Raw genomic sequence first — 72,089 nt, 5'->3', positions numbered from 1 at the left:
AGCTCATAAAGTACCATTGTAAAAGTGACTTTCACTTATTTATAAAAGTGGGTCACATAAAATCTTTTTTAAAGTGAGCTAATTAGATTAAGTTTGGAAAGAGGGGGGGATTATTTTTTAAATATAACATTATCATTCACTTCCGCACATTCACACACTTCGTCGGCATCTTCAACAAATTTTCTTCAAAAGGACATAACTTCTTCATCTGGAAGCCGTTTTCAGAGCCATTTTTTTTAATCGGCCTAATTTTTAGAGATCTTTCCATTGAAATACTTAGTTTGATCATCTACAGCTTTATTTTCTGTTAAAATGGAAACTCCATGCTAAGTTATTCTTGACAGCACCAACTACTTCCAATGGTGGTCCTACATTGGATTTACTTAGAAGTAAAGGTCTTTACAGAATAGCCTCATGCCAAGAAGCTAAACCTAAAGATGAAGATAAAGTAGCCAAATTGGAAAATAGGCAAGATCAAGCACGTGGTTTGATAGGGATGTCTATTTCTCCATACCTTAGATTCCATATCGTAGAACTTGATACCCCTAATGAAGCAATGAAACAACTCACTAAAGTTTTTGGAATTAAAAATGAAATTAGAGCCCATCAACTCGAAAATGAGTTGCTTACATTGGACCCTAATAATTTTTCTTCCATTGAAGATCTTTTTTCCACGTTCAAGACCCTTAGACTTCTCTTGGAAGGTGTTAAGGTTAAGAAAGAAGATGGTAGCCTTATCTATTCCATTCTTACTAAGTTGATACCAGCCTACTCTGTGTTTGTTTCCACCTTCCATTCTACTAGAGAAACCTTCATTTCTCAAGGACGAGATTACAAGTCCCCTTCTTTTGATGCCTTTTGTGATTCTTTAATAAGAGAACAAGAAAAACCCTTACATCTTGGTCTTCTTAATCTTGGAAATGCTTCTAAGAAAGCCTTAGCCGCCCAGCAACAACCAAATTCAAAGAATCATAAGCAGTATCCTAAAAGGAATGGTCCTAAACCAAATGAAAAATCATTTCAACAAAATGATAAGAAAAATAAAAACAAAGGGAAGAATACTCATAGACATTTCCACTTTTGTAATCGAGATGGCCACTTAGAATCCACATGCTTTAAAAAAATGGAAGCCTTGGAAGCAGTAATGAAGAAGCATTACATCCATTTGGAGCACTCTTCAACTTCAACTTCATCTTCATGAATAGCCCTTTCTGCATGTGGTTGTCAAGCATCTTGGTTTGGTTATGCACTAAATGTGTCTTCTTCTTCTCATTCTCATGAGTGGCTCATTGATTCTGGAGCTTCTTATCACATGGCCAAAAACAAATCCATGCTTTCTTCTTTAAATGATTGTAACACCACAAATATATATGTTGGTGATGATAGATCTCTTAATGTTGTAGGGACTGGAACTGTTCATCTAGACAATGGTCAATTTAATGATATATTACATGTCCCAGCCTTCTTTCTTTTGTAAAGGTTCAACGAGACTTTATATTAATAGAATACAGTAAAATACATGATGCAGAGTGGGAGTCGATGGGACCTCCCTGTGTCTGCCTTTGTACAACTGAGCTGGTCTAGTCTCTGCTCTCTCTCTCTGTTTTTTTTTTTTTTTTTTGGAGTGGGTCGTTGACAGCTTGTAGAATTATCAGTAGATGCAAATATGGAAGAATCATGGGAGCCTGGCATTCGCTATGCTTGATGGTCTGCCTTGTTTATGGTGTTGCATTTCTCTCTGAGTTCCCCCTCCTCCAAGTCTTGCCAGAGGATGTGATAATCTTCAAGATTGGACTGAACGCCAGCGTTGGCTATGGCGTCGGCCAGCTTATTTGCAGTTCTTCTGACTGCTTGAAAGGTGATGCCTTGAATGTTGCTGAGATGGCCTTGCAGATCCTTCAGGATTGCCGAGAGCCTCCAACTGGGTGTAAGCTTGTCCACTTGAGTGTCGTTTTGAAGTTTTCTCATCATCTTGATGACAATCTCCGAGTCTCCTTCCACCACCAGAGGTAGAAATTTGTAGCGGTCAGCCAGGGTGATGCCTTTGATGAGCGCGATCAGCTCTGCAATGTTGTTGGTATTTGTGCCCAGATTGCCATGGTAGATAAGCTGGATATTCCCTGTGTGGTCCCTGATTGCTCCACTGTACCCGGCTTTTCCCGGGTTTTGCTTTGACGCCCCATCGAAGTTTAGTTTGAATGATGGAAATGGAGGCGTACCCCATTTGTCCTGCTTCATCGCAGCGGTGGCCTAGTTCCTGCCTGTGGGAGTGGTCCGGGCTTTGAGATTGAGGATTTGGACTATCCTTTGGTCATTCGGTGACGTATTCCCCTCTTGCGGCATTATGTCCATGGCATGGATCGTTTCTGTTATTAGCTGCCTCGTTTTTCCTATTAGCCTGTCCACTGTCATCGCTGAGTTCTTAAAGATTCGAGCATTTCGCTCTTTCCAAATAATCCATACCACGGCTCCTGGAATGAGGTTCCATGCCCTGTTGACCAGATTATTGGGGGATATGGAGGATCGCCAATTGCTCAGGGTAAGGCAGATCGAGTCTCTGTTTCTGTCGGATTGTCTGAATACAAAGGCCATATCATCCCATAGAGCGCAGGCAGTGGTGCATTTGTTGCGAATGTGGTTGAGCATTTCCTAATCATTCTCACAAAGGGCACATTGAGAGGGCCCGATGAAACCCTGTCTCTGTAAATTGTTCCAAGTAAGCACTCTGTTATGCAGGACCAGCCAAGAGAACAGGGTTATTTTGGGCCAAGTACCTCTGCTCCAGAGGGCGTGCCATTTGGGGTCCGGTTGCCAGTCAGGTGAAGCAGCGATGATTCTGTAGGCCTCTTTTAGATTGAAAGTTCCTTTAGGATTATTTCCCCATCGCAGGATGTCTTCTCTGGTTGAGGTGAGGATCCTGCGCTGGTCTAGATGTTGTAAGAGATGTTCTATATTCCCATTGTGGTCTTGAGTTAGCCATTGTTCTTTGGTTAGCCATTTTTTCCAAGTGGTGGCCAATGTTTGGGGTTGCCAATAATCTGCTACCTTTCTTAACCCTGCCTCTTGCATGTCATTTTTAAGAGTAGTCCAATCTGGGTGGTCCAGAGGAGGGAGTTGCTGCCAAGAATCTTCCCAGAAGAGGGCGGTGTTGCCTTGGTGCACTTCCCAAAAGCAGTGCTTCTGAACAATATGTCGATTCTCCCATACTTTGTTCCAGAGGGGGGAACCTTGAGTGTTGCTAGTGAGCCTGATGAGGTCTTTGTCCTGGATTTGATTTGTGTACTTTTCTTTCCACAAGGTGCCCCATAGGGAATTAGGATTCTCCACCCATCTCCACCAGATTTTCGCTGCTATAGCCTTGCTTAGGATTTCAGGATCTCTTAGGCCCAGTCCTCCTGCCAGTTTTGGTTTGCATATGTCTGTCCACTTGAGGAGGGCCCATTTGCGCTTCTTAGAATCTCCATTCCAGAGGAAGGACCGCTGGATGTTCCAAATGGATTTATATACTGATTTGGGTGCCGCTAGGGCCGAGAGCATGTAGGTCGGCATTGTTTGAAGAACTGATTTGACTAGTACCAGTCTGCTGGCCATGTTTAGGGCTCGATGAGTCTAGCTACTCAATCTGGCCTTCATTTTGTTGAGGAGATCTTCCCAATTTGCAGCTTTGGGGGCGTATTCTGAAAGTGGGATGCCAAGGTATTTGGTTGGAAGGGAGTTCCTCTGAATCTTGAGAATTTTGCTGAGATTTCTCTGCATAGGAATAGAAGTATTGAAGAAAAATAATTTGGATTTTGTTAGATTAATCTCCATACCTGAGGCTTCCGTGAAAGTACTTAGCACCTTGTTGAAGGTTCGAGCTTCCTTTACTGTGGGGGTTCCCATGAGCATTGTGTCATCGACAAATTGCTGATGCGTTACTGTGGGGCCTTGATGCACAGCTTTGATGCCTTTGAGCTGATTCGTTTGGATTGCTTGGGATAGAGATCTTCTGAGGCCCTCTGCCATGATGACAAAGAGAAAAGGCGACAAGGGATCTCCTTGCTGTATACCTCTGGATGGGAGGAATGGTTGTAGGGGGCCTCCATTCAACATGATTGAGAAGAATGCTCCTGAGACCATTTCCATTATCCAGTTTATCCAAATCTGACTGAAGCCGAAAGCCTGGAGGATTCCTCTGATGTATGTCCAGCTGATTTTGTCAAAGGCCTTGGAGAGGTCAAGCTGAATGAGCATGCCAGGGATCTTTTGTGTTTTGATAGAATGCAACACTTCCTGGTTGAGAATAATGCTGTCAGTTATCTGTCTTCCTTCAACATATCCAGACTGTTCTTGAGAAATGATTGAGGGAAGGATAGGTTTGAGTCTGTTGGCCATCAATTTTGAGAGGATTTTATAGATGATGTTGCATAGGGCTATGGGTCTAAATTTGTCGGGGGAGTCAGCATGATCAGATTTGGGGATGAGGGTGAGGAAGGTAGCATTGATGGCTGGCAGCACTCGCTTGGTTCTGTGGAAGTTCTTAATCAGATTGAAAAGGTCGGCTTTGATAATGTGCCAGCAAGCTTTGAAGAATTCAATTGTAAAGCCATCTGGTCCAGGGGCTTTGTCAGTGGCCATGGTGAAGACGACTTCTTCAATCTCCTGCTCAGTGAACTCTCTTAAGAGAAGGGAGTTTTTCTCCTCTGTAACTAAGGGGGGAATAGCACTAATGACTTTGTTGATAGCTTGGGTTCTATCATGATTGGGCTCAGTGAGTAGTGACCTGAAGTATAAGTTTAGTTCAGATCCTATTTGCTCTCTGGTTAAGACCTTAGCACCATCAGCTTTTTTGAGGGATAGAATACGGTTGTTGGCTCTGTGCTGAATGGTTGATTTATGGAAGAAGCTTGTGTTACATTCCCCATGTTTTAGCCACTGCACCCTTGATTTTTGTTTCCATAGCAGCTCTTCTTGTCTTAGCCTATCTTCCCATTGCTTTTGAAGGTTTGATTCCTGAGCTAACCTTTCCTCGTTAGGCCCGTCCTTGATCATTGTTTGCTGGAGGCCCGCCATTTTTTCCTTGAGATCTTTTTTGGCTTGAAAAATGTTACCAAATGTGTTCTTGTTCCAGCATTTGAGCTTGGCCTTGATGATCTTGAGCTTTTGCTGGAAGATGTACATAATGTTATCGCTCTTTACAGTGGTTTGGGTCCACCAGCTCTGTATATTTTGCATGAAGGTTGGATGATCTATCCAGAAGCCTTCGAACCTGAAAGGCCTGTTTTGAGGCTTGTTCATATTGGTAAAGTGCATCTGCACTGGCCAGTGATCTGATCCCCCAATGGGCAGAATGTTGGCTTCCATGTCTAGATTCTGGAGCATGATGGATTCCGATATGAGGAACCTGTCAAGCCTTGATGCAACTTGCCTATTTCCCCCTTGCTTATTGTTCCAAGTGTGTAGACCATTGACTGTGGGAACATCAATGAGTTTAGATGCAGCTATGAAGGTACTGAAAGCTTCCGCATCTTTATCCAGTCTTCTTAGGCCTCCTTTCTTCTCCACTAGGTTGGTGATCATGTTGAAATCACCACCTAGGATCCAGTGGTTGGCGCCATGGTGTTGTCTGATTTCGTTCAAGTCTTCCAGCATCTTGAACTTCTCCTGAATTCACTGAGGTCCATACACATTGGTGATGCATATCATTTGTTGTGAGTCTGGCATGTTGAAGATGACTGATAGCGAATGCTTAGTGGACAGAGCATTCTGCATAAAAAGCTTGTTTTTGTTCCAAAACATTAGCAGCCCTCCTGCTTGCCCAATGGCTTCTGTGCTTGTGCATTGATAGCCTTTTGCAAAGAGTTTCTTGAGCATCTCTATGCCGTTGGAGGAGCATTTGGATTCTTGTAGTAAGACAAGGTCTGGAGATTGCGTGAAAAGACGGTTTTTGAGGATTCATCTTTTGGAGGTGCCATTTAGCCCTCTGATATTCCATGTTGTTATCTTCATTGAGAAACCTTCGGTGTGGATAGGACCAGAGCCCTAATTTTTCCTTCATTGATTAGGCACCTTCCGAGTTCTTGTATTTGTTGTTTTGTCGATTTTCTCCCCCGTTTTCTTCCTGGACCTTTCGGCCTGTATTGGTCCAGGTCCAGGTTGGCTTGGATGCCTGTTTGGCTGCTGTTTCCCCATTGCTTTTTGGCTGCATTCTGGTTGAGATATTCTAACTGCAGGTATGCCATTTCGATTTTCTCCAAGTGTTCCTGGGGAATGGCATTCACTCCCTGTTTGGACCATTGCTCGTTGACCTCATGGAGATCCAGGTCACCCAGGATTTCTTCCAGGGGATTGATAGGAGCAGTTGAGGGCAACCGATCTGGATGAGTTTCTATGCAGGGAGGGGTATGCAGAGGGTCGTGGCTTGTATCGCTGTGACTGGGGTTGGGCTGCGGGATTTGAAGCTGTGTCTCGGTTTGGGGTTGGTCAGGGTTTGGGATGGAGATGATTGAAGGGCTTGATGATTGAGACTGCCTGGGTGGATCTTGAGTCGGGGGGGCATGGGATTCTAGAGGGTTTTCGATTGGATCAAGGTTGCCCAGAACTTCAAAGCTATTCAGCTGGGTGGGGGTTGGGTTGGAGGAGTGTTTCAGAGGATTTTTTCCTTTCTGCTTTTTATTTTTCCTGGAAACAGGGATGAAATCTGGGGGTGGGTTGTCTGCTTGGGGATGAGGTGGGGGTTGATTCAGGGGGCACCCATGACTAAGATGTCCATGCTGTCTGCATTTCCTGCATCTAAAAGGGATGTTTTCATAGTCGATGGACTGCTTCCAATGAATTCCTTTGTGGATCAGATCAATATGACCTAGGAGGGGTCCTGAGACATCCATATAAATGCAAATTCTAGCATAGGCAATGTATTTACCTTGAGATGTGAGATCTGAGGTTTTGACGAAGACGCCTAGCTTGTTCCCAATGGCTTCCACGATTCGCTTATTCCAATAATCCACAGGCAAGGAGTAGAGTCTGAGCCAAACTGGAACTTTTTTGAAATCTTCCTACTCTGGGACAAAGTTGGGCTTCCAGTATGTCATGTAGAGTCCTGCCGAGTTGTAGAAGTATGGGCCTCCTTCGAAAGTGCGATCTCTGTCTTCCCTGTGGGTGAAGATGACTGTGAAAAAATTCCTTGCTCCTAACTGCAATTCATAGTTCCCTTTGGGCTTCCATTTCTGGTTTATCCACCAGCAGAGAGCTTTTTCATTGAGTCGCACTCCCATGAAACGATAGATTAGGGCATGTTTGCACATGTGATCTCTGTATTCTTCGATCCAGGGGTCTTCGATGATTAATGAGGGTGTTTCCTCCGATAACGGTTTGCAGGGGGATGAGCCTGTTGTCCCGTTTTGGCTAGGGACGCTTCTCTCAGCCGAAGATCCATTGGCTTTCGAGGTGTAGTTTGTCGCCGGAGCTTTGCCTTTGTTCCTGGATCGGGAGCTTGATGAGGTAACAGCAAGCGCAGGAGGGAGGTTGCTGAACACGAAGGGGTCGAAGGCTAGGGGGGTCGATCCCCCCCTGATGGTGTTCATGGAGCATTGCGTTTAGGGTTTAGTTGCAGGGGGTTTGAACTAATGTGGGATCAAAGCCTCGGAATATCATGCCACAAAGATTTATCAAAGGGGGCCTTGACCATTTAGAAATTAAAGATTTGGCTTGGCAAAGAGCTAAAATCCTTGGGATTGGATTTATGTGTTCCAACCTTATCCTACAACCTTCTATCTATATATCAGATAACTCATTCAGGTGAAGGTAAAACCGTTGAATTTTCACCTCACGATGTTGTAATTAAGGACCTAAGAGATCCTAAATAGATTTTAGCTACTTGCATTGCTGATGATTCTACAAGGTTGTATAAGTTTCGCAACTTTGGGTCATCAACTCTTCCCTCGGTATTTGTTACTCATAATGATGAAGTAAGCAAACTTTGGCATGAGCGATTTGGTCACTTAAACTATCATTCCCTTCAAAATCTATGTAAAGAAAATATGGTGACATGTCTTCCTATGGTATCTTGCATAGATCGTGTTTGTTCTGGATGTGTACTCAGAAACCATCATCAAGATAGTTTTGAAAAACGTGCCTCTTGGCACGCCTCAGCCCCTTTACAACTTGTGCATAGTGATTTATGTGGTCCACTTCTAGTTGTTTCATTCTCTGGCTACAAGTATTTCTTAACTTTCATTGATGATTTCTCCAGATGCACTTGGGATACTTCTTAAAATTCGAGAATGAAGTATTTAACATGTTCTTGGCCTTTAAGGTCTTTGTTGAAAAACACTCTAGACATCAAATTCTTAATCTAATATTTGATAATGGAGGAGGAGAATATGTTAACAAAAAATTCATCAACTTTTGCACTGAGCATGGAATTCAAATGCGGCATACTGTTCCATATGCTCCACAACAAAATGGTGTAGCTGAAAGGAAGAATCACACCTTAAAGGAAATGGCTAATTGTATGCTTCAATCTAAAGGACTTAGTCTTAATTTTTGGGCAGAAGCAATTAACTGTGCAAATTACATAGTAAATCACACTCATACTATGGTTTTAAAGAATATCACTCCAGAAGAAGCATGGAGATCAATTAAACTAGATGTAAGTCACTTTCGTGTTTTTGGAAGTGCAGCATGGGCCCATATTCCAGATGAGAAACATAAAGCTTTAGAACCTAAGAGTGAAAAATGTATTTTTGTTGGATATTCTAAAGATGTCAAAGGATATAGACTTATTCCACTTAAGTCCAAAAATGTTATCATTAGAAGAGATGTAAAGTTTGTTGAAAATATATCGGCCTACAAGCCTAGTTCGGCAGATGTGCCACCTCTCTTTATCCCTTCTACTTCTGAAAATATTTCTTCTTCAGATGATGATAACGAGGATGACAATCCTCCCCCACCTTCTCAAGATCCTCCTTCAGCTCCTCAGCTTCCAAAATGGGTCTGTGCTACTCGGGATGTAGTAGGTGCTCTTGCAGGTGATCCTACAGATCAACGATGTACACGTTCTCAGTTCGATAGAGCCTCTTCTTTACTGGCTTAAGCTTCAGTGAATTATGATCCTAACACCTTTGCAGAAGCTTCAGGCCATCCAGATTGGGACGCAACTATGAATGAAGAATATCGTTCATTATTGGCAAATGATACATGGGATCTTGTTCCTCTTCCAAAGGGACGAAGACTTGTTAGATGCAAATGGGTTTACAGAACCAAGTTTGGACCAGATGGAAAAGTTGATAAACATAAAGCTCGTCTTGTTGCTAAGGGTTTTTCACAAGTTGAAGGCATTGACTATACTAAAACCTTCTCCCCTGTTGCCAAAACTAACTCTATCTGCCTTGTTCTTTCCCTTGCTACCTCTTTCAAACGGGAAGTCCATCAGATGGATGTTAAATCCGCCTTCTTGCATGGGGACTTGTATGAAGAAATATATATGGAACAACCTCATAGATTTATACAAATAGACTCCAGCCTTGTATATTAGTTTAAGAAATCCCTTTATGGTCTCAAGCAAGCCCCTAGGGCATGGTATGCCAAAATGGATAGCTTTCTTTTAGATACTAGCTTTTCTAGGTGTCATTCTGACAATGCTATCTACACCAAGAAAGTGGGTAAGTCTCTTATCATTCTTGTTTTTTATGTTGATGATATTATCCTTACTGGTAGTGATCCCAACCTTATAAACCATGTGAAGTCCAACCTTAAAAAGCAGTTTGAAATGATAGACTTAGGACACTTGCATTATTTTCTTGATCTTCAAGTCTTACAATCCAAGGAAGGTATTTCCCTTTCCTAGTCCAAGTATGGTTGTGATCTTCTACGCCACTTTCTCATGGAATACTATAAGCCAACCCATTCTCCCTTTCAGTCTGGAGCCAAACTTTTAGTCACTTTTACTTCCCCTGAAGTTGATGCTACCTTATACCGTCAGCTTGTAGGAAAACTTTTGTATCTACCCCATACTCGTCCTGACCTTTCCTTTGTTGTTGGCCTTATTGCTCGGTTTATGTGAAACCCACATGAAATTCATTGGAAAGCAGCTAAAAGAATACTTCGTTATATTTGAAGTATAGTTCAGTTTGGGATTCAATACAGTGGAGAAGAATCTCCTCTATTGGTTGGTTTCACTGATTCTGATTGGGTTGGTGACCCTGATGATCAGAAGTCTACTGCAGGTTATGTATTCACTCTTGGTTCTGGACCTATTACATGGGCTTGCAAGAAACAAAGTTACATTTCTCTTTCTTCAGCAGAAGCAGAGTATCGTGGCATCGTAGAAGCTAGTAAGGAAGCCTTGTGGCTTCGTCAGATCCTATCCGAGTTTTGCTTTTAGCGGCAGCATCCGACTACACTTTGGTGTGATAATAAAAGTATCATTCAACTATGCAAAGATCCAATCCAACATCAGTGCAGAAAACACATTGAACTACACATGCACTTCATCAGAAAGCTCATTCATGACCATGTTCTTGAAGTGCAATATTGTTCAACAGATGATCAAGTTGCATACATTTTTATAAAGGCTCTCATAGAGGCGAACTTTACTAAACTTTGATTTATGGTTGGAGTTCAGGAAGTTGTCACAAAGGGGGGATAGGCTCTAATGCCTCATTCCTTCTCCTATTGTGTCATATTTGTACATCCTTCAATCCTACCCCAACTTGTTCTTAAGTGGGGATGTTAGGATATTCCGACACATAGGAAATAGTTAAGTATAACTTGGTCTAGTATAGAGTTAGGTAAAGTGTGTTTCTTCACTATGTACTTTTGTAACTTACAATCCGACGGTCATGATATGTTCTAGACATGAAGTGATCCAATGGTTCATTCTCTCCTCGTATTACCAACACTTGATCTGTGGCTTAACACCCGATTGGTCCATGATATCTATTTAAAGAGCATGGAGGGTCATTTGTAAGGTTACCGTTCATGAGAGAAGCTTATGTAAATTTTCATTTTTTTATTAATAAATTCCCTGAAGTGGCTGCATTGGCTCAGGCCGTGGTGTGTTTCCCTCTTTGAAGGTTTTAACCACGTCAAGAATACTAGTGTATTGATCTGTGATCTGTTTATGAGCAGTGTCCTCTGGCGTTCTATCTGAGGAACTTATCCTGTAAATTCCTACATGGGTTATGAGCTCACAATGCTTTTGCTGCCTTGAGGAACTTACCCTATAAATTCCTACATGGGTTATGGGCCCACTTACCCTGTAAATTCCTATATTACACATTTTTGTCTTATTAAGAACTAACTAAATTGTTTTGCCTTTAATTTTTTTTTCCTTGGGATTATTGAAATATTTTAGTAATTAAGTTAGATCAAATATGAATAAACTATCTAAGAAATAGAAAACTATTTATGGTAATTTTACAATCATAGTTTCAACCATACTAAATTTTGTAGTTTATAAAAATGTCTTTGCATTTTTTTTAAGTCATTTTGCATGCAATTTCATATATAAAAGTTTGATATAAGTTCACCAGTACATAATTTATAATAAATATTATTTCATAAAAATAAGCATCATGATGATAACCATCTAACATCAAACATAAATATCATATAATATGTAGATTTTCCCACTTGTAGATCACCTAATAATGCAATATACTAAAGCAAAATACTTGATCTACTTCTACAACCAATTTAGCGGAAGCTTAATCGAACATGAGCAACATCAATAAGAACACATATCACTGATAAGAAGGAATCAATCACACATAACACAGAAGAATTTACCCGAGGAAAGCCTCAGCCTAAAACCCCACTCTCTGTATTATCATACATAGGATTTATACAAAGGCTTAGCTCTCACGCAGCTAGCCAGCTCTCAGTACAATCCTCACAGATGAAGGTGGAAATACATCAAGATTACACAAAGCCTTATCTCTGACAGCTAGCCAGCTCTTAGTGCAATCCTCCTAGATGCTCACAGGCAATCAAGACTTCTCTTAAGTCGTCTCCTCTACCCTCCAAACCTACTATTTCCTTGCACAGTTTTTCCTGGGTGATCCTCCTGTTACCAAGTGTAACACTGATCTCTCACACTGATCTCACACCCTGTAAAACTGCACAATCCTCAAGGAACCTTAATCCTTTTGCTTGGATGATCTTCCTTTATAGGAAAAATCAATCCAACTGATAGTACATTGTCCCTCCTCTGATCTCAACTGGGTCTTTCTCTGAACTGACATGCATGAGTTATTTATGAGAGAATATTCAGTCATCTGAAGTGCAGCGGTTACATGCATGCAAGCATTAACTAACTGAACTCACATTAATTTAAACAAAATGTTTAAATCAATCTAACTGGACTTGACTCAGTTAAATGAGCCAACTAATTACTAATCAATATAGAACTCATCCTTATCTCTTTCACTGATGGATAAATTCCTCAATTAATAGATAAACTGTTGCATGTCCTCACATAGACAACATGTTTGATTTTTCACAACTAATTAATTCATGGAGAATTAATTAATTTATTTTCAAACAGTTGTTAAGTTCAAATTTGAATTTTACTTCCTATTTTAGTCCAAGGACTGACTAAAATAGGAATCCATCCTGAACTGCTAAAAATAGAATTCTATTTTTAGCACTTCCATTTTTCATTCCCTGTTGCCCAATCCAACACTGGTACTCAAACTGCTATTTTTAGTAGTGCTATTTTTAGCACTTCCATTTATAACATTTCTTATTGTCATTTTTCAACATAAGATACGCATTCAAATTCACTACCATCATCTAATTATATACACCTCTAACAAATATAAACGACATTAGCTAGCACACAAATCTAATCATCTAACAATGCATCATCATCATGATCACATCTAAAAAACACAAACATTTTAATCTAACATATTCACCACACACATCCTCAAATTAATATACATCTCATGTCAAATAATTGTTATCACATACACATCTATGTGCAAGTACATTAAATGAACATATCCAACATGAACTAACAATATACACATCAACACCAACATATAAATTAAGTACATAAACATGAACAAAAAAATTGCACCATATATATATATATAGATATATATATATCTATATATATAATTGCAATCAAATATCTGATACAACAAGCGTAGTAGTGTCAATTGTCTGGTCTGCAGTAGAAGATGATGGGAGGGGTACATCGTCATTGCCTAACAATAATATTCAACGACCTTTTCAAATTTGGAGGAAATCGTCGATGTCACAATGATCTTATTTTAGGATTCCAAGTTGAAAATGAAATTTAAATTTATTTGAATATTTAGAAATGTGTAATCAGATTTTTTAAGTTTTGATTTCTTTTAGAATATTTTTCAATCAGTATGATGAGTATTACCGAATTCTAACAATAATATATTATATACAAAAGTTCAGTAATAGTAAGTGATAAGGCTACATAATAAGGCGTTATGTGTGATATATTATTAAAATCTATCCTACCCAGAATGGTCATTAAAGATCAAAAGCCCAAGTCATATACATCATGTCATCGAAATTCATGAGCCTAGGCATATACATCATGTCATTGAAATTCACAAGCCTAATCCATATACGTAATGTCACCGATTTGAAGGACATCAATTGTATGATACGATAGTGGCATGAAAGGCATGCCTACAAGTTTTCATTGTGTTTGGTGTGTGACTAATAAGACCCATGGAACCCTAATCGAATATCATTGCTCTATACCATTTCCTTCTCATTTCACTCTTATTTTACCATTTGAACTGACAGCATTTAACAAAGTATAAAATTTTCACATTTCCATTTCTGAAATCCATGGTGCCATAGTGGTTTGTAGCAGGGGCCTCTGAGATCCATATCAGACACCTAGAGTGTGTATTGTAGCACAATAATTAGGTGTTATCCCTCTGTCTCACCTCCCATGGTTGGACCATAATGTATGGATCTGCCATTTTCTCCTGCTCTTGTTGTTGCTCCCTCTGTTGATGTCTCTACTACATCATTGACATATAAAGTACATCAACCTCATATATAAAAAATAAATTTTTTTATTAAATGAAAAATGTATTTATAAATATGGAAACATAACTTTCAATTAAAAAATATAATCGTCTATGCGCCCAAACCATGGTCATGGACCTGCTCTGGTGTCTTATCAAACACAACCACACCAACAATGATGCACACATACGTATGATGCACCATTATTGGTTCACAAATTTAAATTTTCATCACAGTGCATCACACTTATGCAATGGTGCGCACATATAACATTTTCGCAGTGTTACAAAACATTCAAGTTATCAAACACATTGATCTATAGCTGTATTTTTAAATATTATTTTTGCAGTGCGTTTGGTAAATATAAATGCACCGACGTACAATTTTTACCTTTCCCAGTGTTTTTTCATTTATGAAATGCACCACAACAATAGTGGTGTGTTACGTTCATGCACAAAACTACAGTGCACCCTATTAATTTACAGGTTGCACCGCTATTGGTGTGAGCGGATCATATCAAGCACACTGTTCAGGGAATACTTTTTTTTTTCAAAAACATATGGAAATTTTAAGCTACTTTTAAATTCTAATACGCTAAAAAATTAAATTAGAGAGAAAAATAGACATTACCTAGACATTTGGTCGTTGGGGAGGCATTGTTGACATGTAATGGAGAAAAACAAATTTTACCATGGTTTGAAAAAATTGGAAAGTCAGGCAGTGAGCACAATACAAAAGGATGGTAAGAAAGAGAAGCATCAACGTTAGGGAGCTTGCATGAGGCAAGAGTGGCACTAGTGCTTCAGATATCTCCAACACTGTAGATGGTAAAAAGAAATTTATGGCTGGGAGGGTTTTTTTATTTAATGCTCCTCTAGTGCGTTGCTATAACTGCACCAGTGCAGAAAATATCGAAGAGAACCACTTTTTTTTATTAAAAAAAATATAGCATTTCTTTTGTTAAGATGCCCCGCGGTGTTCTAATACAAATACCGCACTAGTTCTTTGTTTTAATATAGCACTGCTCTTTTTTTAAATTAAAAATAGCCTAACGGTGCTCTTTAGAAGATGCCCCAAAGTGTTTTAGTACATTTACCACACCAGTGCATCGTTGGAAAATAACACTATATTTTTTTGAAATTTAAAAACTATAGCGGTGCTCCTTCTTGGTATGCACCGGGATGTTTTACTACATGAAGGGCACTGGTGTTGCGGGTGTATATATCACCAAAAAAATTTAAAAGTAACATTTTTCTGGTGCTATCGATTGTTCAAGCACCGTGCATTATGTTATTTAGCGCATCGTGTTTTTTTTTTTTTTTATTAGAAAAATATTTTTTCCACACTGCACCATGTTCTATAAGGAACCAGTACTTGTATGGATAGCAAAGCATCAATGTGCTTGTAGATTACAGACACGCCGTTAGAAAAACATCTACTAAAATATCCGCCTGCCCACATTCGCTAGTAACCTCTGCTGGGCTTCCCCAAAAACCTCCGCTCGAAGGTTTTTTCATTGTAGTGAAATATTCATGTGTGTCTATATTCAATCATTCTTTTACCTTTCCTTTTAATTTGTCATTGGCATGGGTTTTGAAAATCCACACCATATGCCCAATTTTCCCATAGTAGTAGCATTCGAGTTCACTTTTATTTGCATTTTTCTTTCTTTTCCTCATCTTTAAAAACAATAAATTTTATATTTGAGAATTGCCTTTTGTATCCTCTGGTTTTATCCTATTTTACTCTACCAAAAGTGTTGCAATTGTCTCATCTAATGTATGTGAAGACGTTTGACTTAAGGTGAAGACAACATTGCTAAAATTTGAAGGTAAACTATTTAATAAGATGGTGTTTACATTTTCATCTTCCACCTTAGCACCAGCTTTAGTTAACTTTCTTCTAAGAGACATTAAATTATTTACATGACTAGAGATAGATGTCTTTTCACTCATTTTAAGTCTAAATAGCGCATTTTTATGGAAAGTTTTGCATTTGTAGCCTTTGCACCAAACAATTGAATCATGTGTTCCCATATTTCTTTAGATGATTTAGTTAGATAAAAATGAGGTAAATATGAATCTAAAAGAGTAAGTCTGATAATGGACTTAGCTTTTTCATCTCTGCTTTGTCATTCATTTGTTTGGCATCTATAGTTGCCACTTCTATGTCGTTCATTATGCCCCACAGTTTTCTGTTTCATTAATTGCATTTGTGCATTTACTTTCCATGAGAGGAAATTTACACCACTATTTTTTTCTAAAACCATGAATTCCATGGTCACAAGAGTGATTCAAAACGGTAAATTCTTCTCTAAAACTGAAAAATGTTGTAATTTCTTTATGCAGAAAAAGCAACTTATGAAACCAAAACTTTAATTTATGTAGGCAACAAACCACATTGCATGTTCATGCACTCAATCTGCAATGGGAAACAAACATGTTAAGTCTTAAGCTCACTACATAACAATATGGCCAGGAAATTTCATGACTTACCACACATAACACACATGTCAGCACACTTCATATGCAAGAGGGTCTCTACATATGCAGGAGAGAATTCTAACTGCAGATCCACAATAGCTTGCAACCCCCGGTGCTAAGGGATTACTCGCTTGAATATGCTTTCCTTACTTATGTGATTTCCTAGCGATACTTTCACCTTCTAATGATTCCTTAGCACATCCTTCTGTGAGTAGGTAATGTAGCAGCTGCACTTCCATGAAGTTTGAACCAACAAACCACAAGATATATGGTTGCTATAGAAGTGGCGGGAGCTCGAGGGAACAACATCCAAATCACCTTACACGTGGGAGGTCATCAAGTGTGTCTATTGTGATATTAACAACCATCAATAGTTCAAAGAAATCACCCACTTAGCGTCAACATCGAGGCCTTCACAAAAAAAATTGTGTGCTTGATCCACGTTGAGATCAAGAGTCAAGATTTTCTAACACATGTTGATGTCAAATTGTTTGATATAGAGGTGCCCAATTATAGAATGACTCCATTGCTACACTCACGATCTATTGGGCTCATTGCATCACACCAGACCGCACCACGCTTTAACTATTCAACAACTCCACTCAAAATAGACCAACGCACAGGTTTAAATTCTCCCCACTTAGGCTCTGATACCAAGAAAGAATGACTAAAAGAACACATTACATTTCACACAAAGGTATGTACGTGTTAACAAACAGACATACACACATGATTTTACATCATGTTTTACTCTATAATATGGAGTTTCTCAGATCTAACTTATTCCTAATTTAGGGGGATAGGTTGAGAAAATTTCTCAACTGTCACCAACAACTCACAAGCCAACTTCTCAAATATAGTATTTAAGCATTAACTCTAACTCAACACAATCCAGTAAATAAATTTATTTATGCATAAATTTATAGAAGAAGAGTTGCATCTAACTATATGACAGACATAAATAAACTAATCCACCCCTCCATGGACAACAAGAGAGGGATATAATGGTTGGATTAATCTTCTACTATGTGTTTCCTTCATGTTACCAAGAAGATTGTGTTCCTAGTTTAGAGAATTTGTATATAAAATGAGCTTCAAAAATGTTAGACTCCTCTGGATCCATAAAAATTTCTAATTCTTACTAAATTCTCATAATTTTTCTTTAAGTTTTTCATAAATTCTATGTGATCATAGTGAAGTTTCTCTACCTAAAGTTGCTAGAACATAAGATAAGATTTATTAATTGAAATTTTCAAAATGACTTTAATTTCTAATAAACGGCTTAGAGAAAATGGTATACCACATTTTTTTAATTTTACATGTGTTATCCAAGTTACTTGTGGCCCCATGTTTAGTTTGATGTGGTTTAGAAAGCTTTGGGATGGAGCATTACCCATTCTCATGTTTAATTAATTAGCTTAGAGTCTAAGACATCTCCACTCAACTCTAGAATATTTATGGAGCATTACCCATTCTCATGTTTTAATTAATTAGGTTAGAGTCTAAAACATCTCCACTCAACTCTAGAATGTTTATGGAGCATTACCCATTCTCATGTTTAATTCATTAGCTAAGAGCCAAAGACACCTCCTCTCAACTCTAGAGTATTGTGCCACTTTTGTAGATGGCATTATGTACACTTATGAACAAATTCATCTGAACAATTTTGTTCATCTCAGAAATAATAAAGATAAAGAGAGAACATATTTTCTATCATATATTCTCAACGTGAGAGATTTATGGAAACTTGGAATATGTATCAAAACTGAACCTAAGAAAAATAGGTAAATTTCACATAAATGGTAAACACCAATATTTGCTTCAAAGTATTCAAACAAACTATAATGGAGTGTGAAAATTATTGGTGTTAAAGAATGCTTCTAACACGTCAATCTAAGGGGAAGCAAATAGAAAAACAATAGGAAAAATGCGAAATAGTCAAATATGCGATAAGAAATATTTATTAGATTTGATCTCTCTTTACACAATAGGGTTTTATATTTATAATAATGGGGTTTTATATTTATAATAACAGGATTAGATCTCAGGGCAAGGAAAACAATAGAAATAATGTGAAATAGTCAAATATATTATAGAAATATTTATTAGATTTGGTTTTATATTTATAATAATGGGGTTTTATATTTATAATAACAAGATTGGATCTAAGGGCAAGCAAAACAATAGAAATAATGTGAAATAGTCAAATATAATATAGAAATATTTATTAGATTTGATCTCTTTATATAATAGGGTTATATATATATATATATATATATATATATATATATATATATATATATGTTAAGGGTGGTTCATGGATATTAGGTGGTTGTTACATCCACAGGAAAATCTAGGTAGATCAACCCAAAGGGATCTACCCGTCAGCAAAACAAGCAGGGCCTAGCCCCGAGCGCGTTGAGAAGATTTGACCCCATGACCTCCTAACTGACAAGATACTTAACAACGAGAACTCGATCAACTAAGCTAACCCTTGGGACTACAATAAGGTTTTATATTTATAATAAAAGGATCAATATAATAGATAACCATAATAATCAATTGCAACTAGGTGATAATGACACTTACATGTTTATAACTCACCATAATAATCAATTGCAACTAGATGATAATGACACTTACATGTTTATAACTCATATTGAAAACTTTTTCTAAAAGATTGTATTGGAACTCTAATGCATTGGAATAATACATTTCTCCTATTAACTCTAATGTTCCCCTTAATGGAGAAATGTAGTTTCTACAACACCTAAATTGTCTTCATCAAAATGTTCTTCTTTGTGACACATGATCTCATGAACATCTTAGTTAGCAAAGTATATGTCCAATCCAACCTAGAATTTATAACCAATATCAAAATATTGATGTCCATATAAAGGAACAACTATCCAATAAAATGCATAGGCCACTACAACCACTAATCTAATAATTTTTCCTTCATACACATGGTTCATTAATATAAAGGCATCTTGTCCAATTAACAAGATTTTGTAAAGAAGTTGGTTTCCCTCATTAAACCATATTTCCATTCTAAAATTGTAATAATGCTAGAACTCTTTGAAATTAGTATAAGTAGATAGGAGTTGCTAGAGTTTGCTTATAATTTGTTATTAATAGCATATAAATTGAGATAGTTCGAATAAGTTAGAGAATAAATAACATCTTCAACTTGATCGATCCGATAATTGTATTTTTACATGTATATTGTAAAGGCCTGTGGGCATTTTTAAAGAGAGGCATAGAGATGAAGTGAAGAACTGAGAGAGGGCCATACAGCTGGCCCAAATTGGGTAGATCAGACCATTTTAAAGAGAGGCATAGAGATGAAGTGAAGAACTGAGAGAGGGCCATACAGCTGGCCCAAATTGGGTAGATCAAGCCATTAATTTATTGTGATTATTTTGATTGAATGAAGATTTCTATGTGCAGCATTCCTGCAATTTAAATGTTTTTATGTATTAATGTGTAAATTCGAGGAGTTACGGTGAAATCGAATTTAATTGTGTAAAGGATGAGAGATTCTAAGTAAATGAACCTACAGAATGAGAAGCAATTTATTCTCTATATACTTGTGTGCGCAGAGAAGGAACAGGCGTTTGAGCCTGATAGAAAGATTCATTGTAGTGTAAAGGAAATTGATGAATATGATTTTGTGTTCAGGAATATAACGTCCATTTCCAAATTTCAAGTTGTTTAGCTATTGGATAATTGGAATGAGTATTCCTAGTCAAATGGTGATTGCACCAAGCATGGATCTGATGGATTTGTGATACAAATGAAATGAATGAATGTATGTATTAAAACCAAGTCTTTGATTCAGAAGAGAGGTCGTGGTTGAAATAGCTGGGAATAACCAAGACTGTGGCAATATGCCAAGATCTCCATCCCTGAGAATCATTCAATGGTAAGTAGTGTTTATTTGATTACTTTATCCAACAAAAGAAGAAATCGTGTCATTGTAGTGAATGTATTGCTGGAAATCTGCATTGGGCGAAATATTAGAATGTTGTCCATGGAAACGAATTAGCAATTTGATTGTAGTCAAGGCGTGGCCATTGGTTGAAGAGAAACATTGGTTTCAAAATTGTGATTTGATTTGTAATATAAATTGTTGCCCAAATTTCAAGTCTATATGGAGTTACAAAAGGGAAGGCATGTTGAAACGTGATGTACCCTCTAGGAGTTGCATTGGAGGTAAAGGATGGTTTATGTAAATTTAAAAGTTCTAGATATGGTAACAAAGTCCACTCCCTTATAATTTTGTTCTTTCCATCCATGAGAATGTAGGTCGAATAGGTGAATGAGTAAAAAAAGAAGGCATTTGCAGTTATACATTAACCAATAAAAGAATATAACTGACAAGAAAACTGAATGCAAACACACAAGTAATAACACAGGATTTACATGGTAAAACCCTGACAGAGTGTCAAGGAAACATCCATGGGGCAAGGGATTGGAATCTCTATTCAATCAATAAATGATTCTCCATACAATAGTTCGGGCATTCATCAATTTTATATGAGTCTCCTCAGTTACATAACCGATGTTTCGGTATAAAACTAACTTGTTACATTTTACCCAAATTTACATAATTAGTTGTCAAACTTCCAACAAACTCCACCTTGACAACAATTTTCCTAATCCCTTGCCCATGCCATTCATTATCTTTTCTGCAAGCCAAGAGAAGCTAAACACCATTGTAGCTTCTCTACTGTAACTGGCTTTGTGAATATGTCTGCACAATTCTCTCGCATATGGACCTTTTGAAGAGCTACTTTTCTGCCATCGATCACATGTCTCAGAAAATGATACCTTACATCAATGTGCTTGGTTCTGCTGTGATAAGCAGGATTTGTAGCCAAATGAATAGCACTTTGACTGTCAAAAAGTACATTCACTTTCTCCTACGTCCTTCCAATCTCATCCAGCAGGCCCTTTAACCAAATTGCTTCTTTTCTAGCATCTGAAGCAGCGATATATTCTGCTTCGGTAATGGACAATGCAACTGTTTCTTGAAGCTTTGACATCCAACTAATTTCTCCACCTGCAAAAGTAAATACATAACCTGTAGTAGATCTTCTTTTGTCCAAATCACCTGCATAATTAGCATTTACATATCCGCAGACTGATCCTTCACGACCACTAAAGATGATGCAATGGTCACTTATGCCTCTTAGATATCGAAGCACCCATTTCACTGCTTGCCAATGTTCTTCACCTAGATTTGCCATGAACTTGCTGACAACTCCAACTGCATGTGAAATGTCAAGTCTTGTAGATACCATCGCATACATTAAGTTTCCTATAGCGTTTGCATATGGTACATGAGACATATACTTCTTTTCTTCATTAGTTCTAGGGCTCAAAACCGAAGAAATCTTAAAATGGGAAGCTAATGGAACATTAACAGGTTTCACATTGTTCATACAGAACTTTTCAAGTAATTTCTCCACATACTTCTGCTGTGATAACCAAAGCTTACCATTTTTCTTGTCTCTGTGTATCTCCATGCCCAAGATATGTTTTGCTGCTCCAAGATCCTTCATATCAAATGTCGTAGAAAGTTGAGCCTTTAACCTACTGATCTCTTCCATGCTTTTGCTCAAAATAAGCATATCGTCAACATACAAAGCTAAGATAATGAATATGCCATTGAAACTTTTGAATTATACACAATGATCATACTCACTTCTAATAAAGTTCTGGCTCACCATGAAGGAATCAAACTTCTTGTACCATTGTCTGGGAGACTGCCTCAGACCATACAATGATTTCCTAAGCTTGCAAACTAATATTATGCTACGACCTTATACAAAACCTTCTGCTTGTTCCATATATATCTCTTCATTAAAATCACCATGTAGAAAAGTTGTTTTAACATCTAACTGTTCTAACTCAAGGGTAAGTAATGCAGTTAGTGCCAACACAGTACAAATAGAAACAAGTTTTACAACTGGTGAAAAGATCTCATGAAAGTCGATACCTTCAACCTGAGAATACCCTTTTGCTACCAATCTCGCCTTATACCTTTCGATACTTCCATCAACTTTCCATTTCAGTTTGAAAACCCACTTACAACACTTCTCCCTTCAAGAAGCTCTACAAGAACCCAGGTATTGTTCTTGGCTAAGGAATCCATTTCTTCTTCCATAGCCTTTTCCATTTTTCGCTATCTATATCATCTACTGCTTCCTGATAACAAGAAGGTTCCCCATCTTCAGTAATCAAAGCAAAAGATGAAGCAGAATCTTCATACCTTTTGGGAGTTTTTCTTTCCCTTGTAGACCTTCTTAGAGTGACTGGATGCTGAACTGGTTCAGAAGCTTCCTTTGTATCTTCAACACCATTTTCTCTAGAAGTCTCTTCTTCCTTTTGATGTCACCAAAAGGTCTAGCCTCCAACTGAACTTGTTGATTTGGCGATACCTATTCCTGTTCAATTCTTTCAACATTTGATTTTAAAAGAGAAGACTCATCAAATGTTACATCTCTACTAATGACTATCTTCCGTGATGTAGGATCCTACAACCTGTATCCTTTCACTGCATAGTCATACCCAACAAAGACATAACATTTCGATTTCGGATCTAATTTTGAACGTTGATTTTTAGGTATAAGAGAATAAGCATCACAGCCAAATATCCTTAAATGTGCATAATCACAAGACTGACCTGTCCAAACTTCTTCAGGAATTTTACAATTAATTGCTACTGAAGGTAATCTGTTAACTAAATAGCAAGCAGTGGATACTGCTTCTGCCCACAACTCCTTTTGCAAGTTAGCATCGCTGATCATGCTTCTGGCTCTTTCCATCAGAGTCTGACTCATACGTTCAGCAACACCATTTTGCTGAGGAGTATAAACAACAGTTTTGTGTCTAATAATTCCTTCATCCTTACAGTGTTGTTCAAATTCTATTGAAGTGAATTCATCACCATTGTCAAATTTTTAAACATTTAATTGATTTGACTGTTCTTTTCTCTACCATTGCTTTAAATTGTTTAAAGACATTGAACACATCAGCTTTCCTTTTTAGCATAAATACCCAAACTTTACGGGAGAAATCATCAATAAATGTTAAAAAAATAAAGCACCTCCATATGATACAATGGGAGATGGTCCCCACAGATCAGAATGAATATAGTCTAAAATATCTTTACTATTATGATTTCCAGTTTTAAATCTCTGTTTACACTGTTTTTCATACACACAATGTTTATAGAAATCTAACTTCAAAGATTTTAGATCGAGAAGAGATTTACGTTTCATCAATATCTGAAGACCTTTCTCGTTCATGTGACCCAATCGCTAATGCCATAGATGAGTACCTGCTTCTTCCTTTTCTGATGCAACCGCTGCTTCACTGACCTGAGTACTTCCTTTGAGTCTATAAATATTTCCAACCTTTTCTGCTTTCATAACAACTAGGGCACCTTTAAAGACTTTCAGCACGCCATTCTAACCTATAAACTTATAACCATCTGAATCCAACACTCCCAAAGAAATCAAATTTTTCTTCAAATCAGGTACATGTCTAACACTAGTTAATGTTCTAACTATGTTATCATACATCTTAATCCTGATATTTCCCATCCCAACAGTCTGACATGATACATTATTACCCATAAACACAGAACTACCATTTACATTTTCATACGAAGTAAACCAATTTTTGTGTGGACACATGTGATGAGAAGCACCAGAGTCTAACAACCAGCTTTCTAAACCCTGAGAGACATTACATATAGGTGAAGTTTCATCTATCATGCATAATTCTTCAGCAGATAAAACTTCGTCTATCATACCTAAATCGACCTGATTTGCTTCCTTCTTCGGGTTATCAGATTCTTTTCGTTTCCAACAGTCTTTCTTCAGGTGTCCAATTTTATTGCAATGCCAACATTTTGCCTTACACTTCTTTCCCTTCGATTTAGATCTGGAAGACCCCCTTGTTTTTTCTCCTCTTTCCTTTGACTGTCCTCTAGCTATCATGACTTCTGATGCAACTGTTTCAATACTAGATTTCCTTCATACTTCTTCAGACAAGAGAGCTCCCACAATTGATTTGAATTTCAAAGAATCAGTGGTGCTCAAGCTGATTGAAGTTACGAAGTGGTCCCATGATTTGGGCAGAGAACACAACAAGGTTATAGCTTTGTCTTCTTCCTGAATTTTAACTTCCATATCTATTAATTGGCATATGAGTGTATTAAAAACATTCAAATGTTCTGCAACTTTTGAACCCTCCTTCATTCAAAAACTGTATAGTTATCTTTTCAAATAAACTCTATTGGTTAACGACTTTGTCATATAGAGTTTTTCCAGTTTTTCCCATAAACCTGAAGTTGTACTCTCTTCAACAATGTTGAAGAGAACTTCATCCGCCAGGCATAACCTAATGGTACTGAGAGCTCGGGCATCCAAGTCCTCCCAGTCAGAATCAGTCATCGTTGCAGGTTTCTTAGTTGCCCCATCCAATGCCTTGTGCAACCCTTGTTGCACCAGTAGATCCCTAACTTTCAATTTCCAAAAAGAAAAATTGCTCTTGCCAGTGAATTTCTCCACCTCAAATTTTGCATTCAACATCTTGGCCATTTTTTTTTTCTCCTAGGGTTTTAGTCTTCAGTCTTTCAACTAGGGTTTATATTTTTTCTTTCTTCAAAAACTTTTTGAAAAAAGAATAATTCCCCCAAAAACAACCCTTCAATAATTTTTTATTTCAAAAAACCTTTGTTTTCTTTCCTTCAAATTTAATGGAAAAAACCCTTTGATTTTTTTTTCCCTTCAATTTAAATGAATTCTTTCCTTCCATTTAAATGAAAAAAAAAAAAAAAAAACCTTTGATTTTTTTTCTTTCCTTCAATTTAAACAAATCTACCCCTTTGTTTTTCACAAATTTCTGGAAAAAAATTTCTAGAAAAATTTCTCTCAAAATTTAACAAAAGTTACCCAGATCCATAAGCTAGGCCTCTGGTAGCACTTCTGGTAGCACGCAGTACAAGCAGGGTTTTACCAACCTAGCAATGCAGCCCCCTTTTTTCACACAACTGTGGCAGTGTGCAGTCAACGCAGCCCTTCAACGGACACGCATAGCGTTTGGCAGCGGCTCCACGGCTTCCTCCTCACGCAGAGAATACACCCAGACAAATGGCTCTGGTCTCAGGCACAGTCCTGCTCGCCACGCAGAGATTTCGGTCTTCACGCAGAGGGCAGTGGCTCTGGTCTTCACAACCTCCCCTCAGAGAATACATGCAAAGGGACTCCCTGGCAGCATGCACTTCAAGAGGCTGGATAGCACACAGCTCTTCAAGAAAAAAAACATGCTTGCAGAGTGCTTCACGCAGACTGGTAATGGAAACATAGGGCTCCTCCTCAACACTCGAGGTAAACCAACAAATGGACCGGCAGCGTAGGGCTCCTCCTCAACGCAGAGAAAAACACACCTCTGCTCCAGCACGCAGAGGTCACGCTCTAATCCAACGCAAGGCAGAGGGTTTGGCAACAGCTCCACATGCAGGCATATGGCTTTCATTCACGCAGCAATGCTCAGCCACACAGCAATGAAGCAATATGTAACATGCAGTGATGATCCACACAGGGCAGAGGATCTTCTCCACAGAACCGTCTTCCTCTACAACGGCAGGCTCACGCACACGCAGAACCGTCTTCCTCTACAGTGGCAGGCTCACGCACACGCAAAACCGTCTTTTTTTTTCGTCCACATGCATTTCACTTTTAAAAACTCAACTCAATTAGCTCTGATACCATTTGTAGGTCGAATAGGTGAATGAGTAAAGAAAGAAGGCATTTGCAGTTACCAAGAAAAGAATATAACTGACAGGAAAACTGAATGCAAACACACAAGTAATAACACAGGATTTACATGGTAAAACCTTGATAGAGTATCAAGGAAACATCCACGGGGCAAGGGATTGGAATCTCTTATTCAATCAATAAATGATTCTCCATACAATATTTCAGGCATTCATCAGTTCTATATGAGTCTCTTCAGTTACATAACCGATGTTTCGGTAAAACTAACTTGTTACATTTTACCCAAATTTACATAATTAGTTGTCAAACTTCCAATAGAGAGCACATATGCCATAGAGAATACACTTTATGCGAAACATAAGCAAACAATGGAAAGTGAGATCAAGAGTGCTTGGAGGGAGGATAAGTGCTCTTCATATTTTATTATAATTTGGAGCGAGCATGATAATTATGTTATTCATATGATGTTGTTTTATTTGGTTATGAAATGGAATGGAATGTGGATGTTGGGTAATTAACTAGAAATTGTTGCGATTTTTATTGGATGAAGAAGTTCTTTGTAAGAAGACTCATTGCTCGTAGTTTGCTTTAGCTCATAGAGTGTATCATTCATTCAACCATTCTTTTATTACATATATTTACACTGAACTTTAATTTTTTTAGTATTAAAATTATCCTTGATTTCCCTTGGCTTACCCACAACCATAGTCTCACATTACATTGATGGGTTTTTGTGGATGACCCTCAACCATCACACCTAATGTGGTTTTTTTCTTACCACAAACATCACATCAAATGGTTTTAGCTGACCAAGAACCAAACACTGCATCAATGGTTTCTTAATGACCACTAACCTTCCCTTGAAATGTGGTTTTTGGTTGACCACGAAACCTCCTATGCGGAGCAGTTTAGGATTACTACGAACTACATGGGGGTACACATTGGCTCATCAAGATTACATATAATTCTCATACTTCATCCATGGATATACTAGGTACATAATAAAATATACTCTTTTGACCAATACCTTAAGTCACACACAACACCATAGAAATTCTTACAAACACAATGATTCAATCACATCCATAGTACTCACAAGCTTTTAGCTTTGATTTTGCATCATCATTTGTTCCCATCTACTCTCATCTTCATTTCTACCACAAGACATCTGTTAGACAAACATCCCTCACGATTAGGTTTATGTTATGGTGAGTGGTTATTAGAGTCCAATAAGACCCAGAAATTGAATCCACAATTTCTTTACATATTTATATGTACATTGTGTTCATCATTCATAGAGATCAATTCTTAATATACAGTTAATTTAGTTTCCAATTGTGTTGTCTTACAATGGTATCAGAGTGGGTAGTTCATCCGCCCTATTGATTGAGTTGAAACAATATTTTTGTGGCCCTTCATGGGCACCAGTTTACATCTTCTGAACCAAGGATTATGTGCATTGCATGAGATATAGGCACTAGGTGAAAGAGGCACAAACTATTTATTTCAATTGGGTGTTTTTTGTTGCTACTTGCAACGCTGGGGTTCAAGTTCAGTAAACCATTTGGTTAGTAGATGAGGACGCATGTTGAAGTAAGTGGTGTGTTGCGGTGCTTTATTTGCCCCCAATTTTCGGGCAATGCTTTCGATTGTGTTGTGTTCAACTTGTGTGTGTTCTAAATGTTAAACATTCCTATTGGGTCTCCGGGTCCCGCTCGACTGTGGAAACATTAATAGTTGATTGAGGGCGTGTGAATTTGTATGTATTTATAAAAACAGTGATGATGTATTACATTCATGGGGTTTCCCTCCATTTTATAAATTTTCAAACATAATAATATCAAAGTTTACAGAGGTCTTTTGTTTCCATACAAGAAGTTGCATGCACAAGAATGTAAGCAAGTGAAGTCAGTGAGTAGGCAGCAAATGCTCACATGATTTCCTTTGATTCTCCCTCATGGCCACTATATTTTTATCTGCAATAACCAATAGTCATACCAAGATACCCTCAGCATGAATTTCTCAAAATTTTCACCTCATTGAATTACACAAAGAATGGCATCCCCAGTTCATAATTTGGAAACCATGTAATCATTTATACATTTTCTTCACTGATCTCTAAATCCCATTTCTGATATTTTTTGGTATGTTTACTTCTCCAAAGGAGGTTGTCATTTGCGATTAAAATCTAGATTTTTTTTTTTAAAGGATAACTGGGCCAAAGGCGTGTGTGGCATTCTCTCGATGGAATACTTGAACTATTTTTGAACTATGTAAACATTGGCGCTGGATAGTTGTTTCCATTTCCCTTCGTTTGGTTGTTATTGATTACAGAACCAAAAACATATGTTTGTCATTAGAACGCTAGACAGTGTCCACAAATCTAAGTCAAATGGAGAATCCCAGTTCCTAAAGCGAACAAGAACAAGACAAGCATAGGAGAAAAGATCAAATCAAAGGCCTTTTTCTGAAATGAATGTGTGTGATTAAATGTTACAGAGATAATAATACTTTGTTCACTGACATGTCTGCAACCGTATTGATAACAACCAGGAGGATGCCTTCATCAACAAACAAGATAAAAAGAGATGAGAGGGCTTGAGAGGGCAGAGGAGTGATGCTACAAGCGGATGAAAAGTCGTGTGATTTCCTAGATCGATTTAATGCAAGGTGGATTTCTCATTTGTGAACTATCAATTAATTTTCATGGATTTTAGATGGTGATATATCGCTCAAGAGATTGGTCATAGGCTAGCTTCTTCACTCTTATTCTTTTATAAGCTACAACCAATTCAAAGTTCTTTAAGTGATGGGTTCCTATGCTCTGGAGTCTCTCTTGATTTTGGATAATGGTGATTTTGTGATAAGGCCAAAGATTGGCTGAATAAAGAATATTTGCAGCAACTACCATATGTCTTGTTTCTTATGACTTTGATAGAGTGGGGACTAGTAAGACCTTTCATATGCCTACAGAACTAGAACCGAAACTGGATGTGTAAAAGAGAAAAGTCATTAGAGTTCCACACAACGTCCACAACTCCTTTACTCGACCAGGAGAGACACGTAATTATTAATGCCAGTGCTAAGAACTTTCGAAAGTCCTTAACATTAAGTTAAATGATAGTAGTGATCATAAAAACCAAAAGCAATGAAAGTTGTTCTCTGTGGAATTTCACCTAGAAATTGGCCGATAATTGCAAACCATTTATTGCACCAAGTAAGGAAACCCCTTGCTATTAGAGAATCTTTACAAGAAGATTCTTTTGAAACGTAATTTATTTGCTTGTTCATAAGGGTTGTTGAGTTGAAAGGAGAGAAATTGTAGAAAAAATTTGGTGAAAGTTTTTAAGAAGTGGTTTATAGGGAAGCAAGTAGTGGAGTTGTGTATTAAATGTAATTGAAATCATACCTTGTATTCATCTTTTATTTATTACTTGTCACATTATGTTGTAAATGCGTGGATTTTCGGTTGAACCCGACACCCGACATTGAGTAAAATGGATCAAATTAAAAATGTATTAGATATATTAAACAATCTCATTAGTTCCACTATTGATGAAACTGTAAATATTAGAAAAGTAAGTCTTGTTGATATCAAAATCCATTTACATGATGCATTGGAGATAGTTGAATTTCTCTAGATTGAGTCTCAAGTATAGCGAGACGATCCTAAACATGAGTCAAAGAGTAATGAAGCCGCTTCAGGGGAAAATTTAGATGCGACAGAAATTCATGTTCAAGAAAGTGTATGCAAGAGTCATTTACATATAGATGTGAAGCATGTTGTTCCAAAAATATTTATAAGACCATCAGAAGAAACTGTACACAACAAAAACATAATTGGTTTTGGATATAACAAGGATGTCTTGGATGTATCTTTTCATATTCCTGATTTTTATAAACATATACAATTTCATAGTGTTGGATTTCTATATGGTTGTTCCAAAACAAATTGATCAATGCCAACATTGTGATAGAGTTGGACATGTGAAATATCGGTGTTTTGATCTTCACCCATGTTAGCATTGTGGAAAGCACAATCACCATTCAAACAGGTTTTCTGGAAAGAAGAATAATGCAAGAGAGAAAAATAATTTTGGATGGATTACTTCTTGGGATTGGTCTAAAGCCACCAAGAATATTTACAGGTTATACTGCAGGGGATGTTCGAGAGTATTGACCAACCTTCTAGTGATGAAGAATAGTTCATCTTCTCACCCTATATCTGACAAGGGGTAAATTGATAGAGTTGTGATCGTCTACTGTAGGTTTGAAGATTTGTCAAGTGAGGTTTAGTTAGAGATCCACAAATGAGACTGAACCACAACCTGTACCAATTAGAGTCAGTGTTGTAGCGAGAGAGACTTTAATTTTTTTTTAATGAGTTGTTTGTGAACGAGCACTTCCAAATTCGAAATTGTTCGAGGAATCACATTGATAGTTCCAGAGTTAGTGGGTCACCTTAAAACCACATTTTTTTTTGTTCTGATAACTACTATTAAATTCCAGAGTTGATGTTGTTTCATACCTTGAGTTCTCCCATATTTTGGTATCGTTTGTGGTAAATTTGCCTTAAAAACCACCATCCTTGGTTTGTTGTCATCCTTGAAAACCATTTCTGAGAGACATTTGGATCTTGGCTGAGATGCATTTTTGCATTTTGAGCTCTCATTCTTGGAATTTGATACATCCATTCAGATTAAGGGGGTAAATCTAGACAAGTAATCCTCGGGATTAGGTTTTTTTTTAATGGTGAGTGGTTAATAGAGTCCAAAAAGACCCGAAAACTTAATCAACAATTTCTTTATGTATTTATATGTACATTGTGTACATCATTCATAGAGATCAATTCTTGATATACCACTGATTTGGTTTCCAATTTTGTTGTCTTACAACTTCCACGTGCAATATCACCAACTTTTCATTGACTTCAATTGAGCTTCATCCTTGAATTTTTTTTCCTTTTGTACCTACATAAAACTAATTACTTATGTCCAATAAAATAATCAATTTCACTTTCTAGGATTCTTTCATCTCACATTCCTCCCTCTCTCAACAACCCTACCCCCGCCCCACTTAATCAAAGATTCAGTTCCCTAATTACGCATAAAGCTAGCATAAATTATCAATTGTACCTATACAAGTAGTTAGTTCCAGAACTTGACGTCACATCCTCTCTACTCAAAAGAGGGATGCATGCTACACACAAATGCACCTAAGACTAACTATATCATTTTTCTTTGGTAACCTATTTAATTTTTCTCTAATATCAAAATAGAAAAACAACATGACATAACCAAACACACAAGAAGAAATATTTAGTATATCCCATACATATCTACACACAATAAGGTCCCACATTTATAGTAATAGGGTCGTTATAATAGATAACCATAACATACAATTGGATGATAATTAATGTTACGTGGTTACATCTCACACATATTGGAAAACATCATTCTCTAGACAAATGCATTGGAACTCTAATGCATTGAAACAATATGTTTTTCCCATTAACTCAAGAGAAGCAGCACAATCTTTGAAACCTAGTGAAAATTATTTAATTTCTAATAAAGGTATAAAAGCTCTAAACCAAGAGAGTTATTTCTAATGAAAGGCATAAAAGCTCTAAACTAAGAGAGTTTTGTTGATAATGTATCCAACTTAAAAATGCACCAATATGATAATGTTTTCAACCTATAAAAACATATTGGAAGAAAAATTCATATGATTTATTTGACTAGTATATGGTTTAACAAATTGTAATTTAAAGATATCTAAAAAATTAAGAGAACAAAATTGTCAAAATCCAATCACCAATAAATAAATAAATAAATAAATATATATATATATATATATATATAACTAAAATCATATTAACTTTATGGATTTTTAATAATGTTCTGTTTGCTTCTCTAAATATGGAAATTTAACATCGTTGGTGGTAATAGTCGGCCATTTTTCCCTTTAATAGTGTCTGAACTCATAAATCATAATTTTGCCTACCATTATTGAATCATTATCTAAAAACTTATCATGCAAACCCTTATTCTTGTCGAACCTATATCGCTCACGTAAAATCTAATGATTTTGAGCTTGGTCTCTAAGTATTGTTATTTTAATATCTAAACCCATAAAGCTTCACTAGTATTGATATATATCCCTCCATGAGCTTTCTCATAGTCCAACGAGACGTTTTTTGTCAATATCATAGAATTTTAGTTTCAAAAAGTATTAATAACAAGATTGTTATCTCAACTTCAAACTGACATGTGTTGTTGTCTATATTTCATAAATGTATTGCAGCGTACCTGGTTTAGATTCAATGTACCTTTATAAATTATATGATATACCTAATTTTTGAAAGTTTTAGAAGAAATATCGGGGTCAAGCAAGTTTGCTCAGTGTCTCCTACCATTTTTGGTTTATATATAAACAAGCTTGAGGAGTGATTAAATTTGCAAGGGGGTGATGGTATCTATTTGGGCAAGTTTGTTATAAGGATTCTTTTATATGCATATGACTTTATTCTAATTGTTAAATCTGCTCTTCGTTTGCAAGAGAACTTACTATCCCTTGAGCATTTTTGTAGAAGGGTGGAGATGCAAATCAATATTAGCAAAAAGAAAGTGGTGGTTTTCTCTAAAAAAGAAAACCTAACCAGCATAAGTTCTACTTTGAAGGCAACATTATGGAAGAAGTTGCAAATTACAAATACCTCGGAATTGAATTCAAAAGAAATCTAAGTTGGGATCGTTGTAGAACGAAAAGAACTTTGGTGGGTTGGAAAGCATTTTATGCTTTTCAAAATAAGTGTAGAGAGGAAAAGTTATGGGATTGGAAAACCACTCAAACTCTTTTGGAGCTTCTAGTGATTCTGGTGATTCTCTATGTTTGTGATCTGTGGGCCAGCAATACATCCAACATGCAATAGAAAAAAATTGAGAAAATTTAGAAGTGTTTGAAGTGCAGTTCATTATGCTATCTTGTTAAGTGAAACACAGGTTGCTCCTATTGAAGCAATTTCTATGGTGTGAGTCATAAGGTATTTTAAAAAAATTGAGCAAATGGAAGAGGACAAATGGCCTAAGGTTGTCTTTAATGACATATTGTGCAAAAGAAAAAAAGACTTGGATGCAACAAAATAATAAATGGTTTAGTAAATGGGGTATTTGTCCCATAAATAGTAAAGAGATAAAAGCTTTTGTTATGGATAAGTTTCACAAGTGTACTTGGGATAAAGAGCCAGGGACAAAGAAAAAGTATTATATTGAAGTGTTTAACCTCACTCATAATCATCAATAAAAAGCATACATAGAGGTCAATATTTCTTGGAGAGCCAAAATTCTTATTGCTCAGTTAAGGACTAATTCTCATCAACTCCATTGTGAAACAAGGCGCTAAAAAAGGCAAAAACATGTGTGGGAGGAAAGAGTATGTATTTTTTGTTCTTCGAGGAAAATGGAAACCGAAAAACATTTCTTTTTAGAATGTGAGGCCTTAAAGACAACAAAGAAAGTTATGCAGATATTCTAGTAGCTAGCTCTTGGGATAATCTATTTAGCGAGGGGTTTGCCGAGAAGCTTAGAGCGTTTATTGTGAGGCTTTTCACAAAAAGGGTCGAATAAATCAATTAGATGAAGAAGAAATCTGTCTCATAAGTTATTTTTAGCCTCGTGGACGTTAAAATTTCTTTCTTTATTTCTTTCTTTCGGATCGAATACATCAATCATATGAAAAATCAATATGTCTCATAAGCTATTTTTAGCCCAGTGGACGTTAAAATCAGTCCCTCGCTTCCTCCCTCCCTCCCTGGAAATCACACATTTTTCTTCCTTCTATCACATATCACTCTCTCTTCTCTTCTACAATGGAGGGTTGAATGGAAGCTCTTTCATTGTATACAAATAAACATAACAGTCTATTTTCAGAGGTATACAATCAGTTGCTTTTCCTTCCTTGGAAATCACATTTTGCTTCCTTCTATCACATATCACTCTCTCTTCTCTTTTACAACAGAGGGTTGAATGGAAACTCTTTCGGTGTATACAAAAGAAAACATAACAGTCTATTTTAGAGGTATAGAATCAGTTGCTTTTCTATGTAATGCAAACTTTTCGTTTATTGAATTCTGGGGTCGGTGGGATATTTGAATTTTGAGGTGAATATAACTGTGCAAATATAAAACAAGAGAGGCTACATGGCAGCTAGTCCCTACCTTGAGCAGGAAGTATGGGAAGTATCCAGAGTCTCAGCGCATGTAAAAGAACATTATATGTTGCAGTTTATACAGATAAATTTCATAAACTAGTCTGCTTTGGGAGCCTGGCAAAACAGTACCCAAGTAAAATGTTAAAAATCTATATAGATACATTTCATAAACTCGTATGCAATTGGAAGCAGTAAAGAAGTGCCTAAATCAAAAACCAATGTTTTTCTGGATATAGAACATATACCAGTCGTTGAAAATGATATCTACAATTGACACTTATAGTGGATAACTTCTTGACTTGATATGCCATGATATGCCAAGCAATGGAAATTATGATATGCCAAGCAGTGGAAATTAGATGCTTCAACATCTTCCAGTAGGAACCGAGATTTCTCTGGAGCTCTCAATTTTTTCATGCTTTTTCTGAGACCTTCTGCACCCCAACGATAATAAATATGAGAATCATAGTCTGGATCTGGATATATTGGTGAATTTGGATTGTCACTAGCTGTATATAAAAGTTGGCTCCCACTGCTACAAATTAGAGCATCAAACGCAGACACTTTGATTCCAATAGACTGAAGCATAGGAATTGTTTCTGGAACTATTAATACAGTAGATAAAATGAATCCAACAGATGAAAAGTTGCCCGCATAACTCATTTTGTTTTACTGTAACGTAAGAGAAGCCTTTTCTGCCTGGGTTTTGTCTAAGTCAATTAGCTGGGAGTTGCAGTAATAAGAACCCTTGGAATGGAAGCAGCGCTGCCACAAATGTGGTGGCTGCAAGGTCAGTCCCTTGACCCACCTGGTCGCTTGTCACCACCTGTTTCATACAATGCTTATTAGCAGTGAACATTGATTAGAATCTTGAATTTCATTCTCTCTTTCGGCCAGTCAAGTTGTCTACAAAAGAAGTTGGTTTGGGTATTGAATTAGAGATGGCATTTAAGTCTTGCTTCTTCAAAACTCAAAATTTTAGATGTCAAAGGGCTTCCAAACCCATGGTTCAATTGCATCCCATTGCTTGTCTACAGTAATACAAAAATATTGAAATATTACAAAAAAATATCCCTTCCAGATTCCAAACTCATGAAACTCATGAACAAATCGACCCAATTATATAACTTCTCAAGAGAAACCTGAATAAACAAATCAACACCCAAGTGATGGAGAAGTCTAGGACTATAGAAGAAGCCAACTCCTCCAAACTCATGAAACTCATGAACAAACCGACCCAATTACATAACTTCTCAAGAGAAACCTGAATAAATAAATCAACACCCAATTGATGAAGAAGCCTGGGACTATAGAAGAAGCCAACTCCTCAGTATCCTTACTGCAGGACCATCCTAAAATGAATAAAATAGTAGCACAAGTGCAATAAATGACACAAGAAACTAATAGCCCACATGAACTGAATAGGGGAACCTAAACCAAAATAAACCAATTGTATAATGGGAAAAATGGTAAATATGAACCTAATTACAAAGAGTAATATAAAAACCTAGAACAATTGCATAAAGAATCCCTGTGAATCATTTAAAAGATCAAATGTGAAAAACAACAACCCTGGTGCTGCAATGGAATAAAAGAGTCTTTTTTTTCTTCTTGTAGATATTTATTCTCAAGAGAAGCCAAAAATACAAGCAACCAAATGCCAAAATAGACAAAGCCCACTCAAAATCAAAGAAAAACAGGAATACTGGATCTAGTTGCTCCAGAATGAAGTGGTTTTAACTTTTCATTTTTAGAGTTTAATAAATCTTTTCCGCACAATGGAACCCAAAAAGGCTAAAAGGTAAATCCAAGAAAATCCAACAGTCTTGGTAGTAAAATGGAATGAAGAAGACAAAATGAAAAAGAAACAAAACAACCCAGTTACAATAGTAGACTAAATTGGCCTCCAAACACAAACCAATTCACCACAATGAAAAACAATTCAAGGTATCAAGCCTGCTAGATAGATTTCAAAGTGGAACAAATCCTAAAACCAAAAACACACAGCACAAACAAGCCATGTTTGGAAAATCCATGAATTAAGCATGTAAACAAAACCTAACTTGCCGAATGACATAGAAGGAGAGCAGGAAGCTCCTTACCTGAAACCTCAGCTGACATGGATGTTGGCAATGGAGAAGAACCAGATGAAATCAATGATGAAGAAGGTGGTGAAAATATCCAATCAGCTGAATATAAGCCAAGCAGAAGTTAGCAGAGAAAGTACTGATGCGTCTCCTGGAAATGCCAGAAATGTTGAAGGTCTGGCTTGGTGCTTCTCCTCGAAATGCCATAAATGCTGAAGGTCTGGCTTGGGGCAAGGGTGGCCACAGAGAAAGTAGTAACGAAGGGTCAACCAGAGCCAAAGGAACTTTCACCAATAGCACTAGAAGCTAATCTGCCCAAAGTGGTAAAGCAAGGCAGGCGGTGAAGTAGGGCACATGGTGGAGAATCAAATTGCTACTCCATGCAGCTTGTCTAGTGGCCACATCACTGACCTATATGCAAGAGGAAGAATTCACAAAAAAAGATTCTTGTTAAAACAAAAAATGGGTATTTTTCTAACTCAACAATGATTATTTATTGTCAAGTTGGCCCTTATAATCAGTCCATTTTCAATATTCAAAGAAAAACGTTGAACAATGACAGAAGAAGATTGAATCAATAATTGATTTTTCTTACCATGTTAGACCTTAAAGCAGTGTCCTCACATATAACATTCGAGTTCATGACCCCATACCAGATCCCCAACAAAAAACCAACACTCCTTCAGCGTGCAATAAGAACCTGCTTGTTCCTCATTTGTAGATGGCATAGTATGCTTTTTGTCACCAAAATCTGTTGTATTCTCCAAACCAGCTGCAGCTTCTTCATGTCTTTCCACTTGTACCCTCAAAGATGGATTCTCGCTGGTATTCTTTTGCAAAGCAGAATATGTTGATTCTATCCCCAAAACGTGTTCCTGATCAACTTTGCTAGCAACCGATTCCTTCTCAGTGGCTAGCCTAGCAGCAGCATGTCTAAGCTCAACTGAACCACCGTCAAAACCAACAATTGGCACTGCTCCAGTTTCAGCTTCTCTTACTTTACTGTTCTCAATGGGCATGGAATTCTCCGCAAGCTCTGTACTAATTTCATTGAGATCAATAGATATCCCTCCCTTGGCACCCTGGGCAAGTGCTGTGGTGGGCTCCACATTCTCTCCTTGAGTACCCATTAAACAATCCTGGCTATCTTCAGCCACATTTGAAGTTTTATTTCCAATGGAGGGTTTCAAGCTATTATCTTGGTTTAAACCAATTCCTCCAATGAAATTAGGGTTTGTTGCAGAGGCCACCAAACTTGGGCTTGTTAAAGGGGTATCGTCTTCATTTGAAAAGGGTTGATGGCTGGAATTCAAATCGAGGATCTTAGCAGACGTACACTCCATTATTAAAATCCTAATGATCCTAAACCCTAAACCTGTATATTGCTGAAAATAAATGCATGAAACTAGTTAAAGGGCTTTTGAAAATCCAAGAACTACCTGTGCACAATGAAGTTGTTGGTGCCCAGCTCCATAAATTCCCTCCCTCTGCGAAACCTCACGCACAACCTTTGGTTAAGGGCAGAGGAGAGGATATTTATAAACATATGAACTCCATGCTGGTTAGAACGTGAAATAGGACAATCCCTGCAAATTGTATAATAAGTTCAAATTTAAAATAAAGATAAGAAATTCAAACGATTTCAATAAGAATAAAAATGAAAATCAAAACATTGATCCACCTTGTGGGCCCTACATGAGGGCCATGTGCCTTACACCTCTCTCTCCATAGCATAACATGCAAGCTCTAAAGCAGGCCACCTAACGTTACACCTCTGTCTCCGTAACATGGCATGCAAGCTCTAAAGCAGGCCACCTAACATTGCATCAAGCTAACATCTGTGAGCAGGCAGATTGAAACCCGAGAAGGGTTAAAGTGGTGATATAGCGTGTAAAATAGCCATTTCAGCGGGTTTTCGCCAACCCGTGAACCCCAAAAACCCCAAAATAGTAATTCTTACAGGTTAGGAGGTGCTTTGCGAAGTCTGAGCCTGACTAATAACTTGGCCATTTTGACAGGAGAGCCAGAGAGTGCCCAAGGAGAAACAAGGTGTCTTCGGCCATTACTAATTGAAGAATCGGCCAAGGTGGGCAGTGGTTCCCGCAGTTGTTGTAGTTCCACCTATTGATGAAGAAGCAGTACACAAAGAACATGACCAGTCGGAGCAAGCTCTTCAAATGATATTAAAGAGCATTAATGCAAGACCCAAAACAGTACCAGGCAGTCTCAGCATGGATGTAAGAAAACAGTGAGTGGTAAGAGCATTGGAGCAGTTTGTTCGTATTTTGACCCACAGTAGAAGGTTGCTAAGGTAAGCAATATTCATCCACCCACCGCTTCAGTCAAGATTAGCGTTGATAGAAAAGATCCCCCCACCTGCTGAGGTTGTCTCCCGCCGCTTGAACCTGCCTATTAAGCCAGCCATTCATTCCAAATGCCTTTCTTCCCTTCTTGCCTGTTCAGATGATGAGTGGGAAACCATTAATGCAAGCCTGCAAACCTGAGGAGGGGCAGTCATTAATGCAAGCCTGCAAGCCTAAGGAGATAAGTATTCCAACAGTCGGAATTCTTGTGACTAAAACCCTTTCATTCGGTTTATCTCTGGTCTGATAGCTGGGTAATGAGGGTTTAAGTCCAACAAGAAGTGCTTGATTGATTTGAGAGGGGTGGTCCAGTCCCACGGACGGAGGAAGCAGATAGAACCAGGGAGTTTAAGCCATTCACATTGGTCAGGTAAACATCGCTTCAGTCAGGATCAGCGGTGGTACAAAAGATCCCCCCACCTGGTGAGGTTGTCTCCCACCGCCTGAACCTGCCCATTGTAACAGATTCAAGGCCTCCTGCTCTGCTGGGCAATGACCATCAGATGACAATCAGACTACCTAGAATCATTCGCTCTCAACTATGCCCCTCTAGCTATGAGACTTGCCTCTATCTATGCCAGGATGATCCCGGAAGATGGAGAACCAACATTTTTGCTCTTACTCTCAGGGCCTTGAAGCCAAAGGCAGGAGGAAGACGAGAGCATCCAGAAAGTGCCCAGACAGTTTCGGGAAGAGGCGCAGATCTTCCATGCACCTGGATCTTCATGCACACATACACCTATAATCCATGCATACACGTAACTACTTGCAGCATAGCCATGCAACTAACTGCAACCAATAAGCCAAATAAAATGCAAGCAACTCAAACTTGCGCCTCTTCCATGCACCTGGATCTTCATGCACACATACACCTATAATCCATGCATACACGTAACTAATTGCAGCATAGCCATGCAACTAACTGCAACCAATAAGCCAAATAAAATGCAAGCAACTCAAACTTCGGTAGTCCAAAACATTTAAAAAAATGAACAACCTAAACCCAGAATAACCTATAGTCCAAACTCTTCCGCCTCAGTAAGCCAAATAAAATGCAAGCAACTCGAAAATGCAAGCAACTCAAACTTCGGTAGTCCAAAACATTTAAAAAAATGAACAACCTAAACCCAGAATAACTTATAGTCCAAACTCTTCCGCCTCAGCAAGAGGCCAAATAAGACCATCAAGTTGAATAACAAGGTAAATAATGAATATGAAATAAAAAATCTAATGTGAACATTAGTTCGGTAGTCCAAAACATTTAAAAAAATGAACAACCTAAACCCAGAATAACCTATAGTCCAGACTCTTCCGCCTCAGGAAGAGGCCAAATAAGACCATCACCTTGAATAACAAGGTAAATAATGAATATGAAATAAAAAATCTTCGAAAAAAGAAGACCAAGTAATGTCAACTGACTAGAAACAGATTACTATAATCCCATGCCATTGCTAGATAAAAACTAATAATAAAGCTTAGTTGTGGATATAGTGGTTATACGAGTTTCAATTTGATAGAAGTTATAAGTGAATCGAGTGGATCATAATTCCATTATGAATTTGATACAAGTGAATGGTGCCACGCTTATCGTATATTGTTGCCACGGAGGAAACATTGAAAATAGTAATGCTTCCTTGCCGCTCTACTTCACACGCAAGCTGTGCTACCTGCATCACGTTCATTTTGAGCAAATGAACGTTATTTGCCACCCCCGAAAAGATCAAGAATTAGGTACATAGTTTGACAAAATGGGCGTGGTCAGCGTGTTTTGTTGGGGTAATCAATGTCACCTAAATCCAAGTGACGAATTATAATATGATAATTGATGTATCTCGTATGTTTGTTTTGGTAGCACGGGAATCAGTTGATATGCTACCTGTCATTCATAGGTTTGGGTTGAAATGCTACCTGTCGCTCATAGGTTTGGGGTTGAATCAAGGGATTGTCCTTATGTTGTTTTAGTTTAATTTAGTTATCCACAAGTATAACTAGTTTTATGTTTTAGTATTAGTTAGCAAACACTTTTTCGATATAGAATGCTTATTATTCAATTTAGGTCATCAAACTTATAAACATAAATATATTGATTTTCAACTAAGTATGGTAAGATTGAATCATGAGTTTAAAACTCTTTCCTAAATGGGGTGGGGGTAATATTATTTATTAGTATTTTTATATATTTATTTATTAGGGGTGGGGTAGTATTATTTATTAATATTTTTATATATTTATTGATAATCATTATTATAATGTGAATTTAATTGGTTAAGCTTTAATAAAATAATAAATATTAAGTTAATTGGTTTGTTTTAAGTTTATTTTTATTTTTATTTTTTTATTTATATTTTAAAAAATTTAATAAATTTTGTTTTAATAAATTAAGAAGTAGATATTATTAAAAAATTTAAAAACTTGTTAGGTATATGCATAACATATATATATATATATATGACAATTATTAGGATACATTTCATTATTTTCACTTTAGTAACTTTAAATTATTAGTATTTTTTTTAGATAAATATTTTTTTTTGTTATTTATATATTTTTTAATAAAAATGAAAACTTATTTCCAAAATTCTTTATTTTACATTTTTTTTTATAAGACATTAGAGTGGTATATAAGTATTGGAAAAATGTTAAAGCAATAAAAAAATAATAGTAATAAAATATAATATCAACTCAATTAAAAAATAATAATATAACTATATGTATTATTATAGTGTTAATAAAATTAAAAATAAGAATTATTTTATGTAAAAATGTGAAATTCATATAAATATAAATATTATTATTAAGAATAAGTTATCGTATTTCTCTATTTATCCATAATTTAAAAAAAAAAAAATCTCTAAAAATATATATTTTTATGAAATTTTACATTTAAAATTATATATATATATATAATTTTAATTCTTTTAAATTTAGAAAAATCCTAAATTAAAATAAATTTATATTAATTATGTTAAAATAAAACGAAAATTAAATACAAAATTCTCACCAAAATCAAAATTATATATATATATATAATTTACAAACTCATCAATTACAAAGTTGAGATTTTATTCCCAATTTATTAATAACGAGGCTACATAGTTAGCCTGCTGCTTAGCTCAATTATTGAGTTTTGAGGTATGAACTAGCTCCCAAATTTGAACAAGGGCTATAGAGTAGCTACTCTCACTTAGTTTAAAAATAATAAAGACATACAACTTTATATTAATAAAAATTAGAATTAAAATAACAAGATAATTCATGATTGCATTATCTCTCGCTCCACAGAGATAATAAGAACTCTATTTGTGGATGGTTTCTTTTATAAACTTTAATATCATATGTGATGACCCCGTAAATGTAATTATTTAAAAAGTTTACTGTGGTAAAAACTAAATGACATTGAGAAACTTATTTTCTTTTAAAGAGTAATCTGTTAATTTTAAATATGCATTTAAAGTAATGTTTAAAGAATTACTCAGAAAAGCATTGGGATTCCCAAAAGGGAAAGCAGTTAATGAAACTGAAAATAACCACCTCCCTTAACTGGAAGGATTTCCAGGAAAAAGGAAAATGGGTGGATAGTTTTCTTTCGGTGCTGTAGAGACAGACAGAGGAGAAAAGAAGGAAAAACCTTGTTTGGACTATGTCTGGTAGTGATCAGATAGTCAAGCACTAGGTGCTGTCTTACTGAGGATTGTGATCCGGTAAGGATAAGCTCGGGGGGAGACTCAGGTCCCGGAGGACAAGTCTCACGGATGGGTGGATAACGAGCTTGACGCAGGGATTTACAGGAGGTTCACTGAAGAGATTTCCTATCAGCAGCAACAGGTAAGTAACTAAAACTCTGAAGTATCTGTAGTTGTTTATACAGTACAGGTAATTTAGAATACCATTAGTTATCAGCGACAGAATCTCTATATATTGGTGATAGTATAGCTGTAGTCGCTTATGCAAGAACCGGAATGCAGACCGTTATGTTTTGGATAATACCATAGTTTCTCGCATAACTGTAATGGGAAAATAAACTGTTACAATAGCATGAAATACTTTAGCTAGAGGTGGGGTTAGAGGGTACAGGTTGTGTAACAGGCGAATAGGCCGAGGTCCTGTAGGAGAACCAACCCTACCATACAATGAACATAGAAGGTCGAATAGCTATTAGCTGTATAATCATAAACTGGAAAAGAACTCCTTAGATAATTCTCAGGTGGCTAGACCTGAGGGTCGGTAGAGTCGAGATCAAACCCTTAAGACTCAATTTGGGGTCGAGTCTGTGACAGGGTTGACTCAGAGGATTCCTGTGGCAGGCCGCAGCCGGTCTCTGCCAATATTCCTTTCAAGATAAACAGTTCGAAAAAACCTAGCATAACCCATGCATGGCTTGCAAATGATAATCAAATCTGAGCGGTAATACCGTAAACAAATTTCATAGCCTTAACCCTGAATACGCGACAGCGTGATACGACAACATATAGACCGTTAACAATAAAACAGTATTACTTCCTCTATAGACAAACAACATTATTCTATCAACAGGTAATAGTATCTTTCTATGAATCAATAGACAGTATTGTGTATGCAGACGGATAGAATCAAGCTATAACAATCAGAGAAATCATCCTACCCTAGTTCATGGGTAGTCATGTGTAAATCGTGTAGTCACGAAGAAAACCAGAACTGTTATGACTGAAATAAAAGCCGGCCAAACCATAACATTCACGACAGGAATTATCGAGCAAGTCTATATAAGCGCACCGGATCTATTTCTCAATAATAAAGGAACAGTATACAGTTATATCCAAAGTCTGAATGTAAGTTCCAAAGGTCTTATCGTGCCAGATATTGACCCCGAGTTCGTCCTTGCATCTATGGAAAGAGATGCAGGGCAAACTCGTAGAAAACCCTCAAGTCCGGCGGTAGAAGGAACCAATGCCGACATAAATCGAAGATATGATAGTATCAGTTAAAATCCAGAACGAGAAATTTAAGAAATAAGCAAACTGTATAATGTTCAAGCCAACCCTTATAGGGAAATTTCATGCGAAAGATGAAAATAAACTATATAGTTAACATGGCATCGTATTACAATAAAGGACCGTCAAAACCATATGGCTCAGTTCCAAATAAATTAATACAGTAGAAAACTTGATGGGTATATAAAGTCCGCCATCAATTCAAAGTAGACATTGCAAACATTATGCAGGAAGTTACACAGGCACAGTCGAGCTGTACAGCCTCATGGCCTTGAGACTCAGACTCAAACCGCCCTGGAAAAAGAAAAATTAACCAGCTTCCACCATAAAAATCAAACCCTACGCATGGACCCGTAGCTCACAAGGTCTTTGATCGCCATCTGCGTGAATGGTGGAGGAGTAAGGTGGCTGGGTTTACACATAAACCCGGAAATATAAAAACCCAGAAGGAGTACAACCTGAAAACGTGTAACCTTAAGCATTTCCGTCAGGTAAGTTGAGAATGGTGGTGTACCTGTAATCATCCAAGAGGTAGACGCCGGCGAGGAGAGCAGACCGCCAAAGGAACCCTGTTTAAAGAATTATCTCCATCTGTCAAGTAACAGTATGCAAACGTTACTTCATGCATTAACTAGATTGCTCTAAAAATCAATAAGAACAATGAGAGATGTAGCTCTTACCCCGCAAATCCAGAGATTACATCCACGGAGCGATGACACCTTGGTGAGGATGCATGTATACAAGAAGCGGTAACAGAGAAATGGCGTCGGGTTATGAGACAGACATTCAGATGTAATGGAGAAATGCTCAGAGCGTCGGAGCGCTGCATAATGACCAGCCAAATCGCAAAGAATCCGGAGCATGGGGTTTATAAATGTAAAGTCTAAACCCTGAAACGTGGAACCATCTCTGCCCTCCATCCTTCCCAGAGATCTCACACCGTCGATTATGGCGGTAAGATCAAAGTGAAGGCGCGGGAAGTTTCCAGCCTGTAAGTCGTGCTCTAACCACGTGATCCGGCCAGCAGCCTTAAAGGCAAGTCCAAATGTCCAGCGGAGGGAGCGCCAGCGTATATGTTGGTGGGATTATTGATAACATAAAATATATATATACCTTGGCATAGTACCAACACAGCTCGATGCTATTATGATGATGGACATATAGGTTAAACCATAACTTAAACTGCTGATTTGATGACAGAGGTAATTACATGCTAATTATAAACGACAATAGTTTATGTGACTAAGCTTATGATGGTGCAGATATCATAGTAATTGTTAAGAATGACATGATTGCATACGATTAAGTTTGTGGTGGTTCAGACATCATAACGAAATTTTTTACTTTACATGCTTAAAGTCAGGATAGATATGTGACATCATATTTGTTCATTTTATTCTATTGTTTGTTTAGATTTGTATAGAAAATTTATATTTTTAGACAAAAGATATAATTGCCTTCTAGAATCTCTCTCGGGGGAAAAGATGGATTTGTGTTGTTAGATTAAAATATCGTTAAGTAAAATACAATAAAAGAAAAGATTGCAATTGATAAATGGCTCATAGAACTCAAGGTTTTCATCACCAGCTTCATCCATGCATGTGAATGGAAGATTATGCATGGATGAAGAGGAACTTTTAGAATAATCACACTAGGCTATTGATGTTGAGTGGTGATAACTAATTTGATTTTATGTTTTCACCATCATTTAATTTTAGTCATCTCTTTAATATATTATAAATTTTCAAAAAAAAACCATTAATAAAATAATTAAAATTATCTCTACTGTCTTGTTATTCTCTCCATGCATTTAATAGAACTAATTCAACCAAAAAGAGATAAACAAAAAAACTAAACTTTAGAGGTTTATTAGTTGTGTGTAAGTGGAATTCTCCTTGAATTCTACTTAAAACAAATAGTACCAATATCCCAAGGTTATAATGAGATTTTTGTTCCAAAAATATCTTTTATACTGAACATAAAAACTATAAATAACTTGAATTATTTAAAATCTATAATATTTAATAATACTAGAACTATGTGTTATAAATAATGGATAATTACATTAAATATTAACTATGTCCAAATACTAAAAAAATTAAAATATAAAAATTGGAATAAAAATTAAATTGTATTAAAATATTTTATTTAACTTAAATTATTTAAAATTTATAATATTTAATAACACTAGAACTGTCTCTTATAAATAATGATTAAGTACATTAAATATTAATTTTATCTAAATATTAAAAAAATTAAAATATAAAAATTGGCGTAAAAATTAAATTATATTAAAACGTATTAAAATTTATTATTTAATTGAAAAAACATATACCTACTGTTTTTAAACATGACGAGTCTGTAAATCACTATCACCCTAAAAATATTATTTTTAATCATGAGTTTCTGATTATTACCATCACACTAAAAATATTCTAATTGGTTAAATTTTATAGTTTTTGGGATACTGTTGGGAAGTTTGACGAAAAAACTATAATTGTAGCCATGGCATGGATAATTAGACAAGCGTCCACCATCATAACCATCTTGATCCAACCGTTTCAAGCGATTCTAGGCGGCATTTTAACACCCTGAAACCTTGAAAACCTTAGATGATAAAGTGTATTCCGAACATACAATTCTTAAAAACCTCAGATGATATAGTGCTATCAGTATTGCCTCCGTCTCTGACTTATCCATAGGTTTGTTAAATGAAAATAAAAATATTATGATATTTCATAAATAGAATAAGAAGATTTTAAATGAAGGATTGGTTGATGGCATAGTATTTAATATTTATTTTTATGTTAAATTATATTTCAGATGGAATAGAAAGATATTTTACATTTTTAATATAACAAAATATCATGTAATTAAAGTTGGTAGGTATATATTTCTTAAAGTTGGTTGGTATATATTTCTTAAAAATAAATATGATATTGATATGAAAATAATTAATTAATATAAAAAATAATATTAATTAATTATAAAATTTCATTTAATATTTATTTTTATGTTAAATTATATTTCAGATGGAATAGAAAGATATTTTATATTTTTAATATAACAAAATATCATGTAATTAAAGTTGGTAGGTATATATTTCTTAAAGTTGGTTGGTATATATTTCTTAAAAATAAATATGATATTGATATGAAAATAATTAATTGACATAAAAAATAATATTAATTAATTATAAAATTTTAATTATTATAGTTTTATTGTTATAGTTTTATAGTTTTTATTGATATTGTTACTTCTAAGTTCAAAGAAAAATTGTGGTGTGAGAAAGATTTAGCGTCTAAAAGAAAATTAAGTTATTATAAGAAGGTCATCAACCCCACCCTTGAAGATCAAAAGTATCTCTCTATTTTAACTAGCTCAAAGAAGAAAATTAATATAGCAAAGATTAGAACGAATTCTCATGAGCTCCATAGTGAAACAGGTCGTTGGGCAGTTCCTAAAACACCATGGACGGAAAGGATCTGCCATATTTGTGAGAATAGGAGCATCGAGGATGAAAACCACTTCCTCTTAGAGTGCCCTGCATACAACCACATTAGATCTCAATTTCACAATCTTTGTTACAATACTGACCTTCCTAGCCTTTTACAATGCCAAAATTATAGTGAACTCGAGAGGCTTCTCTCCAAGTTTTTTGAGCATAGGAATAAAATCTTAAATCAAAATAAATAATTTGTCTATTTAGGTCCGATAGATCATTATTTGGTCTCAGCGGACGTTAACCATCATCATCATCATCATCATCATCATAAAAAAAAATCCAACTTTTTTTTTATTTAGTTTTTCTTTAAATGAATGTACAGTAAAATATTGCTTTTTTAAACAAAAGTTTCTTCTCATTGCTTAAAGTAATTGTAAGGATATAAAAGTTGATAAAAGTAAATTATAAGTAAATACATACTTATATTTTAAAGGTGTACAAACACAACTTGATGAGAAACAAATTGGCCATAATGAGTTGTACAAATTTAGTATAAATCTAATACTCAATTTATCAATGTAAAAGAATAATTGGATTGACCTCAATGCTATTACGCTTCCATCCATCTATATTTAGGTGTAGCTATATTTCAATGCTATTACGCTTCCATCCACCTATATTTAGGTGTAGCTATATTTGGAATGGTATAATAATACGGCCATAAATAATATAATATGCCTTTGACATGTCTGATCACCATGTTGACCCACTTATTTCATTACTTTTAGGAAGCAAATCCCAATAGACCCTAAAATAATGTCTTTTGTGCATAAAATTAGTGTTCTAATTTCCATAAGAATCATCATAGTGTTCTACAGAATATATGTGTGTGTGTGTGTGTGTGGAAGTGACACTCACGCACTTGAAAATTGACAATTTCCACTAACATCCAATCAATGTTTAGATTAATGCAAGACAAGATACATTCCATTGCTAAGAATCAATGACGGTCTTTTGATCATATTGGGATATGAAACCCGTATTGAGATATAAAACCCTAAACCCTAGCTTTGTATCAAGAAAATCTTCTTCTGTAATTATAATTCTTAGTAAGAAATTTTTTATATCAATTACTTATATATCATATTATACACAAAATTAAGTTCAATGTATTATACAAAAAATTAAATTCAATGACAATCTTTTGATTGTATTGAGATATAAAACCCTAAACTCTAACTATACCTCAAGAAAATCTTATTTTGTAACTATAATTATTAGTAAAAAAAAATTCATATCAATTACCTATATATCATATTTTACATAAAATAAAATTCACATTCAGTGTATTGCTTGTCTATATATTTCGATAAAACAAGAACACTAATGAATCATCGCGATAACTTTCCTTTACCAGTTGTACTAAACATGTCTTATCAATAAAGTAAGACGTACTAAAAACAATGCAAACGATCTGAGGACCGGAATAACATAATTGCAGAATAAGATCTGAGCTTCTTTAACCCATCAGAATTCTAAAAACTTTAGAATTAATGTAATTAAAAAAATAAGACGTACTAAAAACAATGCAAACGATCTGAGGACCGGAATAACATAATTGCAGAATAAGATCTGAGCTTCTTTAACCCATCAGAATTCTAAAAACTTTAGAATTAATGTAATTAAAAAAATAAATAAATTTGTTTTATAAGATAACTCTACAAAATTTTGTTTGATTATTTAGTCAGAGAAAAACGCATTATCATCGAATGTATAATACCTTCCATGCCGCAGGGATAATAAGACCTCATTATTTTGGCATCTAAATCCATAGCTCGTACTTTTTCCGCAATTTATTGATCATATCGCTTCATTAATTTGGCTGATAAATCCTAGCTAGTACTTTTCCCGTTTGTAATTATAAATTATAAATCCATACCTAGTACTTTTTCCGCAATTTATTGATCATATCGCTTCATTATTTTGGCCGCTAAATCCTAGCTAGTATTTTTCCCGTTACTAAATTTCATGGTTTTGAGTTTGTAATTATAGATAATTTACGAGGATTTTATGGTTTGAATATATAATATTAATTATAATATATTTCTATTATTATAAAAACAATTGAGTTTATTATTATAATTTATAGATTAAAATTATATAAATAAAATATATTTAAGAAATGGTTATCTTAATTAATAGTTTTACTTATAGAAACAATTATAAAGTATTTAAGAAATAATAATTTGTTAAATTATAGTAGTAATCAGAGTAATAAATAGGTAAGGAAAGTAAAGATGTATTTGAAGTTAGCATTGATTAGGATAAGTATGATCTAACTAAATATTAACATAACAAGATGCTCAAGTTCCATAGGAGGGTATTAATTTCAGAAAAATTGAGTGCTTTTGTTTCACGACTACCATTTTAAGAAGCATAACAAGTTGGGTAGGTCATTCTAGTTATATCTCTCAAGTCGAGTGCATATCTGTTTTTGATGCGGGAGCATGTGACTCAGAGGGGAAGAATCTTCCAAATTATTCCAAAAATCCAAAAAAATTTACAGGCAAGGGAGTGGGGTCCTTTAGCCTGCAATTTCTACGCTTTCTTAGTTAAAATTAGAATAAATCTAGCAATAAATCATGCTAATTGTAACTGAGCTTTCAAGCTTTAAATCACCTGTAAAGCATGCTTTTCTTGTATTGGATAAGGCCGAGAGTGCCTATCCTTAATTATAAATAAAATGGTAGCAAAGCTCTCATCAGACAAAGGAGAGGGGCGAGTGCCTTAGTTTCACTGTGGGAATTTTGTTCTCTCAATGTCTCTAATTTAATGACTCTGTGGTTGCTTGCATAGTTATTTTTATGGTGTCTTAATACTGTTGAACAACTCTGATTTTTATAAGGCAATACTGTCTATTAATAAATGAATGCTCTTTTCCTTTCACTCACAGCGATACTGTTTGATTCTTAGTTACTATGGCGTATGTATCTTATTGAAGTAGCCAGAGCGCTTATAGTTTCCTTAAGAAGCAAATGCGCAGCACTGTATCGGCAAGAGGGTTTAGTATTGAAGTGAAATTCATTTCACTGTTCGTTGAACTGCATACGGCTCATAAAGCCTTCCGTCCGAGCGAGACATAGCATGATCGAGGAGCTGTTAACCGGTGTTGAATGCCGCTTACAATTATTGTCCGAACATAGCATGAATAAAGCAATCCTGGATTTGGCGAATTGATATAACTACAGTATATAATTGTCGCCGGGTCCACAATTCGGAGGAAGAGAACTTGTCCATTTAACCGACCAGCGACAAGCGGAACTAGCGATACATTAAGGCTATATAATAGCGCGTCGGGTCCGTTGGGAAACGTTGTTGGAGTGATCGCCGAATTGTATATGTGCGATGAACCAAGCATAAGGAGCGGAGGTAGAATTGCTGTGTATTTCGACTTTAACTACAGCAAGCGGTTATATATATTTACTTGGGCTTCGGTCCATGATTTAAGAGCCTTCAGCCATGACTAAAGCCAACGCATACAACCGGTGTGAATTATTTATACAAACGAGTCTAGCATATGGCAATACCGTTATGATATCTCTTTATGCGCCTTGTCTTTGGTAAGGTCGTTATACAATATACACGAGCCTTGTTAATAATAAACGTGCTATGAATATATATGTATAAGGTGGATATATGTGTATTATGCGCATAAGTCCTCTAACGGCATCTCTTTTAAAATTCCTTTAAAAGCCACGGGTTGCTGTAAGGCTCGACGGTGAGGTTTTGAAATGAATATATAAGTTTGATGACTGAGGCGCTCAGGCCTGAAGGACAGGAAATTGACGAAGACGTAGAAGAGCTTATTGGCAGATTAGGGAAACTGTCCCTAACGCCTGCATCCCCGCCATCATTAGTGGTATCAGAGCCCACAACTAACATTGAATTGAATCTCAGGAGCAGAAGAAGGATGGCTTTCAGAGTTGGAAGAGGACGAGGATGTGGTGGAAGAGGATGACCTGCTGCAAATGCTGAACTATTCGAAACAGTGGAGGAGCTGCGAGCTAGAGTGGATGCTTTAACTACAGATCGAAATATAGATGATGGAGATGTCAGTGAGCCTGAAATGGAAGCTGCAGAAGAAGAGGAAGCTGTACAGGTTACTCCTGAGAAGAGATTCTTCCAATCAGTGTTAAAATCCACAGCCAGGCCATGGAACCAATTAGTACCAATATATCAAGGAGGATTGAATCCAGAAGAATTGATCGACTGGGTTAACAGCATGGAGAAATTCTTCGATTACGAAGAAACAGAGGATGAGAAGAAAGTGAAGTTTGCTGTTACCAAATTAAAAGGCCATGCAGCACTTTGGTGGGATGGTGTGCAGGCGGAAAGGAAGAGACTTGGTAAGCAGCCAATCAAGAACTGGAGCCGAATGGTAGCAAAGTTAAGAGGTAAGTTCTTGCCAAGTAATTATCAGCAAACATTGTTTAGACAAATGCAAAATCTTAGACAGAGAGCTTTAACAGTAAAAGAATATACAGAAGAGTTTTATAAAGTAAGTATAAGAGCTGGAGAAGCCCAAGACACAGATGAGAAGGTGGCTAGATATATGAATGGCCTCAGAATGGACATTCAGGATGAGATAAGCCTGCTGTCTCCTAAAACAGTAGAGGAAGCTTATCAGATAGCGCTGAAAGCGGAGGAAAAGCTCATAAGGAAGCAGTCTGCCAAAGGGAGAGGGACTTTCAGAGGAAAAGGAAGTCAAGGTGGTAGAGGTAGATCTACAGCACCTAGAGATGGAGCTAGCAGCAGCTCAACCCAGCATGCACCCAGAGAAGGTGATGCAAGAGGCAGAGGGAGTTTTTCCAGAGGAAGAGGAGGCAGAGGAAGAGGCAGAGAAATAAGATGTTACAGGTGTAACAAACTGGGACACAGAGCTTTTGAGTGCCCAGAGAATGCTGACACAAAGCAGAGAAATGCAATTGTTGCTCCAGCTGAAGTAGAAGCACCAGCGGCAGCGGCAGTAGAAGAAGAAAACACACCAGAAAGGGGAGAATCTCTGGTGGTAAATAAAGTTCTACTTAAGCCAGTGAAAGAGGTGGCTGCTGAACCGCCACAAAGGAAAAATTTGTTCAGGACAGTGTGCAAAGTCCAAGGGAAATGTTGCCAGATGATCATTGATAGTGGAAGCACTGACAATTTGGTCTCTACAGAAGTAGTGGAGAAATTGAAGCTGAAGACAATGAAGCATCCAACACCTTATAAGGTGTCATGGTTACAAAAGGGACATCAACTGTTGGTAAGTGAACAGTGTGAAGTGGAATTTCAAGTGGGCAAGTACAAGGATAAAATTGTTTGTGATGTGATGCCTATGGACGTGTGTCACATATTGCTTGGGAGGCCTTGGCAATATGACAGAGGAGCCATACATGACGGGAAGCGAAACACCTACAAGTTTGGAAAAGATGGTGTTAATCATACATTGTTGCCTTTGCAAGAAGAAGATGTACCGGGACAGAAGACTGATCCAAAAACTCTGTTGCTTGGAGGGAAGGAGTACTTGAAGCAGATTGAAGAAAATGAGGTAAATTTTGCTGTGATTTGCAAGCCCAAGGTAATATTGACTTCTACTAAAATTTCTGAATTACCCATTGAAATTCAAGAAATGCTGGAGAATTATTGTGATATTATTGTTGATGATTTGCCTAATGAATTACCGCCAATGCGAAAAATCAGTCACCATATAGACTTGATTCCTGGAGCAAGTCTACCTAACAAAGCCGCATATAGAATGACTCCTGCAGAGAATGAAGAAGTTAGGAAACAGGTGCAAGAATTGCTTAACAAAGGGTTGATTAAAGAAAGCCTGAGTCCTTGTGCAGTGCCAACAGTGCTGAGCCCGAAGAAAGATGGAGGCTGGAGAATGTGTACAGATTCAAGAGCCATTAATAAGATCACAATCAGGTACATATTTCCATTACCCAGGATTGAAGATTTACTGGATTGTTTATCTGGCGCAAAATATTTTTCAAAGTTAGATCTTAAGAGTGGTTATCATCAGATAAGGATAAGAGAAAGGGATGAATGGAAAACTGCTTTTAAGACCAATGAGGGATTATATGAATGGAGAGTAATGCCTTTTGGGCTGTCCAATGCACCAAGTACATTCATGAGGCTTATAAATGAAGTCCTCAAAGAATTCATTGGTAAATTTGTAATCGTATATCTGGATGACATATTAGTCTATAGCAGATCCAAGGAAGAACACTTGAGGCATTTAAATTATGTTCTACAGAAGCTGCAGCAAGAAAAATTATTGTTAAATCTGAAAAAGTGTTTATTTATGAAAGAGGAGCTGGTGTACTTGGGATTTGTTATCTCAGCTGAAGGATTGAAGATGGATCCAGAAAAGATCAAAGCAATTATGGAGTGGCCTTCACCCAAGAGTATTTTTGAGGTAAGGAGTTTTCATGGTCTTGCTAGTTTTTACAGAAAATTCATTAAGAATTTTAGTAAGATTAATGCACCTATTATTGAGACCATAAAGAAAGATAAACAGCCATTCAAGTGGACTGTTGAAGCAGAGAGAAATTTTCAGCTGCTAAAAAGGAAAATAACTGAAAAGCCTGTTTTGGTTCTTCCTGATTTTAACAAAACTTTTCAAGTTAAGTGTGATGCTAGCGCAGAAGCAATTGGAGGAGTTTTGAGCCAAGAAGAGAGACCAATAGCTTACTTCAGTGAAAAGCTAAATGAGGCAAAAAGGAAGTATTCCTCTTATGATAAAGAGTTTTATGCAGTGGTACAGGCACTAAAGAAATGGAGGCATTATCTAATGTCGAAGGAATTTATTCTTTACTCAGATAATCATGCATTGCAGTTTATAATGCAGCAGCCAAAACTCAGCCAGAGACATGCTAAATGGGTAGAATATCTTCAAGGCTTTCATTTTGTGTTGAAACATATAACTGGACAGTCAAACAAAGTTGCAGATGCCTTAAGTAGGAGGAGTGTATTGCTGCAAGAAAGTCAAATCCAAGTGTTGGGTTTTGATTTTCTTAAGGAATTATATGAGACCGATTCAGATTTTAAGGAGGCATATGAGGCTTGCAAGAATCCTGTTTTAGCAGACAGAAGCAAGTGGCTGGATTATTTTATACAAGATGGACTGTTATTTAAGAAAAATCAGCTGTGCATACCCAGTTGTTCAATGAGAGAAAATTTAATCAAAGAGAAGCATAGTGGAGGACTTGCAGGACATTTTGGTAGAGAGAAGACCTTTGAACAGCTCAACAGATTTTACTTCTGGCCGAAAATGAAATTTGAAGTAGAGAAGTATGTAAGGAATTGTAAAGTCTGTCAGTATGCAAAAGGAAGGAGACAGAACACAGGGTTGTATATTCCATTGCCAATTCCAGATAGGCCTTGGGATATGATAAGTATGGATTTTGTGCTAGGATTGCCAAAGACTCAAAGAGGCTATGATTCAATTTTTGTGGTAGTGGACAGATTTTCAAAAATGGCACACTTTATTTGTTGGGTCCCTATAATACTAGTGATTACCCCATTACTATTGTAGTTATACCCCCTATTTATATTGTTGTGCCCCTATTACCCCCATATTGTTATTTCTGTGCCCCATAGAATCCCTCTATTGTTATTTTTGTGGCTTTATATTATTATTGTTAGGTCGGCTGGATTATATTGTGACTCCTTAGACTCCTATATATAGAAAGGAGGTTTTGTCATTTGTATCATCAAAGAATTGTTCATTTATGTAATGTAAAGGAGGTTGCCCCCTCGAAGAGGCTGAATTCTAAGGCGTGGATCTCTCTTTTCTATCTTTTTGTGAGCTGGTTTCATAACATTTGGTATCAGAGCTTTGGATTCTAGGGTTTCGCTGCTCCAAACAGGTCATCGTGGAATTTTCGCTATAACATTTTTTCTGTGACGTTTCAGAAGCTGCAAAAAAAACCCATTTGAGAAGAATTGGCACTGAACCTTGGGTCCGAATTTCAGAGCTTTTCGCGCGATATTTTCGGAGATATGATCTGAGGAAGTTGGCCTTTTTGCAGACTCCTGAATTACATTCAAAACAGGTGACCTGGGGAAAATCGTCATAACTCTCTCTCTGTGGATCGGATTGAAATTTTGTAAAAAGGTACAGAAAGAGGACGGACTGTAGTTTCTTGTCTGTGGGTTTTAGATTCAAAGGTTGAAACAGTGACTCGTGGCACGTCGTACAAGTTCGCTCTACTGAACCAGTCTAAAAGCAAGTCACTGTGGGAGATTTCACATAACTCTTCCTTGGAGAATCCAATTGGGCTCAGACTTGTGGCATTGGAAAGAGGACGCAGAAGGCTACTACAGGTTGCAACTTTAGAATTGGATGATCTGAAATTACAGAGATACATCAGATTCAATATCAGGCTTCTATAAAGTGAAAAAAGGTGTGTAGTTTTTTTTTTAATTTTTGTGTAAGCTTGGTTTAACGGAATTCAAAGGGCATAGTAAAGCATTATTATCGGTAACTGATGCCCCGAGGAAAGAAAATGCAAACACCTAGTAAGGAACCTGAAAGCTCTAGCATGACTCATGAAGAAGAGGAAGAAATGCTACATGATATATCAAAATTACAAGAACAAGTGCAACAAATGTCACGCTCACAAAAGCTAACAGAAGCTAAGATAAATGGCGTGGAATCTAAGATAAATGGCGTGGAATCTAAGATAAAGGGCATGGAAGCTAAGATGGATGATTTGAAGACAAACATGGCAGATTTGAAGACAGATTTGAAGACAGACATGGCAGATTTGAAGACAGATTTGACAAATTTTCTACAAGAAATACTTACTAATGGTGAAAAGGTAGTAAAGGAAACTCATGATGAGAACAAAAGAAATGTTAATCATGATTCCATAGACTCTAATGTTGGATCGAAGACTCACCATGTTCCAAAAATCGATATGAGGAAGTTTGATGGCAAGGATCCCGCCACATGGATATTACAGATGGAGCAATTCTTCGATCTCAATAATGTGCAAAACACACAAAAGGTACGTATGGCAACTTTATATTTGGAACCAAATCAGTTTGTATGGTATCAATGGCTTTGCTCTCGTAAACAATTTATCACTTGGGCAATTTTTACGGAAGAATTGATAGCACATTATGAGGATACAAAAAGCAACACTTTTTTTAGCCAATTGATAAGTCTCAAACAAAAGGGTTCAATAATGGAGCACATTGAGGAGTTCCAAAAATTGAACATAAGGGTAAAAGATATTCCAGAGGAGCATAGGATTGATGTGTTCATAGGGTCTTTAAAGGATAATATCCAACATGATGTGCGCCTTTGGGAACCTGATTCATTAGAGAAGGCATTCAGGTTAGCAAGAAAAATGGAAAGCAAAATTATGGCAACTAGGAAGCATACCATTCACAACTATAAAGACGGAAGTGTTGTTGCCCATAGTCTTCCACAACCTACAAGGTTGACACCACAACAATTGGAAGAAAAAAGAGCAAAAGGGCTTTGTTACAATTGTGATAGCAAATACACAAAAGGTCATAAGTGTGCTGAGAAGAAATTATTCTACATAGATTGTGAAGAGGAAGAAGAAAAGGAGCAAGAAAGGTCAAAAGAAGAGGATATACTCCAGGAACAAAGCCTAGATGAAGAACAAATAAATCCGACCATATCTTGTAATGCATTGGCGGGAATTACCACTCCTCAAACCATCAAGATAGAAGGACAAATCAAGAAGAAAAAGGTAATAGTGTTGATTGATTCAGGAAGCACCCACAATTTTATTCATTGTAGGGTAGCAAAAGAATTGAATTGCTTCCTATATCCAGCACCAGAGTGTCAAGTGATGATTGCAAATGGAGGAACAATAAATTGTTCTGGAAAGTGCCATAATATCAAGCTATCCATGGGAGAATATGTATTGACTAGCCCAATGCTTTCCATTCCAATGGGAGGTGCTGATGTTGTACTAGGAGTCCAATGGCTACAATCCTTGGGTACAATAGCTTTTAATTTTCAAGAACTTTTCATGAAATTTTCTGTGGAAGGAAAGGAAGTTGAATTAAGGGGTATTGCAGGGAAACCAGGAAAGATAATCAGCTCTAATGGCATGACAAAGCTTCTAAAAAAGGAGCAAAGAGGTGTAATTGCACAATTATGTTCGCTAGATGTTTCCACATTGGAATCATCTATTTCTCCAGATCTCCAAAAAGTCCTGGACAATCATTCCAAGGTATTTGAGACTCCCAAAGGTCTCCCACCTATGCGTGATCATGATCATGCTATTCATCTGATTCCAGGAAGTGTTCCTCCAAACATCAGGCCGTACAGATATCCATATGTCCAAAAAAGTGAAATTGAACGTATGGTTGCAGAAATGCTAGAGGCTGGTATAATTCAACCGAGTCAAAGTTCTTTCTCAGCTCCAGTAGTATTGGTGCACAAGAAGGATGGATCATGGCGCATGTGTCCAGATTATAGGGAGCTCAACAAGCTCACTATTAAAGATAAGTTCCCCATTCCTGTTATTGATGAATTACTGGATGAATTGCATGGATCAATTTACTTCACCAAGTTGGATCTTCGTTCGGGATATCATCAAATCAGAATGAAGATTGAAGACATTCCGAAAACGGCATTTAGAACTCATGAGGGTCATTATGAATTTTTGGTCATGCCTTTTGGCCTTACCAATGCACCTTCAACATTTCAAGGTTTGATGAATTCAATTTTCAAACCATTCCTTAGAAAATTTGTGTTAGTATTTTTTGATGATATACTAATCTACAGCAAGTCTTGGAAGGATCATGTTGAACATGTTGACAGGGTGCTACAACTATTGGAGGAGAAACAATTATATGCAAAAAGATCCAAATGTTTCTTTGGAGTCCAGGAGGTGGAATATTTGGGTCATATTGTATCTCATGAAGGAGTTAAGGTAGACCCTAGCAAAATTAAAGCCATTAAGGAATGGAAAATCCCCACATCCATAAAGCATCTGCGAGGATTTCTTGGGTTGACAGGGTATTATCGCAAGTTTGTTAAGAATTATGGGAGAATAGCAGCACCTCTAACAACATTATTGAAGAAAGATTCATTTTCATGGACTTCGGAAGCAACAAAGGCCTTTGAACATCTTAAAGAGGCAATGTGCCAAGCACCGGTCTTAGCTACACCGGACTTCACAAAAACCTTTATTGTGGAATGTGATGCTTCAGGAAATGGAATTGGTGCTGTTCTAATGCAAGATGAAAGACCCATTGCTTTTGAAAGTCGTCCAATCAAGGGAAAGTTTTTAAGCAAAGCTATTTATGAGAAGGAAATGTTGGCAATACTCCATGCACTTAAGAAATGGCGACCCTACCTAATGGGAAGACACTTCAAGGTAAAAACGGATCATGATAGCCTTAAATACTTTTTAGAACAAAGATTATCCTCTGAAGAGCAACAAAAGTGGGTCACAAAGATGTTGGGTTATGACTTTGAAATCATCTACAAAAAAGGGAAGCAAAATGTGGTGGCAGATGCACTCTCAAGAAAGGATGAGGATGTGGAAGCATTGTTGTGTGCCATTTCTATTATCCAACCAGATTGGATAAACGAAGCAAGGGAGGAATGGAAGAATGACGAAGAAGTGTGGGCACTTATTCGAAAGCTACAACAAGATTCCAGTACTTCTGATACATTTAGCTGGCAAAATGATTCGTTATGGTACAAAGATCGCTTATACCTCTGTAAGAATTCCCAGCTAAAACAAAAGATTCTTATGGAATTGCACACTTCTCCCTTAGGAGGGCACTCAGGATTTTTAAAAACTTACCACAGGGTTAAGAAGGAATTTTTTTGGGATGGCCTTAAATCAGATATTCAAAAGTTTGTGGCGGAATGTTTGGTTTGCCAGCAAAATAAAGTTGAAACAATTAAGACACCAGGTCTATTACAACCTTTATCCATTCCAAGCCAACGTTGGGAGGAGGTTTCAATGGATTTTATCACAGGTTTACCCAAGTCTGAGGGAAAGAGTGTCATCATGGTGGTAGTTGACAGACTTACCAAGTATGCACACTTTTGTGCATTATCACATCCATTTAAAGCCAGTACAGTTTCTACTGCATTTATGGAAACAGTTCAAAAGCTACATGGAAACCCAAAGATTATTGTAAGTGACAGAGATCCCATTTTCACTGGAAATTTTTGGACAGAATTATTTTCTTGTCTTGGTACTCAGTTAGCTCATAGCTCATCTTATCATCCTCAATCTGATGGGCAAACTGAGATAGTAAACAAATGTTTGGAAGGATATCTTCGTTGCTTTGTATCTGATAAACAGACACAATGGGTCAAATGGTTGCCTCTGGCTGAATGGTGGTATAACACTTCCTTCCATACAGCAACAAAAATGACCCCATTTATGGCACTTTATGGGTATCAACCACCATCCATCACATCATATTTAAGAGAAAATTCTAAGGTTCAGGCAGTGGAACATCACATCGAACATCAACAACAAGTCCTCCAACTCTTAAAGGATAACCTCGTGTTGGCACAAAATAGAATGAAACAACAGGCAGATCAACATCGCAGTGAAAGAAGTTTTGATGTAGGTGATTGGGTATTCCTACGGCTACAACCATATAAGCAAATGTCCCTAAAGCAAGCTAAGAAGGATAATAAATTATCACCAAAGTATTATGGTCCGTACAAGGTGTTGGAAAAGATTGGTACTATGGCATACAAATTGGAGCTTCCTGCAGCTTCTCGATTGCACCCAGTTTTCCATGTTTCATGTTTAAAGAAGGTTATAGGTGACAAGCTCCCAATTCAAACAATATTGCCAGAACTTGACGAGGAAGGAAAAATTATATTGGAACCGGAAGCAGTCACAGAAACAAGAACTCGACAGCTACGAAATCGATCAATTTCAGAGTATCTTATCAAGTGGAAGAACTTATCCGCTGAAGATTCCACATGGGAGGATGAGAATTTTATGCAGAAGTATCCAGAACTGCTCAAGCGTTGAGGACAACACTTTTTTGAAGGAGAGGGGCATGTTGGGTCCCTATAATACTAGTGATTACCCCATTACTATTGTAGTTATACCCCCTATTTATATTGTTGTGCCCCTATTACCCCCATATTGTTATTTCTGTGCCCCATAGAATCCCTCTATTGTTATTTTTGTGGCTTTATATTATTATTGTTAGGTCGGCTGGATTATATTGTGACTCCTTAGACTCCTATATATAGAAAGGAGGTTTTGTCATTTGTATCATCAAAGAATTGTTCATTTATGTAATGTAAAGGAGGTTGCCCCCTCGAAGAGGCTGAATTCTAAGGCGTGGATCTCTCTTTTCTATCTTTTTGTGAGCTGGTTTCATAACATTATTCGATGTTATAAAACTAGTGATGCTTCTCATATTGCTAACTTGTTTTTTAAAGAAATTGTAAGATTACATGGATTGCCCAAAAGTATTGTGTCAGACAGGGATTCAAAGTTTGTTGGGCATTTCTGGAGAACACTATGGAAGAAGCTAGGAACTAAATTAAATTTCAGTTCTGCCTATCATCCATAGACTGATGGACAGATTGAGGTTGTGAATAGAAGTTTAGGCAATCTTTTAAGGAGTTTTACTGCAGAGCATCCAAAGCAATGGGATCAAGTGTTACCACAAGTTGAATATGCATATAATGATTCACCGAACAGGAGCACAGGACAGAGCCCATTCCATATTGTTTATGGAATGCACCCAAGGGGCATATATGAATTAAGAAATCTGGGGAAAGAAGAAATAAGAAGTGCAGAAGGTGAAGACTTTGCTTCAAGAATGCAGGCGATACATGAACAGGTGAAACAACAGCTACAGGACAGCAGCATCAAATATAAAACTAGAGCAGACATGAGGAGAAGAGAAATGAATTTTGAAGTTGGAGACTTGGTTTTAGCACACCTCAGAAAAGAGATATTTCCAAAGGGAGAATATAACAAATTAAAATCAAAGAAAATTGGACCATGCAGGATACTGAGGAAATTCTCAGCAAATGCTTATGAGATTGAATTACCACCTGGTGTGGGAATATCACCAATTTTTAATGTTGTAGACCTGTACAAGTATGAGAATGAAGTGGCAGATGACACAGCACAAGATCAAGAGACTCCAGAGATTGACTGCGTAAAACAGTTACCCACAGCCAAGAATCTACAGCCAGAAAGAATTCTAGACAAGAAAGTATACAAGAAGACAAGAGCACAAGAATATTTCCAGTATCTGGTAAAATGGAAGGGACAGCCAATTACTGAAGCTACTTGGGTTACATAAGACATTCTACAGAAATTGGGCAAATCTATAGATGAGCTCATGGACAGGAGCCCATGAAGAGTTTTGTCCTCAGGAGTCTGATGCGGGAGCATGTGACTCAGAGGGGAAGAATCTTCCAAATTATTCCAAAAATCCAAAAAAAATTACAGGCAAGGGAGTGGGGTCCTTTAGCCTGCAATTTCTACGCTTTCTTAGTCAAAATTAGAATAAATCTAGCAATAAATCATGCTAATTGTAACTGAGCTTTCAAGCTTTAAATCACCTGTAAAGCATGCTTTTCTTGTATTGGATAAGGACGAGAGTGCCTATCCTTAATTATAAATAAAATGGCAGCAAAGCTCTCATCAGACAAAGGAGAGGGGCGAGTGCCTTAGTTTTAGTGTGGGAATTTTGTTCTCTCAATGTCTCTAATTTAATGACTCTGTGGTTGCTTGCATAGTTATTTTTATGGTGTCTTAATACTGTTGAACGACTCTGATTTTTATAAGGCAATACTGTCTATTAATAAATGAATGCTCTTTTCCTTTCACTCACAGCGATACTGTTTGATTCTTAGTTACTATGGCGTATGTATCTTATTGAAGTAGCCAGAGCGCTTATAGTTTCCTTAAGAAGCAAATGCGCAGCACCATATCGGCAAGAGGGTTTAGTATTGAAGTGAAATTCATTTCACTGTTCGTTGAACTGCATATGGCTCATAAAGCCTTCCGTCCGAGCGAGACATAGCATGATCGAGGAGCTGTTAACCGGTGTTGAATGCCGCTTACAATTATTGTCCGAACAGAGCATGAATAAAGCAATCTCGGATTTGGCGAATTGATATAACTACAGTATATAATTGTTGCCGGGTCCACAATTCGGAGGAAGAGAACTTGTCCATTTAACCGACCAGCGACAAGCGGAACTAGCGATACATTAAGGCTATATAATAGCGCGTCGGGTCCGTTGGGAAACGTTGTTGGAGTGATCGCCAAATTGTATATGTGCGATGAACCAAGCATAAGTAGCGGAGGTAGAATTGCTGTGTATTTCGACTTTAACTACAGCAAGCGGTTATATATATTTACTTGGGCTTCGGTCCATGATTTAAGAGCCTTCAACCATGACTAAAGCCAACACATACAACTGGTGTGAATTATTTATACAAACGAGTCTAGCATATGGCAATACCATTATGATATCTCTTTATGCGCCTTGTCTTTGGTAAGGTCGTTATACCATATATACACAAGCCTTGTTAATAATAAACGTGCTATGAATATATATGTATAAGGTGGATATATGTGTATTATGCACATAAGTCCTCTAACGGCATCTGTTTTAAAATTCCTTTAAAAGCCACGGGTTGCTGCAAGGCTCGACAGTGAGGTTTTGAAATGAATATATAAGTTTGATGACTGAGGCGCTCAGGCCTGAAGGACAGGAAATTGACGAAGACGTAGAAGAGCTTATTGGCAGATTAGGGAAACTGTCCCTAACGCCTGCATCCCTGCCATCATTAGTGGTGTCAGAGCCCACAACTGACATTGAATTGAATCTCAGGAGCAGAAGAAGGATGGCTTTCAGAGTTGGAAGAGGACGAGGACGTGGTGGAAGAGGACGACCTGCTGCAAATGCTGAACTATTCGAAACAATGGAGGAGCTGCGAGCTAGAGTGGATGCTTTAACTACAGATCGAAATATAGATGATGGAGATGTCAGTGAGCCTGAAATGGAAGCTACGGAAGAAGAGGAAGTTGTACAGGTTACTCCTGAGATGAGATTCTTCCAATCAGTGTTAAAATCCACAGCCAGGCCATGGAACCAATTAGTACCAGTATATCAAGGAGGATTGAATCCAGAAGAATTGATCGACTGGGTTAACAGCATGGAGAAATTCTTCGATTACGAAGAAACAGAGGATGAGAAGAAAGTGAAGTTTGCTGTTACCAAATTAAAAGGCCATGCAACACTTTGTTGGGATGGTGTGCAGGTGGAAAGGAAGAGACTTGGTAAGCAGCCAATCAAGAACTGGAGCCGAATGGTAGCAAAGTTAAGAGGTAAGTTCTTGCCAAGTAATTATCAGCAAACATTGTTTAGACAAATGCAAAATATTAGACAGAGAGCTTTAACAGTAAAAGAATATACAGAAGAGTTTTATAAAGTAAGTATAAGAGCTGGAGAAGCCCAAGACACAGATGAGAAGGTGGCTAGATATATGAATGGCCTCAGAATGGACATTCAGGATGAGATAAGCCTGCTGTCTCCTAAAACAGTAGAGGAAGCTTATCAGATAGCGCTGAAAGCGGAGGAAAAGCTCATAAGGAAGCAGTCTGCCAAAGGGAGAGGGACTTTCAGAGGAAAAGGAAGTCAAGGTGGTAGAGATAGATCTACAGCACCTAGAGATGGAGCTAGCAGCAGCTCAACCCAGCATGCACCCAGAGAAGGTGATGCAAGAGGCAGAGGGAGTTTTTCTAGAGGAAGAGGAGGCAGAGGAAGAGGCAGAGAAATAAGATGTTACAGGTGTAACAAACTGGGACACAGAGCTTTTGAGTGCCCAGAGAATGCTGACACAAAGCAGAGAAATGCAATTGTTGCTCCAGCTGAAGTAGAAGCACCAGCGGCAGTGGCAGTAAAAGAAGAAAACACAGTAGAAAGGGGAGAATCTCTGGTGGTAAATAAAGTTCTACTTAAGCCAGTGAAAGAGGTGGCTGCTGAACCGCCACAAAGGAAAAATTTGTTCAGGACAGTGTGCAAAGTCCAAGGGAAATGTTGCCAGATGATCATTGATAGTGGTAGCACTGACAATTTGGTCTCTACAGAGGTAGTGGAGAAATTGAAGCTGAAGACAATGAAGCATCCAACACCTTATAAGGTGTCATGGTTACGAAAGGTACATCAACTGTTTGTAAGTGAACAGTGTGAAGTGGAATTTCAAGTGGGTAAGTACAAGGATAAAATTGTTTGTGATGTGATGCCTATGGACGCGTGCCACATATTGCTTGGGAGGCCTTGGCAATATGACAGAGGAGCCATACATGACGGGAAGCGAAACACCTACAAGTTTGGAAAAGATGGTGTTAATCATACATTGTTGCCTTTGCAAGAAGAAGGTGTATCGGGATAGAAGACTCATCCAAAAACTCTGTTGCTTGGAGGGAAGGAGTACTTGAAGCAGATTGAAGAAAATGAGGTAAATTTTGCTATGATTTGCAAGCCCAAGTTAATATTGACTTCTACTAAAATTTCTGAATTACCCATTGAAATTCAAGAAATGTTGGAGAATTATTGTGATATTATTGTTGATGATTTTCCTAATGAATTACCGCCAATGCGAAAAATCAGTCACCATATAGACTTGATTCCTGGAGCAAGTCTACCTAACAAAGTCGCATATAGAATGACTCCTGCAGAGAATGAAGAAGTTAGGAAACAGGTGCAAGAATTGCTTGACAAAGGGTTGATTAAAGAAAGCCTGAGTCCTTGTGCAGTGCCAACAGTGCTGAGCCCAAAGAAAGATGGAGGCTGGAGAATGTGTACAGATTCAAGAGCCATTAATAAGATCACAATCAGGTACAGATTTCCATTACCCAGGATTGAAGATTTACTGGATTGTTTATTTGGCGCAAAATATTTTTCAAAGTTAGATCTTAAGAGTGGTTATCATCAGATAAGGATAAGAGAAGGGGATGAATGGAAAACTACTTTTAAGACCAATGAGGGATTATATGAATGGACAGTAATGCCTTTTGGGCTGTCCAATGCACCAAGTACATTCATGAGGCTTATGAATGAAGTCCTCAAAGAATTCATTGGCAAATTTGTAATCGTATATCTGGATGATATATTAGTCTATAGCAGATCCAAGGAAGAACACTTGAGGCATTTAAATTATGTTCTACAGAAGCTGCAGCAAGAAAAATTATTGTTAAATCTGAAAAAGTGTTTATTTATGAAAGAGGAGCTGGTGTACTTGGGATTTGTTATCTCAGCTGAAGGATTGAAGATGGATCCAGAAAAGATCAAAGCAATTATGGAGTGGCCTTCACCCAAGAGTATTTTTGAGGTAAGGAGTTTTCATGGTCTTGCTAGTTTTTACAGAAAATTCATTAAGAATTTTAGTAAGATTAATGCACCTATTATTGAGACCATAAAGAAAGATAAACAGCCATTCAAGTGGACTGTTGAAGCAGAGAGAAATTTTCAGCTGCTAAAAAGGAAAATAACTGAAAAGCCTGTTTTGGTTCTTCCTGATTTTAACAAAACTTTTCAAGTTAAGTGTGATGCCAGTGCAGAGGCAATTGGAGGAGTTTTGAGCCAAGAAGAGAGACCAATAGCTTACTTCAATGAAAAGCTAAATGAGGCAAAAAGGAAGTATTCCTCTTATGATAAAGAGTTTTATGCAGTGGTACAGGCACTAAAGAAGTGGAGGCATTATCTAATGTCGAAGGAATTTATTCTTTACTCAGATAATCATGCATTGCAGTTTATAATGCAGCAGCCAAAACTCAGCCAGAGACATGCTAAATGGGTAGAATATCTTCAAGGCTTTCATTTTGTGTTGAAACATATAACTGGACAGTCAAACAAAGTTGCAGATGCCTTAAGTAGGAGGAGTGTATTGCTGCAAGAAAGTCAAATCCAAGTGTTGGGTTTTGATTTTCTTAAGGAATTATATGAGACCGATTCAGATTTTAAGGAGGCATATGAGGCTTGCAAGAATCTTGTTTTAGCAGACAGAAGCAAGTGGCTGGATTATTTTATAGAAGATGGACTGTTATTTAAGAAAAATCAGCTGTGCATACCCAGCTGTTCAATGAGAGAAAATTTAATCAAAGAGAAGCATAGTGGAGGACTTGCAGGACATTTTGGTAGAGAGAAGACCTTTGAACAGCTTAACAGATTTTACTTCTGGCCGAAAATGAAATCTGAAGTAGAGAAGTATGTAAGGAATTGTAAAGTCTGTCAGTATGCAAAAGGAAGGAGACAGAACACAGGGTTGTATATTCCATTGCCAATTCCAGATAGGCCTTGGGATATGATAAGTATGGATTTTGTGCTAGGATTGCCAAAGACTCAAAGAGGCTATGATTCAATTTTTGTGGTAGTGGACAGATTTTCAAAAATGGCACACTTTATTCCATGTTATAAAACTAGTGATGCTTCTCATATTGCTAACTTGTTTTTTAAAGAAATTGTAAGATTACATGGATTGCCCAAAAGTATTGTGTCAGACAGGGATTCAAAGTTTGTTGGGCATTTCTGGAGAACACTATGGAAGAAGCTGGGAACTAAATTAAATTTCAGTTCTGCCTATCATCCATAGACTGATGGACAGACTGAGGTTGTGAATAGAAGTTTAGGCAATCTTTTAAGGAGTTTTACTGCAGAGCATCCAAAGCAATGGGATCAAGTGTTACCACAAGTTGAATATGCATATAATGATTCACCGAACAGGAGCACAGGACAGAGCCCATTCCATATTGTTTATGGAATGCACCCAAGGGGCATATATGAATTAAGAAATCTGGGGAAATAAGAAATAAGAAGTGCAGAAGGTGAAGACTTTGCTTCAAGAATGCAGGCGATACATGAACAGGTGAAACAGCAGCTACAGGACAGCAGCATCAAATATAAAACTAGAGCAGACATGAGGAGAAGAGAAATGAATTTTGAAGTTGGAGACTTGGTTTTAGCACACCTCAGAAAAGAGATATTTCCAAAGGGAGAATATAACAAATTAAAATCCAAGAAAATTGGACCATGCAGGATACTGAGGAAATTCTCAGCAAATGCTTATGAGATTGAATTACCACCTGGTGTGGGAATATCACCAATTTTTAATGTTGTAGACCTGTACAAGTATGAGAATGAAGTGGCAGATGACACAGCACAAGATCAAGAGACTCCAGAGATTGACTGGGTAAAACAGTTACCCACAGCCAAGAATTTACAGCCAGAAAGAATTCTGGACAAGAAAGTATACAAGAAGACAAGAGCACAAGAATATTTCCAGTATCTGGTAAAATGGAAGGGACAACCGATTACTGAAGCTACTTGGGTTACAGAAGACATTCTACAGAAATTGGGAAAATCTGTAGATGAGCTTATAGACAGGAGCCCATGAAGAGTTTTGTCCTCAGGAGTCTGATGCGGGAGCATGTGACTCAGAGGGGAAGAATCTTCCAAATTATTCCAAAAATCCAAAAAAATTTATAGGCAAGGGAGTGGGGTCCTTTAGCCTGCAATTTCTACGCTTTCTTAGTTAAAATTAGAATAAATCTAGCAATAAATCATGCTAATTGTAACTGAGCTTTCAAGCTTTAAATCACCTGTAAAGCATGCTTTTCTTGTATTGGATAAGGACGAGAGTGCCTATCCTTAATTATAAATAAAATGGCAGCAAAGCTCTCATCAGACAGAGGAGAGGGGCGAGTGCCTTAGTTTCACTGTGGGAATTTTGTTCTCTCGATGTCTCTAATTTAATGACTCTGTGGTTGCTTGCATAGTTATTTTTATGGTGTCTTAATACTGTTGAACGACTCTGATTTTTATAAGACAATACTGTCTATTAATAAATGAATGCTCTTTTCCTTTCACTCACAGCGATACTGCTTGATTCTTAGTTACTATGGCGTATGTATCTTATTGAAGTAGCCGGAGCGCTTATAGTTTCCTTAAGAAGCAAATGCGCAGCACCGTATCAGCAAGAGGGTTTAGTATTGAAGTGAAATTCATTTCACTGTTCGTTGAACTGCATACGGCTCATAAAGCCTTGCGTCCGAGCGAGACATAGCATGATCGAGGAGTTGTTAACCGGTGTTGAATGCCGCTTACAATTATTGTCCGAACAGAGCATGAATAAAGCAATCCCGGATTTGGCGAATTGATATAACTACAGTATATAATTGTCGCCGGGTCCACAATTCGGAGGAAGAGAACTTGTCCATTTAACCGACCAGCGACAAGCGGAACTAGCGATACATTAAGGCTATATAATAGCGTGTCGGGTCCGTTGGGAAACTTTGTTGGAGTGATCGCCGAATTGTATATGTGCGATGAACCAAGCATAAGGAGCGGAGGTAGAATTGCTGTGTATTTCGACTTTAACTACAGCAAGCGGTTATATATATTTACTTGGGCTTCGGTCCATGATTTAAGAGCCTTCAGCCATGGCTAAAGCCAACGCATACAACCGGTGTGAATTATTTATACAAACGAGTCTAGCATATGGAAATACCATTATGATATCTCTTTATGCGCCTTGTCTTTGGTAAGGTCGTTATACCATATATACACGAGCCTTGTTAATAATAAACGTGCTATGAATATATATGTATAAGGTGGATATATGTGTATTATGCGCATAAGTCCTCTAACGGCATCTCTTTTAAAATTCCTTTAAAAGCCACGGGTTGCTGTAAGGCTCGACGGTGAGGTTTTGAAATGAATATATAAGTTTGATGACTGAGGCGCTCAGGCCTGAAGGACAGGAAATTGATGAAGACGTAGAAGAGCTTATTGGCAGATTAGGGAAACTGTCCCTAACGCCTGCATCCCCGCCATCAATTTTCCATGTCAAAATATGCAAAGTAAGAAAATGTTGACAAAAAAATGCTAGGAGGAAGTTAAATTGTTAATTAAAATGCACTAGGTCTCCTTTATGAAAGGCTTTACTCCAACGTATTCTAAATATTTTACTAGTGATAAAAAAGAAGCATTGGTAAAGTGAAGTTCTTACATTTGTGGCTTCTTCAATTAGTCAAGGATGAATTGAAGATTTCTATAGTAAAGTTAGAAATGAAGCATGTTGTGTGGGAAACAAGACCTGGAAGAAACTGAGAGATGGGTTGATGACCCAAGCTTCTCCGATACTAGAGAGATGAAGCTCTTTAGGATCACATACGGTTATTGGATGATGAAATCATGATATCGTAGATCCTTGATGAATGTAGAATTCCACAATAGGAAATCTTGTATAGAATTGAATTGTTGGAAGGAAATTTAAAGATATTTATTAAACTTTATTTTCAATTAAGGTTGTGTTTCCCATAGATGTTAATGAGGAATATAAAGTTTAATACCCAAAGAAGACCTTCATGATTTTGTTTGTTAGTACTTAGGACAACCTAATCTACATTAAGGAAGACCTTATCCTTTAACCATACCTTAAGAGGAAAAATTAGAGGTAAACAACTTAATGGGTCCCTGGAAGACACATTCTTACCCACCCACCTTATAGGATACTTCATATTATTATATTAATATTTTGGAACACAACCAATATAGCTCTACTAGAAAAAATAGGAAGGCAAAAATAAATGAGTGAAACTGGCAGTCCTCAGGTGAGGAGACCTTGAGGCTTCCCACAATGCTGGCTCAATTCATTGAATTCACAAATCAATCAATACAATATTATACAATGGCATTTAGTTAGGGAGATGAAACAACCTACTAGAAAATAGGAACTACTTCCTAATTACAAATACAATCCTAACTATTATGGTTTCTCCATTATTTTTTAAGTTCCCCACTTAATGGAGAAAAGATTCATTTCCACACCTAACATTCTCCCTAAACAATTCAAATATAATATTCCCAAGGGGTTTTGTGAAAATGTCAACAACATTTTCACAAGTATTACAATATTCAATAAAATATTCCTTAGATTGTATCTTCTTTCTAATAAAATGAAACTGGGCATCAACATGCTTTGTCCTTGCATGAAAGATTAGATTATTTTCTAACTTGATTGAGATTTGGTTGTCACACTTGATCACTGTAGCCTTCTTTTGTTCATCTCCAACATCTTGAAGAATTCGTCTCAACCAAACAACTTCACAAGTTGTTGCACATGAAACTTTGTACTCTGCCTCTGTAGATGACAAAGATACAGTAGGTTGATTCTTACAACTCCATGAAACAATCCTAGATCCAATATTGAATGCACAACCTGTTGTAGATCTTCTATCATCCGGATTACCAGACCAATCTGAATTTGAGTAACCTGTCAGCTCAACATCAAATGAATCAGTATATTTAAGACCAAAATCAATTGTTCCTTTAAGATACCTAAGCACTCCTTTTGCTGCTCTCTAATGGATTTCTAGAGGTCTTTCCATAAATTGACTTAACACACTAACAAAGTATGCTAAATCAGGTCTGGTTGTAGTAAGATAATTCAAGATTCCCACCAGTTGTCTATACAATGTACCATCTACCTCCTTTGAGCCATCATCAAAATGCAGTTTCACATTCTGCTGCATTGGAACAAAAACAACTTTGCACTGATCCATATTAAACCTTTTAAGCACTTCTTTGACATACTTACCCTGAGTAACAAAAGTTTGGTCTGCATCTCTCCACACTTCAAGACCTAGATAGTAATGTAACTCACCAAGATCTTTCATTTCAAATACTTGTGACATTTGTGCCTTAATTTCATCAACTAGTTTGACTGAATTTCCTTTAAATAAATTCCAATGGTACTTTGTAGCTAATGCAATTAACAACCTAATGGTATTTAGTTTAGCTACAGGTTCAAATGTTTCTACATAATCAATACCCTCCTTTTGTGAGTACCCTTTTGCCACCAATCTAGCTTTATATTTATCAATGTTGTCATTTTTTTTAAACTTGGGTTTGTATAACCATTTGCATCCTATGGGCTCTTTTCCTTTAAGCTATTCATTCAAATTCCTAGGTTTTATTTTTAATTATATATTCATATTCACTAGCTTCTTTAAAGCTCATGGGTTCTATGATATTCAAAACACTAGTCATGCGAGCATAGTACTTATACCTTTCAGGTAGTGGAATGTGTCGAGTGGATTTCCTTCTTGCTTCACTGCTTTCACCTTTCTTCTCTAAAAGTACTTCTCCACTTCTGATTGGGCTCTGACTGTTGGTGATGTCCACATCGTTGGATTATTTCCCAAGCTTTTGCTGCTCAATGTCTTCTACTTTTGTTTCTACTTTATTGTCTTCAACTTCAGGGAGAATGTGTCATATTTCAAAGATGTTATCCTTGTTGCCTTCATCTACATGTTCATGGAAAATTACATCTTTTCTTGCAAATAATCTATGAGTAGGTGGATCAAACATTTTGTATGCTTTAAATTCTTAACAGTATCCTACAAAAATACATCTGATACCTTTATCATCAAGTTTCTTTATGTTCTCCTTCGGAATATGGGCAAAAGCTTTACACTCAAATATCCTCAGATGATGAACTAATGTTTTAAAACATACAAGGCTTCGAATGGAGTCTTGAAATCAAGATACCTTGTTGGACTTTTATTCTTTAAATAAATAACAATACTAATGGCTTCTGCCCAAAAAACATTTGAGAGGTTCTTAACTTTGATCGTACTCTGTGCACACTCCACCAATGTTTTGTTTCTC

At 36.9% G+C, this 72,089-nt stretch overlaps 1 protein-coding gene and 1 long non-coding RNA gene across 4 annotated transcripts; both read right to left on the bottom strand.

The window, feature by feature from the left end:
- Positions 1-37,070: 37,070 nt before the first annotated feature.
- LOC149163300 (uncharacterized) lies at positions 37,071-39,672 on the bottom strand. Its single transcript, XM_089429062.1, has 4 exons — positions 39,568-39,672; positions 38,543-38,703; positions 38,022-38,168; positions 37,071-37,884 (listed from the first exon to the last, which is right to left on the bottom strand). The coding sequence occupies exons 1-4, from the start codon at positions 39,670-39,672 to the stop codon at positions 37,203-37,205; spliced, it is 1,095 nt and encodes a 364-aa protein (XP_089285188.1). The 3' UTR covers positions 37,071-37,202.
- Positions 39,673-43,985: 4,313 nt separating this feature from the next.
- LOC149163299 (uncharacterized) lies at positions 43,986-44,865 on the bottom strand. Of its 3 annotated transcripts, none has more exons than XR_016260165.1 (3): positions 44,596-44,865; positions 44,430-44,506; positions 43,986-44,295 (listed from the first exon to the last, which is right to left on the bottom strand). It is a non-coding gene; the product is annotated as an uncharacterized LOC149163299 (long non-coding RNA). The 3 variants fall into 3 exon arrangements; XR_016260163.1 differs by having other exon boundaries at positions 43,986-44,323; positions 44,596-44,862; XR_016260164.1 differs by having other exon boundaries at positions 43,986-44,506; positions 44,596-44,864.
- Positions 44,866-72,089: the final 27,224 nt, after the last annotated feature.

The sequence above is a fragment of the Pinus tabuliformis genome, chromosome 5_1 (genome assembly GCF_031772625.1).
Source record: "Pinus tabuliformis cultivar Carrire ecotype Pingquan chromosome 5_1, CPIR1, whole genome shotgun sequence".
NCBI classification, from domain to species: domain Eukaryota; kingdom Viridiplantae; phylum Streptophyta; class Pinopsida; order Pinales; family Pinaceae; genus Pinus; species Pinus tabuliformis.
Note: the sequence above shows the minus strand (reverse complement) of the source record. Positions and strands in the feature narration are given on the sequence as shown.

Bases quoted from the DNA above. Each gene is read 5' to 3' on its own strand.
- LOC149163300 (XM_089429062.1), bottom strand. From the start codon at position 39,672: ATGAAGATCCAGGTGCATGGAAGATCTGCGCCTCTTCCCGAAACTGTC. The intron at 38,704-39,567 runs GTAAGAGCAAAA...CTTCATCAATAG, and splicing joins TTGGCTTCAAGGCCCTGAGA to GTGGAACTACAACAACTGCG. The intron at 38,169-38,542 runs GTAAGAATTACT...TACAATTTGCAG, and splicing joins CGCAAAGCACCTCCTAACCT to GGATTGTCCTATTTCACGTT.